This window comes from Perca flavescens, chromosome 13, assembly GCF_004354835.1.
Source record: "Perca flavescens isolate YP-PL-M2 chromosome 13, PFLA_1.0, whole genome shotgun sequence".
Taxonomy (NCBI): domain Eukaryota; kingdom Metazoa; phylum Chordata; class Actinopteri; order Perciformes; family Percidae; genus Perca; species Perca flavescens.
The window spans coordinates 17,769,677-17,841,765 of record NC_041343.1 but is presented as its reverse complement, the minus strand read 5'-3'; the positions used below and the strand labels follow the sequence as shown (position 1 = coordinate 17,841,765).

At 40.1% G+C, this 72,089-nt stretch overlaps 2 protein-coding genes across 4 annotated transcripts; both read right to left on the bottom strand.

Annotated features, from left to right (window-relative positions):
• Window positions 1-8,067: 8,067 nt before the first annotated feature.
• On the bottom strand, window positions 8,068-29,754 carry LOC114566887 (periostin). 2 transcript variants are annotated; one of them, XM_028595716.1, is made up of 23 exons: window positions 29,496-29,754; window positions 28,620-28,718; window positions 23,656-23,720; window positions 23,381-23,538; window positions 23,142-23,306; window positions 22,872-23,018; window positions 22,495-22,636; window positions 20,236-20,448; window positions 19,993-20,127; window positions 19,635-19,783; window positions 19,040-19,176; window positions 18,245-18,375; window positions 17,942-18,072; window positions 16,873-16,975; window positions 16,709-16,776; window positions 16,554-16,599; window positions 16,430-16,465; window positions 14,514-14,855; window positions 14,352-14,381; window positions 11,445-11,489; window positions 9,297-9,383; window positions 9,136-9,171; window positions 8,068-8,835 (listed from the first exon to the last, which is right to left on the bottom strand). In XM_028595716.1, exons 1-23 carry the CDS (start codon window positions 29,612-29,614, stop codon window positions 8,780-8,782), a joined length of 2,640 nt encoding a protein of 879 aa, XP_028451517.1. In that variant the 5' UTR covers window positions 29,615-29,754; the 3' UTR covers window positions 8,068-8,779. The 2 variants fall into 2 exon arrangements, with proteins under 2 accessions (XP_028451517.1, XP_028451518.1); XM_028595717.1 differs by lacking the exon at window positions 11,445-11,489.
• A 4,233-nt stretch (window positions 29,755-33,987) lies between these two features.
• Window positions 33,988-67,959, bottom strand: trpc4a (transient receptor potential cation channel, subfamily C, member 4a). Of its 2 annotated transcripts, XM_028596072.1 has the most exons (16): window positions 67,327-67,959; window positions 67,123-67,172; window positions 64,242-64,474; window positions 62,736-62,954; window positions 59,137-59,277; window positions 58,583-58,759; window positions 57,518-57,718; window positions 39,506-39,851; window positions 38,203-38,342; window positions 37,908-38,108; window positions 37,679-37,800; window positions 37,270-37,465; window positions 36,969-37,163; window positions 36,596-36,637; window positions 36,413-36,502; window positions 33,988-35,526 (listed from the first exon to the last, which is right to left on the bottom strand). In XM_028596072.1, the coding sequence occupies exons 3-16, from the start codon at window positions 64,398-64,400 to the stop codon at window positions 34,831-34,833; spliced, it is 2,925 nt and encodes a 974-aa protein (XP_028451873.1). In that variant the 5' UTR covers window positions 64,401-64,474; window positions 67,123-67,172; window positions 67,327-67,959; the 3' UTR covers window positions 33,988-34,830. The 2 variants fall into 2 exon arrangements, with proteins under 2 accessions (XP_028451873.1, XP_028451870.1); XM_028596069.1 differs by lacking the exon at window positions 67,123-67,172.
• Between the last annotated feature and the right edge of the window lie 4,130 nt (window positions 67,960-72,089).

Sequence of the window (72,089 nt, the reverse complement as noted above, 5' to 3'; positions counted from 1 at the left end):
CCGGGTAAGCCCCAGGGACACAGAGAATATTGGAAAGAACTGCAGGCTTTTTTCACACCATATCCCAAACCCAAATAGATAGAAGGTTGAAAATTGTTGAATTGTCTCTTTAAAATATGTCATTTGTGTCTTTATTATTTATAAAGTACTTTATCAGCTACATTTATCGTTAAAGGATGCCACAGGCAATCATATATATGGAAATCTTGGAGATAGATTATTTCCTAATTGTCATTCTTTGTATTTATATCAATCCATATAAATTACATCATCTTCTAAACTAAAAGTGAGAAAATATACCAAAAATAAATCCTACAATTTCAGAATAAACTGTAACTTCATTGTAACCAACATGAATTTAAGCTGACCACAGCTGTATTCTCTGCCAAATTGAAATTAAAAAACTTTAAACAGCCACCTTCCGACCCTAAATAGGAATGAGGTTTTGATTCTGAAAGGATTTTGCATTGCATGTTGCTGTAATGGCAGATTTAAAGTGGCCATATACTTAAAACAGTGCTTTGAAAAAAGGGTGAATGAACTTCAATTAAAACTGAATGGAGAAATAAAATGGAAGAATTTATGCAACTGTTTCTTGAGTGCAAATCACATTTTAATGACATGGTGAAACAAGCCAAAACAATAAATGAAAGTCAGTCTGTGTCTATCTAAACAAAACTTATTTGAATTGGTCCAACAACGTATTCAAGTAGACATAAACAGGCTTATTTTGTATATGTAAAAATGCAATTGCTGAATATCTTTAAAGTATTGTGGAAACTTTCCAGTGTTCCTCTTTCGAGTCAGATACACTTCCAAACTAACATACCTCCCTTGTATTGCAAACATGTGTACAGACAGATGAAATGCATTGACTGTCACAGGATAAATGTGGTCAAGGACAAAGTTTTAAGTCAACATTTACAGCAACCCTACTTGTGTGTGTGAAAATCCACATCATTCTGTATTGCTACTTCCTGCACAACATGAAGTTCTCCAGATTAATTTTGCTCTAAGGGATGCTTCCATCTAGTGCAGACAAAAGGTCAAACGCCCTACCATCTGCTGTAGGAACAGCTTACATACAATCATAAAACAGGTGCTGTGCATGTCTCTGTCTTGTCACTGTTATCAGCAACTGTGAGAGAGAGGACACAGCCTTCCTCCCTTTGTGTCCTCATATCCCTCCCTCGGTCTGCTTTTTTCCCCATCCTTCTCTCTCTCTGATTTTGCACCCCGTTTCTTTGTAAAATCCTTCCTGTGATCATGGCTGGTATTGGATGATGTCACTGTGCATATTCTGTGTTAGAGACTAGTCAAGGCCGGGCTGTGAATCCCATGAAAGAAGATCCCTTCATATTGTCATATGCTACATTGACATGAGTATGGGTGTAACATCACCAATGACTAGATTATATACAATAAAAGCAAACAAATGAATAAAATAAATATAGGAATGACAAAGGTAAAGAATTGAGGAAAATGTATGATTTAATGTCATTGTTTTGGAAAGGGGAAGCATCTCTACTGCACCTTTTGAAATGTACTGTGGCTGTTGTTGATATTCTGAAACGGGAAACATTTACAGCTAATATTTGACCTAGTTAAACCACCTTCATTTACTTCAGCCTAAAAACACACCCAAGCCTACGGACACATTTAGTTAAAACAAATGAAGGTCCAAGGCAGTCTTCTTGCAAAAAGCTAAAACGCCTTTATTTGGATGGCTATTTCATATTGAAATGGTAAGCACATTAAAAATACAGCCGAGTAACAACCCATGCGTAGCGGCACAAACAGCCTGGACCTGTCTTTATTTAATTTAATTTTTTTTACTTTTGTGTTCCCTTCCAAAAAGCACCTCCATGATTTTTTTAAACTTTTGAGCACTCCAGACCTTTTTTCTTCTAAGGACACATTTATTTATGACCTGACTGTAATGACCTGTAATGAAAATCATTTGACTAGAAGCCTCATTATTTGACTTGGTAGCCAGTGTATCGGTGCACTCTTAATACTCTGAAAGAAAAAAGCAGAAAAAGAGAAAAAAAACTAAAATGTTCATACGTAAATTAGCTGATGACACTTGGACGCTGGAATGTGACAAAATCAAGTGTATGTGAATGTTGATTGTACAAAGCCATATTGCTCGATGCCTCACACTCGCACACATGCACGCACGCACGCATGCACATATGCACGCACGCACGCACGCACGCACGCACGCACGCACGCTTCAGCCTCTGACCTTGGTGCAGTTCTTAACCGCTCACACAATGCAGGGTAATTTGCCTCAGAATAAAACGTTTCAAAAGTCAGTATGAGACACTCACTCTTGCATGCACACACATACAGCACAATTTGAAAAATCGAAAACTTCACGCTACCCATGCCAAAATCCTACAGTAATCTGGGGAAACTAGAGCCTAGAGCTGCAATACATCCTCCGTTTCGCCCATCTGCACACACACACACACACACACACACACACACACACACACACACACACAGAGAAAGGTAGATGACATACTGTAAATTAGAGATTAGAATGTGCCGTTGGATCATGTAATATATAGCAGGGTATGTGCTTGTGTGTGTGTGTGTGGCACAAATGAGCTTGCGTGTCCAATGGCAGAAGCAAGGTGTGACATCATTCTCTCCACAGACACACAGATCACATTACAGTTTTTTCCAACTGCTTACACACATTTTCAAAACTATGTCTCCTTTTTTCAAAACTCTACACACAATTCCTAAAACTGCTCACACAAAATGCAAAATGCCTCACATCTCATTCAAAATGAAACACTGCATTCAAAATACCATAAACACATCTCAAAATGAAGCATTTGCATCAAATGGCAAACACTTTTTTCATAATAGTAAATTTTTGGATATACCATGTACACACTGTTGTTCTAAATCTAAAGCTCTTTTGTCTTTCATAGGTTTATATCTACATTTACAATGTTCTAGAGAGAAAGTAATCTGCTGAAAGTGGTTGAAAAGTGCACTGTAAAAAACAATCTAATGTTACAGTAAAACAGAAAATATTTATTGGGCACAACGTTACGTTTGTAGGAGTAGCTCAGTGTTGTATACAGTAGCATGAAACAAGAAAACATGTTTTACATATATAAACATATGTAAAACAAAGGTATCATTTTTAGAATAAAGAATATGTGTGTGTGTGTGTGTGTTGTGAGTGTTTGTTGGGCTTCTCTCCCTGATCTCATCAGAGATGGCTCTCCTTCTTACTCTTCTTCCCTCCTCCTCCTCCTCGTTGTTATCCCCTGTCTCTTCCTGCTACTCCCCTTGCTCTCTGTCTATTGTTGGCATCCATTGTTCAAAACAAGTAATCTGGCCTTTGAACTATGTATAGGCCTATACTAAAGCAATGTTAGTGTTCAGTTATGACATAATCTGTTTGCAAATGTGAGAAGTGTGTGTGTGTGCCCTGGTAAATAAGTGTAGCATTTTGATTGTTAGATTTTTGTGTCTTAGGTAGAGAATTGTGTGTAATGTTTTGAAAAAAGTGTTTTATGCTATTGAAAGCTGAGTGAAAGGCTGAGAAATAGCTTATGTAGGTTTTGGAGATTTGCTGTGTAGTTTTGCACTTTGAGTGAGAGGTTTCAAAAATCGTGTGACATTAAAAGATTTTGTGTGTAAGCAGTTGGAAAAACTGTAATTGCTCTCTCTATGGTGGACCTACTGGCCAGCAGCACAGATTGATCCAATGATCTGCATAGCAAATCCTGCTCTGCTTTGGTTGGGCGTTTGCACGTGTTGCTGTCTGTTGAGTCTTGGAAATCATAGTCATGCTTCAGCTATGTAAAATTCTCCCAGAGTGAGCACATCATTCTTACAAATCTGTTGGATCACATGGCTAAAAGTATGGCGGCACCTGCAGTGTTTGTGGTATTTTTCTGACTCTATTTCTTTCCCTTCTCACCGTTTCTTCTTTTGTTTTCAGCAGCTCATTTGTAACAGGGAAATATTATTGTGGAAAATGTATTTTTATGACAATCATTGCAGAGGATAGAATGTGTTTCTGACATGAAACGTAAAGGCAAATGTAGGCTCTAACATATCAAAAATATTTTGTATGTTGGCATGTAATAATAATATTTTTCATTCTCAAGATAACTTAGGCCAAGGGTTCCAAAGTCTAACACTCATCTGCTATGCAGGTATGATGTAGCAACACCTAATTAATTAAAAAATATACAATATGAAATCATACAGATAACATCTGCAAGCACTATAGTTTACTAATGCACATCTATCTTTTTACCTTATTTGCTGTAGCATACAAATCCAAACACATTGTTTGAGATCAGTGGAAGTGACACATTTAGAGTGGTTTGGAAGTATTTCCCTGTCACAGTACATCGATCATGAAATGAATCCTGGACGGCACTTTACTCTTGTCTCTGCATAGACTACCCCCAATCCAAATACATTTAAGATCCATGGCTGTGGTCAGCTGGTTTGAATTTAGAGTTGGAGGACACATAGTTTCGCTTTGCCAGACCCTCCTCAAAAGCACTCCGAAGGAGGGTCTGGCCACTCCACATAGCATTCGGGGATGGGAGGAAAACGTGTTCTGGTTTATTGGCATTTCTTTAAACCAATCAAAATCGTCATGGACGGCACAAAGCACCGCACAGAGCCGCTGCAAAATAGTCGTGCGACTATATTATTCAGGTTTTTAGGAGCAATCAGACATGTATACAGCCTTTACAGAATATGTGTTAAAATCTAATAAAATCTATCTAATAAATTATGACATTTATTTTGTAAGATCAATAAACTGAAGACAAAAAAAATTAAGTGTGTAAAAGAGAGTAAGTAATCTCCTATGCTATTAAGGTACTACAAAATAAAAGTTTGCATTTTTATTGGGTGGTTAATTCTTAAAAATATGCTATAATGTATACAAAGACATTACAGAGGAAAACAAACAATCCGCGTCAAAAAAGAATTAGTGTAGCCAATGATGGTTGCATTGTTTTTAAACAAATATGAGCTAAATTATGCTGATGTTCAATTACAATGACATATTTTCAATTATATTATAACTAATTCAGCTATTATTAGCAGTCACAGGCTGATTTCCATTATTTTTGTTTATTTATTATACTCCTTTATTATGGCATAAATCTGGAGGACTGTGTTTTCATACTTGGCAAACTGTGGTTTCTGGAACAAGATGACATGATCTAAATCACATCCATGATTCTGGATCAAATGTGTCTTTGTGAGTTATATCCAGCAGTTTTATTTATTTGATTGCTCGTGACAGAGTGAAACAATGGAGCCATTATGTCAGCCCTGCAGTGCTCACAGGGAACCATAGATTTTAACACTTAGGCTCCAGAAGAGAGAATTAAAATACTGTTCATCAATGTGGTATTACTTAAAACATGCTGGGTTGTTTCTGTAATGATAAGTGAACACTGATACTTCTAACACCAATGTTTAGCTAATAATCATCTTTTGTATGATATCAAATAAATATTTGACACATTTTATTAAAAGATGTGAATATGGACAAAGAGTTAAGGTCAAAAATCCCATTGTACTTTAGACATGTCAGGTGGACTCACACAAGCAGGACATATTTCTGGACTCACAACATAAATTAATGACAGCCATGAAGTGATACCAACATTAATAGATGAAAGTATATATATATATATATATATATATTTTTTTTTAGATACGTATAGCTCAACTCTTTGTCATCATAGAATCGTTACAGTTTTTTTTGATTGCTTAAGCACTATTTTGAAAACAGGGACCCTTTTTTTTTTTAAAACACTACACAAGACCAATGCTGCAGACTGAGGAAAATATAATGTATTTCCCTCAATACATCCAAATCAGTCAACATGTCAACATGGAAAATCACAACAAAACATGTCCCAGTTTTCATGCTACAGTACTACAGTAGTGTGCATACCACTGTTAGCTCAGCAAACAATAGACAAACATAAAATACTGTATCCAGTACAGGTTACAATTACAGTAAAACAAAAAAAGATCTAAAAAACAAAATACAGCACAGAAAATACTAGACTTACCTGCTGCATTTTTATAGTGCTTAAACCTAATTGGTGTGTCTACAATTACTGTAAGCAATCATGTGTTTATGCACATGCAGATTGGCTCCTAGGTGTGGTAATATGACAGTCAGTGCTTTGGAATTGCAAGGAAGTGACATCATGATATACTTCTGTGTCTAATGTATACAAGTGTGTTTAGTGTTTTGCAAATCACTGTGTGTATTGTTTTGCAAAAATTGTGCTTATAGTGGTGAACATCTGGGCCAATGTTTAGCTCCTTGAGTGTAAGGTTTTTGCCCCTTTGCATCATCAGCTGTGAGACAGGTGTGTGTCTTTTCAAATCATGTCCAATCAATACAATTTTAACACAGGTGGACTTCAATCAAAGCATGGAACAAGAGAAATGCGAGGAACCTGAGCTAAACTTCAAGTGTCATAACAAAGGGTCTGAATACTTTTCGGTTTTTCTTTTTAATACATTTGCAAATAAATAATCTAAAAACTTTTTTTTTTATTTAAAAAAAGAATTTAGCATAAGACTTCACCATGACATGTGAATAAAGTGAAGGGGTCTGAATGCACTGTATATAGTACCTCCAATTTAACACATGAGATAAGTAGTTATTGTGTTACTGTTATACTAATTCTTCTACTGCCTGTCACACCTACTATGACTACTACCACTAATAGGTACTGACAATCAAAAGGTAATTTGCATTATCAATTATTAACACTAGCTCAAACCAGAATTTCATCCTGGTGATTAACTCAAATAATGCACCTGCCAAGACAAAATCAACAGGTTCTAAGTTAATAATCTTTGTGATGTTGACTGTTTTAATTGGAGAAAAAATGCAAAAACTCTGAGCTCTGAGCTATAGCCCTGTGCTGCATGAGCACACCTGGTAAGCTAACATATTATTATGACCTCTTTTCGTCACTTTTTTGTCAGCACTCTGTGTTAAGCCAGCAATCCGTGTGCAACCTTTAACTCCCCTCTGCTGCAGTCAATTCCCCTCAGCTGCTGCTGCCATGGATCATTCTAGTGATGTTGCAACAGAGCTACACTACAGAGTACTAGTTCATAATTTATTGCTCACGGTCCCATGTTCGTTATCTTCTCAGAAGGAAAATATGACATGATAAACGGCAGGAATATATGAGTCGCACATGAGATGCAGACTTGTGTGATATTACTGGTAAATGTGCTAAAGTAATTCCTCAAGTCTGGTTTTTTGGTTTACAATGTTAATGAACATTTTCTCACCATGCAGATACCTTTTGATCAGGAGATGCAAAAGACAAATGTGTGCAAAATGAATTGTTTTTCAGGAAATCCTTTGAACACAAAATAATTTTATAAAGAAATTGTGGACAAAATATACAGTTTTCTTTTATGTTTAATGGAACTTCGGTTTAGAATCATATGCGAATAATCAATTGGGTTATAGAAACATGCAGATGATGGCGGGACTTTGAAGTTTTATCCTCATCTGCTTTTGTGTTGGTAAATTACACAACATAATGCAGATTTTAGGTAAACTAATCTCTTACTGTTAAAAATTGCTTTTGTTGTTCTAGAGTACATTTTTACATATGTTTTTTATGATTAATTTGTTACCTCTGCCAAGAAGGTTATGTTTTCAGTTTGGTTGACCGTTTGCTTGTTGTTGTTTTTTGTTTGTTTGTCTGTCAACAGGATTAAGGAAAAACTAAGGCCCAATTTAATGAAACTTGGTGGAAGGGTGTAGCATGTGCCAAACCCATTACATTTTTGAGCGGATCCAAATCATGGGGCGCATACAATTTATTTTTCACTTTCGTGAACATTGAGAGATAGGGCATTTTGCTGCATTCCTGTGGTGTCGGAATAACCAGTTTGCAACTGAAAATGTCAAGTCAAAATTCAATAGACAAGTAGCAATTATGGAAAGGTAACATTACTGTAATGAAGATTAGATCTGTTTGGACAATGGACACAAATGACAGGAAATTAGTATTCTGAAGTCACTATGCACATTTTATTTACCTTCTTTGAGGTTAAAAACAAATATAAGATTGTAAAGCCTAGTTGTAAAAGGACATGCACATGTCTGACTCACATTCAACAGCATGACACATTTAGGTGTTGTCGAATAAAAAAAATCATGGAAGCTGAAAAGAATTACTGAAAACTGTATAAAAATGAATTGTATTTTTTAATCACCATGTGGTAAATTACAGAGATTCAATACATCATCTAATGGCAGCAAAACACTTTTTCATTTATCATATTCATTCAAATGCATCCAATGTACAGAATGTGAGCACCATAAAAAGCATAACAAAAAACTTCCCAAGCCATCCATTTACAAAGTGACATGATTAAAAAAAAAGCAATAAATCTCTCAGTGGTAGAATAAATGTCACTTTACACACCATCTACCCCAAGGCAAAAGTCCATATTTCCCTTGCATACGTACATTACTTACTGGAGGGTATTCTAATTTAATTGTATTGTTATTACGCATCATGCCTATCAAATACAGTATGGTCCAGATGGAATAGTAAACAATCATTCTTACTGATGATTTGGACAAAGAAATAGCTAGATTGATTTGATCTGTCCCTATTGGTCCACAGTTTTTCAATCCTCCAGCACTCGTCCAGGAGCACTGGAGATGCATTCAGTCTCTGCGGTGAGCCCGAAGGTGTTTTTATCTCTATTGGATTCACTCCCTTGGCTTGTAATGACGCCTGCCCAGGCTTGTTCTCCTCCTCATCCCAGCTGTAAACGAGAAGGCAGAGTTAATGGACGGAATCAAAAGTGTGAATGAAGATAAGGACAAAAGATAACATGTCAAGGTGGAAAGATATGAAACATGAAGAATAGGTGGAAGGACTTAAAGGTATATAATGGAACGAAAAAAAGTGAAAAGAGTAAAATAAAAATCAAACAATAAAAATTGGCGGTTAGAGAGTTTTCTTTTTCTATGAATATTTTCGTACGTAGCTGTGTTTTTTGGCAAACTCTTTTTAGTCCAACATTGGTGTTGACAAATGTGTCCTTAACTAACTATACTTTTACCTGGAGTTTTCCTCGCAGCAGCAAATCTACCTCCCTCTGTAAAACAAAGAGACAACACAGGTAATCACTGCATTTGGGTACACACACACACACACAAAGACACACACACAAAGACACACACACACACCACAACACAGATCTGCAGTTATATGCGTATTCACCTTGAATGATTTTGGTAATTCGCTCTGATTCCTCATTGACCAGATTTGGGTTGCCGTGGATGGTGGTGATCTTAGAGAAGTCTGGGCCTGAACAGTCAAAACAAAACCATTAGATCCAAACTGCTGAACAATTTGTCTCTCACATACAAAATCAAGTATGAAGTTTCATTACTTAAATGGGTGATAGAATGCAAAACCGATTTTACCTTGTCATAGTTGAATAACGACAGTTCGGTGGGTAAATAGGACATACATAGAAGCTCAAAATCCCATTGACACCCCTTTACTATGAAAATCTTATATTTTGAAACTGCCGCTGAAAACGGGCGAATCTCAACAAAGCTAGAAGTTGACGTCAGCATCCCAGGACTTGTACCTTTGTCACGCCCATGGATGTATTAAGAGAACGGTCACGCCCCAACATTTACATAGGCTACACAACTGACCTGAGATCACACCCCCAACCGGCCCGTCAGACACCGCCTACCAAGAGCCTGGGTCTGTCCGAGGTTTCTTCCCAAGAGGGAGTTTTTCCTCGCCACTGTCGCACTGCTTGCTCTTGAGGGAATTACTGTAATTGTTGGAATTGTTGGGGCTTTGTAAATTATAGAGTGTGGTCTAGACCTACTCTATCTGTAAAGTGTCTCGAGATAACCTATGTTATGATTTGATACTATAAATAAAATTGAATTGAACTGAGGTAGTCTTCTGAATCTAGGTCGCGCAGATCTCTGATATTCCATTACAAAATTCACTATGTAAAGCTCAAATATGGGCTAATTGCAAATTTTGTCTGACTGTGTGTTATAATGGATATGTGTTGAGTTATTTAAACAAACGATTGGGGAAATAAACGCCTCTTGTCCGCGAGTCTCGTTGATAGAGCCCGCGGTGAGCTGGAGTCCATCAATGAGAGCTAGCTAGCTTCCTCCTAACGAGACCTCTGAAATTCACAAAAATTCATGAAATTGAAATCCGAAATCGGACAAGTGTTAGCTAAGCTTTGTAAGACCTTGGGGAACCTGTAATATACATGCCGTGATGAAATTCAAACTGTAAATATACTATAGTTATGCCGAAAGTGTAGCTAGCTAGCCGCGATCGTTTCTCATTGTATTGAATGGGACACATAGCTAGCTAGCTGCTCCTACTAACAAGACCCCTGACGTTCACAGAAATGCCTTAAATTGAAATCCGACACAACGGTTAGCTTTATAACACCTTGGGGTAGATGTTATATAAGTGGCGTGACGAAATTCAAACTGTAAATATACTATAGTTATGCCGAAAGTGTAGCTAGGTAACCATGATATTTTCCCATTGTATTGAATGGGACACATAGCTAGCTAGCTGCTCCTCCTAACAAGACCCCTCACGTTCATAAGAACGTTCAATTCAAATCGGACTGTTAGCTTTTCTAGCTTTGTAAGACCTTGGGATAGCTGTGATATAAGTGCCGTGACGAAATTCAAACTGTAAATATATTATAGTTATGCCGGCAGCCGGCCGCGGAGCCCTGGTAGTGCAGTAATCCACAAAGGGTGACTTTGCACTGGGTATGGAGCCCAGCAGGCTGCCGCTTTCTCGTCAGACTGTGTGGAGCTCCTAAAGTCCGACACGTCTTACCAAATTTGCAATTAGCCATCAATTTTTGTAAAACGGCCCATATTTGAGCGTTATATAGTTGATTTCTTGCATAAAAAAGTCTCAGAAGTGAATTTGGTAACGAAACATTGCAGTGTCTGGAATATGAGATTCTGTCGCGTCTCTAATGTGTGTGTATGGGGATTCACTCAACCAATCAGCGTGCAGCTCATTTAAATATTCATGCCATATTTGGAAGAAAAGCTCTTTTTACAAATAGTGCCAAAACACAGGGATGCATAAGGGCCAATAAAATATCAACCAGGCCATTTTCAGCCAAACCAATGTACATACCCCATTAGGAGACCTTAAGGAACAGTGTGAAATACCCTATATAATCATTCTATCACCCCTTTAAAAAAATGCATCTCATTCTCTTTTCCACCTTAAAGTAACCACTTATCTTTAATGCCGATTTGTAAACATGATTACTTCAAGGAGGAAAGGACAAAACATTTTAAAGAAACCTGTTTTGTATGTAGAGTTTGTATAAGAAGACCCTACCCTCAATGATAAAAGGCTCGTTCGCTGTGGTGTATCTGGCTCCACGTTCAGACCGGCAGCGGAGAAGGGTGTTTAAAGTCATTTAACGACTTAGCAACTGTACTGACTGACAGACGGACAGACTGACAGGCACATACATCCCGTAAAACACCTCCTCCGCCACCGCCAACACAAAGTCAAGCACAGTTGTGCAGTATGAATACATACACACACTCACAGGGTGCAAAGTACATGTGTGCAGCGGGGCGCTCAGCTCAGAAAAAGAGAGGGAATTATTTGTATTAGCCCGCAAACTAAGCTGCAAGACACCAGTGAAGCAGTTGTAGGTGAAACCAGCCTAAAGCTCACCTGCACCCACACATGGCAATTGCCCAATGGTCTAATATGGGCACCCTAAAATGACACATCATAATTTGCACACTGTACAGTGCTCACACATACACATCACATCTGAATTAGAATGAGAATGGGTAATAGGATGGAATTCTTGCATGAGAGACAAGAACACTGACGAAAAGATGAAATCAGATGGATAGGTGATAAGATGGACATCCAAATCATGGTGCACAATGGCCTTATCTTTATGTCATGATGTGAGCCTAACCAGAAGATGGTCTGTCAAAATTAACTTCCTTCCTCTGTGGCATCATTACTGAGCCTATACAAACATCATAAACCAGAATGAGCTTGTGATTTTTTTTATGGTGGCTGTCCAAAGCTTGTCATAATATACTGTACAATCCATGTCTGGCTGTCCGTTATTGGAGAATGTTATTACAGAGGATTTGTGATGCTCCACTCAACATTGCAGCAGCCAGTAAAGCACCAGCTATTAACATTTTTCTGTTTCTGGCCTACTTCATTCTCCTACTTCAAAATATACGTAAGTAGGACTGTTTGTAATAAGAAAATGGAGCAGTGAGTGTAATCATAATTAACTTTTTCTTCAGGATGATTTAAAATACTGGGGTTTACACTGTTACATTGTTTGTGGTCCTTTACATTTACCTGGATAGATGAATAGATCCAGTCTAAGGGTCCAGTTGCAAATACAAGGTCTGCTTGGGTAAATCTGACATTGCTCATCTTCATAAGCAGCCAATGGGGAGGTGATTATACAATCCTACATTTATTTAGTTGTGTATTTGTTGATTAATATTGTAGCCATATAAGCAGCTTCACATTTGTGGAATGATGCCTGGATTTTAGCCACTGCCTTTAGTGGATGTCCTTTTTGTTTGCTGCAAACTAGCTACTGTAATAGTGAAACCTGGGAGAAAATGTCACCAGCAATATCAACCAGTTAAAAGTAATAGATTCAAATTTGTTTTAATCAGGTCAGATGTATAATACTAAATGCTGATCAAGAAGTTGAGGAACTGAAAAGACAAGCTCAAGCAGCAACAGAAACTTTGGCTCTTAGCACTAAGCTAGCCACAGCGGAGCAGGACACAAACCACATGGGTGTTTGGTTTGTCTTTAATCCACCAGAGGTAAGCCAAACTGCTCGCCTTAAAAATAAAGAAATAGCTGGAAAACAAGATTGGCAGGCAAAACAATGCTTGTGACTTTGAGATAAATGATTATTCAACATGAATAGCGTAGCTTTTACAGTCTAACATTTATACATTTGAAAAATGGTTATGATTACCAAATACATTTAACAATCTACAAAGCATCCATTAATGACACAAACATGTGCCTTTAAGGCTAAGATAATGGACACCATGAAAATATTGTGTCTGATGACTCAATTGAAGATCACCAAGAAAACGTGAAATTCCAACCCGGTCTCACGGCAGTTCGTGTAAATGTCCACGTTATTCTTAATCTATTGATACGTGTTCACGGAGACGTTTTTCTCGTTTTTTACGTGTAAATGTCACATTACTTTTTACGTGTAAATGTCACACAAAGGTCATTCCATAAGCCGGGAGGCGCCCGCGAGACGGCCCGCTGGGGACCCGCTGGATGAGGCGGCCGGGAGGCGGCCGAAAAGGACGCTCCATAAGCCGGGAGGTGCCCGCGAGACGGCCCGCTCGGGACACCCCGCTGGGGACGCCCCGCTGGAGACGCCCCGCTGGAGACACCCCGCTGGGGACGCCCCACAATAACGGGATGGCGGAGGTTGGGTTTAGAAAAAAACTTACGGGGAAAGGGCGCCTTAAACGCCGGGGAAAGGGCGCCTTAAACACCGGGAGACGCGCCACAGTAACACGCGGGTCAAAACGCCACAATAACGGGATGGCGGAGATTGGGTTTAGGAAAAACTTACGGGGAAACGCCGCCTTAAACTGCGGGGAAAGGGCGTCGTAAACGCCGGGAGACGCGCCACAGTTACACGCGGGACAAAACGCCAACTTACGGGGAAAGGGCGCCTTAAACGGCGGGGAAAGGGCGCCGTAAACGCCGGGAGATGCGCCACAGTAACACGCGGGACAAAACGCCACACGCAGGGACGCCATCCCCGGGAAACAAAGCGCTGCACGCGGGACACGATCCCCGCTCGCCCGGGTGAAAGTCCTGTGTTGTTTGACCCATCCACCATCCCGACCAACCTCCCTACGCGGATTTTCGGCTTCTTATATTACTCCCTACAATTTCGTGCTGTGGACACAAAATATGCTTCCCATTGAAATACATTACTTTACATTTTCGTGTTGTCCATCACGTAAAAACCGACAAAAACGTCTCCGTGAACACGTATCAATAGATTCAAATAACGTCACATTTACACGAACTTCCATGAGACCGGGCTGGAAATTCACATTAGATTATGATGCTCAGTTAAACGTGGTCAACATGACTGTGGATGCTTGTTAAAAGAGCTGTTATAAGATGCATGGGAGTTCTTAGATCTACATGATCATGCGCTTCAAGGGAGAGAACGTGTTAAGAGAAACTGACCTGTGATTCCATCTGTATCAGGATCTCCACCTGCGTTAAATAAAGCGTGTTGTGTCATCCAATCTATCGGACCTTTTGTAATGTTCACATTTTATCATCTAACGTCTCATTTGCTCTCAAAATATGAATGGTTTGAACGTTCTTAAACGTCCAGGAACTTACCCTCAATAACTCTTGTAATCTTGGTATTGGTAGGCTGTCCTTCAATGACTCTGGTTACTTTTGTGATGGAAGGTTCTCCCTCAATGACTCTGGTTACTTTTTTGAGTGAAGGTTCTCCCTCAATGACTCTGGTTACTTTTGTGAGTGAAGGTTGTCCCTCAATGACCCTGGTTACCTTGGTGATCACAGGCTCCCCCTTGACAACCACCTTAGTGACTATTGGTTCTGTCTCGGTGACTCTTGTAATCTTGGTAAAGGTAGGCTGTCCTTCAATGACTCTGGTCACCTTGGTGACAGATGGGTCTCCCCCAATGACTCTGGTCACCTTTGTTACATCAGGGACTGCAGAGAGAAAGAGGTAACATTAAGAATTAAGAATGAAAGAAATATTATCTTTTGAACACTCCCACATATTTTATATTATGAGCAAAGGAGGCTGGAGGTGCAGTATGTGAAGTTAAAGCATGCAGAACAAAAGGGTCTGATGTGTGTTAGATATTAGTTTGCATCACTTTATTAACTGCTTCTCTTGCGCTCCATGGTCCAGTAAGCTGCTCCCGATGGACATATTTATTTTCTGCTCTGCTTGTTGAGTTTGAAGCATCACATTACAGACATGTTTATATTTTATAAAACATTTACAAGTTTTGGTATTTAACGAAATCTTGAAAATTATTCAAAAGGATAATCCTTTCCAATTTGGGGCCAGATATCTCTGTAAAATCCTACAACTCCTCTTTTTTTATATTTTCTTCTTCTGAGCGATGATTGTTTATTGTAATGTGACGGTCTTCGTATGAGCTATATAGAGATGAAAGCTAGCAGATGTGTGCTTGTATCAGAGGCCTTCTAATCTTTGGCCTGAGGTCCCTTTATCCGTGGCCTAGTCCAGTAATCAGAACCAGACTCATTTCTGTCTTTCAAACAAAGTACTGTAATTAAGAGATTTGTGTCATTTATGCTTAATATCGTTTGTACTCCTACAAGGATGCATGATGTGGATACAAATTAATTCCATCTTTTATCTAAACTGTAAATATAAGATAATTATGTAATTTCTAATTGTGTGTGTGTGTGTGTGTGTGTGTGTGTGTGTGTGTGTGTGCACACGTGTGTACAAAGTGAGAGTGCGTATTCTGCATGGTTTTACGTCAACTTAAAGCAGTTTATCATTCATATACATGTTTTATTTCATTTTTATAATTTCTTTAAGTCTTGTACTGATCCAAACTACAACCTCTTGGAATTTAAATTAGTGCAATTTTAATTTAAACTTCTTAATATGCAGTATATCAATATGAGGAATAGTTTGTTTGCTTTACCAAGATGTGTCCCCCATCCTATTTAAGAAGGTTAACAACAAAACAAAATTGTGGAAAACAGAAATCGTACATAAGTACGACATTTGTATTTCCATAATTTAATTGCATAAAATTGTAACCCCTAAAAATGAAACCCCCCCCCAGAGGTCCAAACCTTCACCTACAATCTATGTAATGGGCCCAATTACCTTTGAAGAATTGGGCTTCATTTCTCCTATGTTACCCAACACATGAAGGCATGCTCCCATCTTTGTGAAAGTGCACTGGACTCAGCCCAACTGAATGGACAACATCCAAGAGTCCTCTATGGTCCCTGTTATGCTTTGGCAGCCTAGTTACCTCATCCCTAAAGGAACTGATTAAACATGCCAAGAGGTCCAAGTGGACTTAAGCAATAGTGAGAGTGGATAATCAGAGGAACAACAAAGAGAGCCATGGAAGAGGCCCGAATGGAGCAATGACATGCATGCAAAATGCAAGAAGGATTTCACTTTAAGAACAGATGCTCATTTTTTAACAAAGGACATTAATCTGTTTTAAAGGCAGTCATGCATTTCACAGCAGAATCACCACTTTACCAAAATAGTGTCTTACCTGTGTCAACATAATGTGTGGTTGTGATGGTTCTCTCTGTGAAGTAACATAAGAAGTTTTAAGTTGTTGCAGATGCAATAATATTCACCCGTCATGCAGTAACAATGGTGCTAAAAAACCTTACTGATGAAGGTGAGTGGGATCTCAGCATAAGAAAATCCAGAAACAAACTAAAGAACAAAAAGCATAAAAGAATGGAAGTTATAAGACATGCAGAATAATAGAAAAATCCTCTGTGATCTATGTATATTCAGACACGTGTATTTTTGCTTTCTCTACCTTTATCTGGATGTACTTAATCAGCTTCTTCAGGAGGACCAGGAGATCCTGGCGGCCCACAGGAAGGTCTGTAAAGAATAAACATCATCAAAAGAACATAAGATAATGCATCCCAGCACAGAGTGCACATTGCCTGATTGTATAATAATGTCTGCTGTTCTCACCCGCAGGATATAGAACATTCTTAACCACATGGATTACACCGTTTGTTGCCATCAGGTCACTGTCCGGCACATCCACAGAGTTGACATGAATGGAGTTGTTTACCTGGGAAAAACAGAAAAAAACAATGTATGTATATATATTTTTTAAAGCGTATCAATAAACACATTCTTATTTTGTGAGCTACGTCCATTACTGTTGAAATAATATATACCGTACTGAGACCATTTTGAAATGGTTTGACATGAGAGGTTTTATTAGGAATCCCAGGCAGTGTGCTCTTTTGTTGGAAGGGACATTTAAGAATTCAATTCCTGCAATCTAAGGTGGAGGTGACTAAAAGTGGGCATGCTGAGTCAGTAAGGGAAAGAGTTTCCCTTATCCTCTGCCTACAAGCTCCCCCTCTCAGTCCATTTAAAAAAAAAAACTAATGCTTCCCTGAATCATTGTCCATGGCTGATAACCTGATCAGCACGATAGGAGAGAGACGGAGGGCAAAATTGAGGTAATGGATGAAATGATGAAAAAGCTGTCATGGAGACTGACGAGCAAGAGCAAGCAGACAGAGAAAAATGGCAGTTGGAGGGCGTCAGATGGGAGGTGGGTAATGGCGGATGAATACCTGAGAGTGGGCATTGTTGGAAATGACAGGAAGCCAGGTTTTATTACTTCTGGCCTTACTCCAGAGATATCCAGCTTTGAAGTTATAGATTAGCACTGGCTCTTTGATGCTATTGTTTAAATGAGAACGTGGGTAAAGATTGGGTTTAAGTCTCACAATGGAGGCTTTGAAGGTCAAAATAATGTGTGTTTATGTGTTTATGTCATTTAAAGTTTGATTACATAATACAAATATGCTCTTAAAAGAAGAATAAACCCTTGGATATGATCTCCTCTGCTTCTTTTTCAATTTCCCAGAGAGCCTTTTTTTAATCAAACGTGGGCAGGAGTTGAAATCATAGTATAATCATGGTTGCACATCTTACTCAAAAAGCAACATTTTAATGTGTTGAATTTCACATGCTGAAATAGGTATTGTCTAATTGTCAAATTATGGCTGATTATACATACAGAAATAACTTGCAAGTTGTTGCCCTGGAGGGTTTTGAGCAAGTTGGTAACTCCTCCCTCTAATCCTCCATTGATGAAGATGCCATTACTGAAGTGGTAGAGCAGAATGATCCTTAAAGCATTCAGATCACCTGTCAATGACACGAGGTAAACATGATTTACTTCCTGTACAGGACAACTAGCATTCTTTCTCTCTCCTCACCCCTGCATTATGTAACTTTAAATCAGAACAAAACTATCTTAAAAGCAATCCCCAATGCATGAAAGTATGTGGATGTGTGTTCATTTCAGTGGAGTACACACTTTTGAGCAGAGCCAAGTCCTCTCTACTGAGGTCACCAAAGGCATCGTCAGTTGGTGCAAAGATGGTGTAGGAGCCTTCCTGCTTCAGTAGATTAGTCAGACCTGCTGTCTCCATTAGCGACAGGAAAATCCTACATTTATAAAACAAAAATTAAAGAAAAAAGTCATCAATATACACAATCAACATACAGTAAAGTACTGTAGGAGTGAAATGAAGCTTAAACTTAAGAGCAATATGCATTTTGGATCCATGGAAATGATAATATTGATGTTTTACAATTCAAAAAGACAGAAATAATAAGTAATAAAAACACATTTTGAGGCAGTTCTGTTGTCATTTTCTGTTTTTTATCATGGTAAACTACTGTGCTTCAGACTGCACAAACGTCAGCCAGTCAAGACATCAACTTTCTCCACCAGGAGAAGAACAGCTCCGGTTATATGGCACAATGAGTTTTGTGCTGTAAATATACAATATGTCACATTTGGATCAAAAACCTGTAGTGTGTAGCTCATTTTAGGCAGGAGGATTGTGGTTTTAGGGATTGTAATGTAATATGATGGACTTTGAGTGAGACTTGTGTGGTCCCATTAATTCCCACATCTGCTGCCTCAGTTATTCATCATCAGACTCAACTGGTGCCAATATCTGTCACAGAGCCATGTATATGGTATGGTTTGCAAATGTCAGGAAACCAAATGTATTAAAAACAACAAATAAACAATAATTACATCCAACCTGATTAGTATTAACAAGTAGAGTAAAACAAAAACGTAAAATAAGACAGTTCTTACTTGAACCGTCCATCAGCAATCAGGAGCTCGTAGATCGTTTTCTCGGCCGGTTTGATGATGGACTTCATAACATGGAGGGCACTTTTGCTTCCTTCTTTACTGCCACGTACCATACATGCATTTTCTATGCACACGGCCTAACAAAGGAAGAACATTCAGAGAGCAGGGTTACAGGTCTAAAAATCCCTGTATAAATCTAGTAACTATTAAGGTCACACTGTAATGTTTGATTGCAATCAATCAAAAAGAAGAATACAAAAGTTTCTATAGGGAATTTTAACCCAGCTGTTTCTAATATCTGAACCAGCAGAGCAGAAAAACACTTCATTTGCCAGAGCTTGACTAATTAGCTGTTTTATTGCATTTGCTTACAGTTGAAAGACAGCAAATTTATGTTAGCACTTGGTAAGGGGGCTGGTAATGGCTTTCAGATTTCCAATATGGAGGCAGACGCTCTCCATTGTCTTTCCGTCACTTTTTATTTATCTTATTTTCCTGTTCCTTGATGACTCTGGTTGACTCTCTAATGCAACAATTAACACACACACACACACACACACACACACACACACAAACACAAACACACAGTTCTCACAGTGCGGTAAATGAAGACTCGGAGCAGTTTTCCAGCCAGTGTTTCCAGAAGCTGTCCATTGTAGAGCTCACTCAGTGTAACTTTCAGCTTCAAGATATGGTTTTCCAAAATGTATCTCAGCAGGCTCTGGTCTGTTGACATCACCTCGTCTGACAAACACACAGAACAGTTACAGATTTAAAATTTCTAGGGTTATATGAGATGCCAATCCTGATTAAACATTTCCTTCTGTGTGTGCTTTAAAGTCTTAGTAGTGAAAAGTATATAATGAGTTAGCATATTTTTGATCTGTGAAAGACAACATATGACTTTTCTTTTACATCCTTGCTCAAGGTCAATTCTCTTAATCTCAACTCACTAGTGAAGGCAGTGTTGATGGGAGCAAGGAGTGTGTACTCTGTTTTCGGACCCATGGCAGCGGCTAAGCCCAATTCGGACACCATGTCAGTGAACGTGCTCTGGGAGTCTCCCATTAGCTCCATCCCGTCCTTGGCTGATATGAATCACATAAACATAACATGTTAATGATCACATTTTGCCAAATGATTTCAACAAATGTTAGAATTTGCTGAGGGAGAAGTTGGATCAACATGTGTTTCACCTGAGTCAGGGATGAGCACCCGGTCAATGAAGTGGATGACACCATTAGTGGTGACAATGTCCTTCTTCAGCACCATCTTGATTCCATTGACTGTCAAACTATCGCCATCACAGCCGATCTCTATGGTGCTGCCCTCTGCGGTCTCATACACTGACCCTGCCATGATTGCTTCAGAACACTGGACGCTCTTCAACAGGTGGTAATTCACCAGGGCTGAGTAGGTGGGACAAAGTGGGAGAAAGATAAAGGTTGACAAACACACACAGCCATTGATCAGGTTGCACACTTTAATATACTTTGTGGGTTGCCTGTAGTTATTTTTGTACTCTGGTTACACAATCTGAGGTTTACAGTGGCAACCATTACTCATGCACAAGGACATACATATTCTTTCAACTCTTTTAGAAATATTTAGGCACTTCTGTCAACATTAAGATATGGGATTACACCTCTGACTGAGTCCAACTGTCAAACTTAGCCAGCAAAACTGGTTTGCTAAAGCAATGCAATGACAACATGTAAAAACCCTTCCAAACCCACAAGAATTCAAATGCAATCAGTGTCGCACTGCCGGCCAAATTACTCTTTGGCTCAAACCTTCCCTTGAAAAAACAAGGCACAAGGCTTCATATCATCTTTACTTTGGAGGCTTCCATGGTTGGTCAGCAAAGCCTGTTTGCCAAGTATCTGAGAAATTATCTGAGGTTGTATTGTGTCCCCAGAGGGAGCCACTCACTGAGGACACCACAAACTGGCTTCATGCTAATAGATGTTCCTGGCATGCCAGTGACTCAGCAAATAGGCAGATAAGCTGCCACTGTGGAGACATAAGTTTCCCGGTTTCATTGTGTGGTTTGTGGACATGCCTGTGTGTGTGAGTGTGTCTACTCATTTGCTCCTGAGAATTTGATGGTTATCTAAGTTTAGACATGCTTTTGGGAGGAATTTGCAGAATGGGTTTGGAAGATGGTTTCAGTAGTTTAGTTTTGAAATAAACTGTCAGTGTGATTAAAGTTTACTTCAAGTCAAATGAATGTTACAGAATAAGATTCGACAGCCATGCTAGTGGCTCTGTGATGCTGTACTGATTTGAGGGGGGATGAGGGGGGATGCCATCTCCCTTCTTAAAAAGGTGACCAAAATGCCCCCTTGTTAACCTGCCACCCCCCACTAAATACAAAGTACAGCTGATGCTAGTGAGAATATCATTACATGTTACGAGTATTTAGCCTTAAAGCTACATCGTGTAAGAATTTCTCCCATCTAGCTGTGAAATTGTATATGACAACTAACTGAATATTACTTTCTAACCCCTCCCATTCCGATCGCGTTTTAACTCCTACGATGGCCATATTATTCCGAGAAGTACGACTTTGTCCGTGAGTGTTCCTTCCAGTGTAATAATAGTTTTACGTTTTCGTTATTTTGGTACCATTTCATTGCTAACATAAGCTATTAGGTTCCCAAACGAATGCAAGCTAATGTTAGTAAAGTATCAGCGTGATCCTCCATCTTCAACAGGCTTTCAAATCTGCCGGCAGTCGCCAGTAATCTCCCCCTGGCATTTGTCACGGTGCCGCTGAGTGTAAAAGCGCGAAAGGCGGAGGTATGTCCCTCTTTGGCTAATGTATTTTAAAGATGGAGGCGCAACATGGCAGAATATGTAATAATGTATTCTGAATGATTCTGAATGGCAGATGCTACGCTTACAAGAAGAATACTTTGATTAGTTGCTGGAAGTAATTACACATGAATGAGCACATATTTGTGAAAGAACAAAGGTTTTTTTGCTAAGAATCAACTCAAAACATTACACATTGGCGCTTTAAATAAATTAAAATTTTAACCTAATGATGGTGCTACGTGAAAAGTCAGGGGCATAAATGTCTGCACCAAATTTCATTTGATGTACAAAATCTTGTGCCAATCTATCTGGTTGATGTTGAGCTATTTGACTGGATACGTGTAAACTTTGATAGGCTGCTGGTGCTAGAGGAAAGATCACTGAAGTCAGTAGGAATTTATTCTCTGGGGACCATGGAAGTCTGCACTAGATGTCATGGCAATCCATCCAACAGTAGTTGAAATATGCCATTCCGGACCAAAGTGGTGAACAGACCGTCTGACCAGCTGACATTGGCTACAGCACGGCAACAGCTGAAATATTTAAGTGCTCTAGACCTTTGCACACCAAAATCAATCAAAGCATGGTATGTAAGTAGTTTACGTCATCATTAGTGTATCACATGTACAATGTACCTGCAGTAACATCCTTGTCTCCCATGATACGCTCCATGTAGCCTGGGCTCAATTTGTCAAAGGCTTCATCAGTGGGAGCAAACAGAGTATAGTGGCCAAGCTGGTCCAGCTTGTCCATCAGACCAGAAGTCAAGGCTGCTGCCTGGGTAACAAGAACAGGTGAACACAGTGTGTTTCACATGTAACATTTTGTCACACTGGGAGATACTAAACTGGTTCAAACATTTTGCTCACAGCATTGAGTTTCTAATTGATACCGTTTTTAAATCAGTTTTATCTATCTTTTTACACACAAATTCCACTCCAAGCACATTGGTCAAATGTAATGTTGACTTTGTAACTTATTTTCAGCTTAGAGTGCTGCTTATTTTACATACTTTGAAGGAGGAGAGCTCATCGGTGACATCCAGGACATCCTTGATGTTGTTGGCCACACCTCTGATGACCCGATCAATGACATGCACCACACCATTTGTGGCCACCTGATTACCATGGATGATCCTGGCACAGTTTACTGTTACAATCTTCGAAGAAAGGAAATGTTTTATTAAGCCACCAGAATCATTGGTGTCAGAAGGCCTGTATAGACATCATTCACTTGTGTATTCATGTGATCTAATGCATTACAACACAGTGGATGAACTGACCCCATTTGAGTAGTGGTTGATGTAGATCCCCAGGTCATTGTACATGGAAGTGACAGTCATGTCGTTCTTCATGTCTTTGGTCAAAAGACGGCGGTTCACCATGTGGAAGTGAAGAGCGTTGTACAGCTCGATGTTCACGTTGCTCACCAGTGCAGACCGTACATCCTGGGGAAATCACAACGTCAGTCAAGATTGAGTCATTATTGTATATTTTTGAATTCCTTACTACTTCTACTTACAGATTCCACCTGCTCCCAGGCTTCATTGCTAGGTGCAAACATGGTGAAGGAGCCTTTGCCTTCAATTTCCTCTCTCAGCTTGGACATGTCAGAATATTGCTGTGTGGTCGTAGCCTTTACGAGTCCCAGCGTACCATAGACATGGTCAATGGGAGCCACTGGGGGGGAAAGCAGAGAATTTGTTCCTGCTCAGAAACAGACTAGTCTATAGTACGAGTGATAATTCGTAACGAAGAAAAGAAGACCAGAAAGGGGCTGTGGTGAGAGCCACATACCTGCAGGGCATCCTGTCATGCCCTCCAGCTTAATGTACCCAGGACAGCATTCATATAGGACCAAGCTTCCAAAGAAAAAGCACAAATATGTTAGACCTGTGATACAGTAAATTAGCTGATATTGCTATAAAAAAAACATAAATTAAGGAATTCAGCCACAGAATGTAAAAAATAATTATTTGTATGGTGTCAGAGGGGATACAACAGCAAAAATAAAACCAAGCAAGATGCAATGTGAATGTGAATTCAAGTTGAGGAAACAAAAGAAGCTTGCCAGATCAACAAAGCAGAATTGACATCAAAGAGGGAGAGAATGATGAGTCTGGATTGAGAATGGAAGAAATTTGAGACAGGAGATCAAGGCTGCACAAAAAAGGGAAACTTATTCACCAAATAACAAATCCATCATTGGGCAAAGCACATTTAAAAGTCAGGCAGAAGAAGTGATGCAAGCAAGTCAAGGAGAATAAAATAAACACCAATAACAAGAAAGTGGTTCATTAAACACTTCCACAAGAAAACTGGCGAGTCTGTGCAACTCCCATCAGGTGCAATAACAGAGAAAAGCTGGACTGGACACAGAAAGAAAAACTAGCCCGAGACACTTGCTTTAAGAGAGCCAGCCGACATCATTTCCAATATCTCATGCAACAGCAATAAACCCAGCAAATGAAAAAGAAATAAAGTAAGCAAACCTCTAGCTCAACAGTTCCAAGCTATACATTATAAATATTTTAAAATGATTGTTGAATAACACATGTAAAGGATTATTTCTACAGGCATAGTCTCAGAAAAATAAAATTCCTATGGAAATCAGAGCTTTGCAGAATACTTTATATTCATCAAGATAATGTAAGTATGTTAACATGAAATTCAGACAGCGGTGCCTGCCGCGCCCCTAGACTTTCTTTTTGCCATTAATCTAATTTTCAAGGAAGTCTCCAAGTAAAACAAAATCTTGACATACAGTTGACTTCTTGTGACCATGTGATTGATTTAGATTGTTGATGGAAGGAGCAGCTTATGAACATTTGGGGAAACAGAGCTCAAAGATTTAGAAACATCCTGGCAGGAAGCTGGGAGGACCTGAGCTGACCCATGCTCCTCAATTGGTCACATGGTTTACAGGAAGTTGCACTTTATTGCAATGTTATGAATGACAGAATGAGGTGTAAGAAAATTGACAGTGCGAGCCACAAGTGAGTATTCTATAAAATTCAGGTTTAATGGAAGAATAAATAATGTTTAACAAGTAGAGTTTTGCTGAAAGTGAACCATAGATGGTAATCAAACATTCAGACATTTTATTGGGATTTATCCCAAGCTAACACAAATCTTCCAAGATGCAGACAAACTAGTAGTGAGTCAACATTGGACACTGAACAATGAGCCACCACAGAAACAGCAATGTAGTTCCTGAATCCTGGAATAAGTTTAATTAGCGTTTAACCCGAAGGAATTAATGGGTTTTAGTTGGAGCTTTCTGTGTGTTTGAGGCTGTGTGTTAGGTTTGGAGCAGAGATTTAAGGTTTCCTGTTTTCTGTTTTCCCGTTTCTATATGAACTCTGTGCTTTCTCTACAGGGTTCATGTCCAAAACAAGTACTGTAAGGGTTTTCTTTCCTTTCAGAAATGAACAGTAGTGCTATATTATGCAAGAACAAGTCACCCCCTTATAGCCACGCACACGCACACACACACACACACACACACACACACACACACACACACACACACACACACACACACACACACACACACAAAAGCAGCATCACTCACTTTCTCCCAACTCCCAACTCCCAAAAATGACTCACATGTTTTGGCAAACCGCTCTAATCTACTTTAATCTGCATTCGTGTGTTCAATGTGTGCGGTTATACTATACTTTAAATTTGCTATTTTTGTGCACACAGCCATTGCATTATATTGCAATCATTCAATGCATTGACACTAATTGTTATAATGCAAAATACATAAATATCCATGCACAGCTGGCTGTTGGGAAGGTATGATGTCAGTGTTCCCCGGCTGTGCTCTGACAGGATAATGGATGCAGTATAGACCAGAGAGGTATAACTAGCCAGCGCACTGCAAACCAGGCCTTTGGCAGGGTCACTGCATGAACCAGTTCAATGTGGCTTCCAGATGAGGAGATGTGGCACAGGGCATAAACACACACACACACACACACACACACACACACACACACACACACACACACACACACACATACAAAAACACTAGGTGGGGTTGTCTGTTGTCTGTTATGTAAGTAACAATTACAGTAACAATGTCTCTTGTGTCCCAGTGTTTTTTCTTTCCTTTAGTGCCAATGGCTTTCTGAATATTGTGCCAACGTTTTCCTTTTTCATATGTGGAAATGCACTTTACCACTTTTCCGACATTATAATGGTTTAACCAAAAATTAAGCACATATCCTGTGCTCCCTGCATGTTGTGTCGCCACCTTCAGCACATCACTTTGAAGAAAATCGCTTCCACCTGAACCTCCAGCAATGCACTACAAGAGTTCTTTGTGGAAATGAAGGCATTAAGAAATCTCCATGGTATCAGTCAACTCCAGAGTAGAGACTTAGAGCAACACATTGCAGGTTTAACTCACAGTAACATTATTTGTTTCTTGCAATAGTGGTTTCTCAGAGATTCCCAGGGATTACCTCAACTGCTGCAGCCTCAAGACTTGTTTAAACACCAGCTTGTTCGCACACCAACCTGCAGTATACACTAGAAGGTCCAGATTAGCCATACTGCAGACTCAAACACCCTTTCCTAATCTTTCATCAACACCAAATCCAACTCAGATATAATCACAGCTGGGTGGATTTCCTGCAATGTTGCTGAACAATGTCCTCACTGTGACAACAGACAGAAGGAGAGAGAAAAGCAAGATTTTTCTGACACGGCTTAGGTTCTTTGTCTGTTTTCGTCATAATGTTATTTTGCTCATTGTAATTTGCTTGCTGGTGGAACATTTTAATACTTTTAACTCACATAGTGCAGTAGAATATATTTGATGGATCTGTGTATACTGTAATTCATGGTTGATATGGTCCCATAAATTATGTTTCATGTTTCAGTCTCAATTTGCTAAAAGTCAAAACAGTGAAATGTAGAGGAATTCACATTTCTTAACAATTAATCTGTGTGTGTGTTTGTTTCTGAAGGCAGACATTATTTAACATGACAACTAACCATAGTAAGTTTGATTTAACTTAACTTAATACACTTCTTTATAGTTGTTTTAACTGCTTTATACCAAGGACAGACAAAAACAATTAAATGTGTTTGGTACCTTTGAAAACCCTCATTACCTTCCTGCTATGTTCCCTCGTGTTATATATATATATATATATATATATATATATATATATATATATGTATATATATATATATATATATCTTGTCTTTTTTAAGTAATTGCTGTGTGGTTCCATGTAAAATTATCTCAGTAGTGGATCGCTGTATTGTGTTGGCAGAACATGACTCTTTTATCAATTCTCTCTCATCTCATTTTCAGGCTCATCCGAGTCTCGCATTGACCTATCTCCACAGCGCTAACACAGCTTATTGCATGACTAAAAGGTCTGTGTGTGTGTGTGTGTGTGTGTGTGTGTGTGTGTGTGTGTGTGTGTGTGTGTGTGTGCGCTTGTCTGTTCTGCACATGTGTGTGCACAGCTCCAATCGAGCCTTACACGCCATCAAAACATCAGCGGCTATATTTCATATTTTCATTTTTTACTCTAATAATTATTCACAAGAAAATATTACACTCCATTCATCAACAACAAGCCCACAGATGTTAAATGTCTTGCAGAAGTTCAAATATCTATCATTCATGCACTCTCTGCTGGTAGCACAATTTTGGCTTACTGCTATCTTTATATTTGGCATTTTTCAACCAGCAAAAAAATATGAATTCTATAACAGCTGCAGTCCCGCAGTGGGACAGAAAACTCTCCACTTAAACTAGTACTATTAAAATGACCTTAGCACAGTTCTTAACAGCTCACACAATGCATGGTAATTTGCCTCAATAAAAAGTTTCAAAAGTCAGTATGAGACACATACACACACTTTTGCATGCACACACATACAGCACTAATTGAAAAATCAAAAACTACACACTACCCATGACAAGAATCCAAATCGATAGTTAAATAATTAAACTAGAGCTGCAATACATCCTGTGTTTCGCCCAACTGCACACGCACACACACACACACACACACACACACACACACACACACACACACACACACACACACACACACACACACACACACACACACCTGAAACGTGTTGGAGGGGTATCAATCACTGTTGAGCAGCGTTTACACCACCAGGCCCACAATAGAGCAAACACAGGCTGCACAGCATGCCCAGACTTGAGAGGAGGGGTGGATCTGGACAAAAACATATACTGGATATGATATGTGTATATATATATATATATATATATATATATATATATATATATATATATATATATATAATATGAAACACAAGAAATAATATGCTGCAGTTTGGGTCTTCTCTCTTTCCATGTTTATGAAATCCCTAAAATCCTAAAAAGATATCTTAAAAATGTTTGAAATTTAAATATTCAATCATCATTATCATGAACCATGTGTCTTTTTTTAACAAGGTTCAGTGAGACAGCTACGTGTTAAGAAGGAAAGAGCCTGAGGGATCAGGCAACTCATACAGAGCTGACCTCTGCTGCTAATAAACAAAAGGGCCAACAAGTGATGAGGTGGGCGCAGGATAAAATACATAAATACCGAAACGTACAGATGCTTATCTGAAATACTCCTGTCTATGTGCAGGATGTGTGGAAGCAGGGAGTGGTTTGCACTTTGGGTAAGGTCATTCTGTGCAAATAAAAAAAAAGATAAAATAAAAACATGTAGCAATTAGATCCATTCAATCCTTTGGTAAAGACTTACGTTTTCTTTCCACAGATGGAGCCTTTGTACCAGTTCCTACATGTGCTGAAGTATTTCTTTTTAGTCCCCTGGACCTGCTGCAGAGCGCACACATTGGATCTGTAAGAGAAGGGAGGGGAGGAGGAGGATGGGTGATGAGGGAGAAGCAGGGGTATGAAAGGAAAGGGTGAGGCAGGGAGTGTGTGAGGGTGGAAAGAAAGACAGGTAAAGTAAAGAAGGAAGAACGATGAGAAAAATTGTATTTATACATGCCAAAGCTTATGTAAAGTGCTTCTTAACGATGAATGTTTTCACTGTGTTTAAGGAAACTGCTAATATGAACCTTATACTTTAAATGCTTATTTTAATCTAATTAATAGTAATTTCAGAAAGCTAGTGAAAGCCCTTTAAAAAGATACTTCCTTTAACTTAAATGACGAATTCTAACTCAGAATCAATTTCAAACAGCAAATTGGGCACATTATTTGCAGCAAAAGAGTGAATGAATGTCAAAGACAATATTGAATTTTCCATTATGGCTTGAATCAATATTTTTATCAATGTGGCTGACCTGTTTCTGAAATCATGATTGAGTGCTCTTTGTGATTCAAACCACCTTAAACCATAGCAGGGATATACAACCAGACATTTATAGCACTTTATATTGATATAGATATGGTCAGCGTGTTACTAAATGTGCAATTTTCATAAATTACATCTGCAGACAAATGTTGACAAACATGTTGATCAGGGCTGTTAAAATAACCACGTATCTGCTATATAAGAAACTGAAAACAGCTGCTACATTGTTCTCTTAGTTTGGCATGTGTCACCTCACTTCTCTTTCCCCTCACACAATCTCTCTATCCCTCCCTCCCCCACATCCCATCTCCTTACCCTTCTTTCCTGGCCCGTATGCGACTGTGGGTGACTATCTTGTCATAAGCTGAAGAATCCACACTCCCTAGAGAGCAGAGTGCCACCAGCACTGAGGTCACCACTAACAATTTACACATCCTAGGGAGGTTAACAGTCCTCTATACTGCAAGGTCACAAACACTCCTCTTGTCTTTTAAACACACGTGCACACACACACACACACACACACACACCACACCCCTAAAAAAAAATACACAGGAGATATGGAAGTGCGAGTGAGAGAGGGAGCTTTTATACCAACTCCCTAGCACACACCCACTCTGTCTTTTCCATACCATTACGTCCTGTTTTCACCCACACACACCCTTCTCTTTAGCCAAAATCCTCCCTCCTGCTCTGAGTCGAGCTTATTGTCTCCCCCTCCCTCATGTTGTTGCACATGATTTTCGAATATACATTTCTTTACCCCCATCACATCCCAGAGCACCAAAGACACCCTGTAACTCAAACTTCACAGTGCTCCACACTCCATAATGACAGCGTTACCTCCCACCATCAGACTACTGTGTAATGCAGAGGTTTTGACACATGCATTTAAGATTGTTAGATCATTTGGAGAAGGGAACACACTTGAAGTCCCCATCACTATTGAAAGATGCACAAAAAGAAGTGAGATATAGTAACTTATAAAAATTTCATATTCTCACACACATGCATAAGCATACTTAATTATATGTGTCCTTAGGACATCTGGCAACTAAATATGTGAATTAAATTGACTGTGTTTTAATTAGGCTAGAAAATAAGGCTAGATTATAGGTTTGATAGGATGATCGTCTTTCTTTGACAGAAGCCTAACTATATTTTTATCGTCCATCCCCTGGGATACCACCCTCCTCATTACTTTTACAATGTGGATTCATCATTTCCACCAGTCTTTCCTCCCCTGAACTCCTCTTTCCCCCTTCATCCTCCCTGCTGTCATGTTCATCGTTCATCAGCTTCTTCCCCGGTCTCAACTTTTCCCTGCAGCTGTCTCCGTCTCTTGTGTCATAGCCAGATCTGATACAACTTCAAAGGGAAAATCCATCATGGAAAAAAGGGCTCCTCAGATGTCGTCGTGTACGGTCTTGACATCAACATGCTTCTAAACTGGAAACATGCAGGTCGACTCTCTTGGTGATGGTGATTCATTATTCATTGAATTAGTAGCTGAATATTGTGGTTTACTTTACAAATGTAACCAGACAGAGTGCACCCAACCCAGGTATTGGTAAATGTTTGGTTTCTTACAAAATGCATATGATTTAGTAAAGCAGAGATTAAGAGTTTTTCTTGTTAAAAAAATAATACAAATATGAACAAACAAATATGTGATCGGCAGAATGGAGAAAGTAGATTTTCTTCCTTCTTGATTCACAGAAATCACATTTGTACACCAACAGTACATCACAGATTTACTCACTCTTTATGAACTTGCGTGGTCTCTCTGATCCCAGGGAGGACAGCAGCAGGCAGGATGCTGAGCTGTGTCCAACAGGGCCTCCTCCCTCTAGAGACAACTTCCTGTCTATGATGCTATCTCAGCATTTAAGACAAACAAGATAATAATCAGCCCAGCCTGCAATCTACAGTAATTTAAACCGTATTGATTTCCTTTTTGCTCCCTCTCCTGCTTAAGGCTCCTTGATATCACACGAACATAAATGCATTCAAAGACACACAAACACCTACAGTACATGCTGGATTGTCACTTAGTTTACTTCCCTTTGTCTTTGTTCTGTCAGCTTTCCATCCTCCCTCAACCAACCTTCAAGAGGAATTTAATTCCCGTTGTGCCGTTGTTTCCCACAGGACTGCACCACAGTCCACCTGCAACCTGATTATTTTTGAATCTCAAATCCTGCAGAGCGATATTGGCAGAAAGGAAGCAAAGAGCAGGAACTCTATTCTATAATAACATTGCCCCCTAGTGGAGATGACTTGTCAGTGCAGCCATTTGTGATTCCTTGAAATGGCATTAAGACATGTAAATGTAACAGTAAAAGCTTATATTGGTTATATTGGCTTATATTGAATATTTATCAATTAATATTTGTATATCACATCTGCACAATCTATTTAAAGGAATTCAGTGTTTTTGCTCCATGTGTCCTGTCAAATATGACCGGTTTAATTCAAAATTTAGAAAAAGGTCAACAAATAAGAATAACTTCTGCAAAATGATTTGAGAAAACATTTACTTTAGCTCACCTTGATCATAAAATTCCTGGAATCTGATTTCATCTTATTTCTTTTATTTAGTAACTACATTTTGATTCATGACATGCACTCTAAATGCAAACGTTTTGTGTATTTTTAGGACAATATAGATTCTTTTCAGATGTCCGTTACTAATCAGTTTAGTCATAATAATTGAAAGCCACTTACTATTTTGAACTAATATGTTACATTACATAATACAAATGTTACTGAACATGATTTAAGCATTATGAGTGTGAGCATGTATACATGCGGGTGTGAACGTTTCTAGTAATGTGTTTCTGCATCTGTGACTGGAAGATCCATCATAAACCTAGGAGCATTTCAGCGCAGCCTTTTGATCACATATGGAGCACAGTGTCATCATATGTTGAATATTTCATCTTGTTTTCACTCGCTTGGTCACATGTTCGCTGACTGAACTTATTGAAGTACAAATAGGAAAGTGACAGAAAGCAGCCAAAACATAAGTTGAGAGAAAACCAAAATGTCCAGTCTGTCGGAGAACAAACATTTTGCTTTCATGCATGAGTTTTTGTGTGACTGGCTTCTGTTTTAAACCGTAGGAAAGTGTTGTAAAGTCGTTGGAACCTGATATTTCTGTCGGGCATGACATCTTATTCTTATTCTTATTCTTAGTACGGTCTTTAGGAGAAGAAAATTACTACTTTGTCTTTTTCCACATCTTTCTCCACTTACAGAAAGTCATTAAGAATGGTTTGACTTCCTGGTTGAATGGCACATTAGCCAGAGTAAATAAATCTGTTTGTTTCACAAAGTGAGAAAGGAAACACTTTGCAAATGTCTGTAACCTGCTGATTAGTTACTTGCACAAAATGTAACACCAATTACACATAGAAGAACTAGAACAACCTTCCATTAATTAAAGGAGTTGGTGGTTTAACACCCTGCTCCTCTAGTCCTTGAGCAAGACCCCAAAATGAATGTAATGTAATGATACACAAATGAGTACACATTTGATAGAACAAATTCATGCTGCAGAACAAAAGGTTTGCAGTGACAGTACAAGGCCAGTTGATAAAGGGATGAAAATGTGCCAGAAGATAAATGACATATTTACAATTTCCCCTTGTTGTGAGTGTTTGAACTAATGAGGGCATTTCAGCTGTTAATGTACATAATAATGTTGGAGCAGGAAGGAAGAAGCTTTCTGAAAGGATTCAGTAATTCTGTACAGAACTTGGTCCAACTCCATTAATGCACTCATAATATGGCACTCACTTCTGGGATTCACACTGTTTAACAATACATCCAAATCAAAGCAAGAGGGATGTTAAAACTCAAACAGTTTGACATATAAAGTTCAGTGTATTAAAGACCAACCCGGTCTCACGGCAGTTCATTCAAAGTGAATGCAAGACTATGCAACCAGAGCTGAATCCAAACTCTCAAAACCTCTCTAAACAAATTATTTATAAATATTTCTGGTCTCACTGGCGGTTCATAAACTGATGCTGTGGCCATGGAACTTTTATAATCTAAAACAATTGTTCTTAATTACCTTGGGTCTGTACCTCATTCTTTTTCTCCAAAACCACAATTATCTAGAAGCTCTGCAGCATCCTTTTATATATGTTTTTAATTTGGAGCCTTGGCCACGTCAGATTTTTAAATGAGAGCATACGCCAAGTAAATGACAAGGTAAATACAATGTCCAGTAGATTGTCAACTAGCCAAAAAAATATAAATGTGTAAGCTACATGTCAACTAATTTATTAACCCATTTACGATCCTTGCATGCACGCATCATCTTCCAAGGCAGTTTCATCAGGTCGTGGTACTAGATTATTAAGCTGTCATGGCTTTGAAACTCTTCTTTAAAGAACATAGATATTAAAAGGGATGTGAAGTTTTTGACCAAACCATGTTTTTTTTGTTTTTTTTGTTCTTTTGAATTGCTCACAGGTTTTCTTCAGAACTGATAAGCCTTTATGACTGAGAGACTACAAAGGACTTAGAAAACATTAGAATTGTTAAACGAACTGTAACCACTTACTTCTAGCAGCTTTCTAAAATTAAATATTTTCAGCAAAAAGTAAAATCCTTAAAAGTGACATACTATAATAAGCTTAAATGTAAGCGTCCTGTTCATGTATGTATCTGTCTGCAATCTGCATTGAACAAAAGTAAAAAAACAATTAAAGAGTATATCTGATTTATGTTTTAATCTCTATAACATAATTCCTTCAAACTAACATGACATCTAAAGGTACCAGAAAAAAACAGCTTCAAATTAACGTAAATTTATTTTCTGTAGGACTGATAAAACATGAATAATGTTGCTTCACATGGTTGATACGCTGTGTTCATATTGTATATTTTCCATTATTCTTTATCAGTCACGTTCTACATATGAGAATACCTGTCATGAACTCACTGTTAAATGTACTCTTTACAATGATGAAAATCACAATCCTAGGTTTTTGCATAGAAAAACATTGACAGAATTGTTGTTGCATGATCTTGACACATCTTTGAGATACTGTATGCCAGTGTAAAGTGTGTAAAGTGCAGAAACAGACAGAGTAAGGCAGAGAGTCGGGTCTAACACAGAACACATCTATTGCTCTAGTGAGATAAGGATGGGGAAAGTTAAGCGGTGTAGAGATAAATGGGAAAAGAAAAGAGATAGAGAGAGATTAATAAAAGAGAGTGAGTGATGGATAACTTGAAGAGAAGGGCACACATCAGGTAAGGGAGACAGAGAGAGAGAGAGAGAGAGAGAGAGAGAGAGAGAGAGGAGGTTAACAAAGAGGAAATTATCAGTTTCAGGAAAGATTAATTTCCAATCATCAGTAGGGATGAGATAAAATGTAATTATTTCATCCTAAAATCTAAATCCTTGCTCCGTTTAGCTTTGCTGCATCGCCACTGCTAATGTAATGGCATTTAAAACACTTACACCAAAAGCCTCCCTGAGTCTTCAAAGATCAAATCTGATCATTAGTTTAGTAATAACAGTTAGACTCCTTGCAACAAAAACATCCTCACTTGAAGCTCACATTGATTGTCTCTCTGTCTTCATTCCAGCATTACTTAGCATGTAATTACACTCATGTAACATCACATCTTAGGCTTCTTCTCTGGATGACCCTGTCAAACATCCACTAGCTACGGAGTCACTGCAGGGTAAACTCTCTTTATCTTTCTCCTCGGTTTCTTTTTTTCCATCTTCATTCGAGCTGTTATTGGTGTTCGAGACCTCGCCGTTTTCATTCAGTGCCTCATTTACTGCTGTTTCCTCCTCCTTTTCTGTCTGCACGAGTCCTTTCTCATCCTTACCTGTTGCCCTATGCTCTTTGTCCTGCTGCTCTGCGTCTAAGCCCCCGGACTCCCCCGCTTCCTCTGACAAAGAGTACATCTCTCCTGCACCTGATGTGGCTTCATTGCCGCCCCAGTGGCGTTTCTGGAACAGGCCAAAGTCAGTGATATCTTTGGGGGAATTTCTCTTCTGGCTTGACTTTTTGCCGGAGCTCTCATCAGAGACCTCAAGTCTGTAAGGTAGACCGTTGCAGGCTTCAGGCGGCCTGGGTGAAGCTGTAGAACTGCCCTGCTTGAGGATGGATGCGATCATCTTGAATCGGTTGAGTTTGCTTTTCACCTGGCTGGTCTGAGGGGAGGAAGAAACCTTGAGCGAGGCATTGGGGTAAGCAAGACTGGACTCCACTGAGCTGCCACTGGCCTTTGCCCCCTGTAGAGCAGGCTTCCCTGTTTTCACCATGCCCATCACCTCGTAACGAAAACTGGAGATATCTTGTTTCAGCTCCTGGGAGAGCAAAGCAAAAAGTGAGCTCCCCTGATAAATTAACTGTTTTTTATATGACTAGTAGCCACAGTTGTTAGTATTTGCAGAGCACTCTGCAGAGTATTGATTCAATTTCAACTCAGTCATTACTAAGTGGATACATTCATTAAATAATGATATAGCACCTTTCCTTTCCCTTTTTGTTTCCTCTCAAAGCACACATGAACATTTTCATGTGAGACATTTTTGTTTTTAGGCATTTCCATGTCTTAGAAGATTAAAATCAATATTGACAGATAATTGACAATATGCCTTAACAAGCCAAAAGTCTATACTGATAAATTATGGCTGATTTAACTCTTTCTAAATGTATGGGAAATGTAATTTTATGTTGCTGACTAAAACTAAATATTGCAATTCAGTCTTTAAACCTGCATTAACTGATTTGTTTGGCCACTTGAGGATAGCAGAGCTATTAATCCAACACAGACTAGGTTTATTAAGTTGATGTGGCCAACTTGTTAGCAGACAGTGGCCTATTTACACATCCAGCAGACACAGAGCAACATTGGAATTCATTTGGAGTCGATTGTGTCCATCTAATAAAAGCAAGTCAAATATTAACTCTCCTTTTAGAGTAGCTCTAGTTTTAGTCTCCGCCAACTCCTGAGGGAAATGTCTGGCTCTTTAGCTGCTGAACCAAAACAGCAAAGTTGCGGGCCTGAAAACCGAAACAATTAGTGGATAGGTGCTATAAAGCACCGCTCCAATTGCAGAGATGATTCTCTGTGGGTTCGTCACTACAGTACGAGCGACCCATCACATAAATTAAGTTACGGGATCTATTGTTAATACAGAAACATTGATTTTCGCCACTTATTCTTTTCTCTGTATGAACTGTGTCTACCTTGAAGTTCTCCTCAGTCAGGCCTTCCTCTGTCTTGGCATCTCTGATCATGGCGGCCACATAACGTTTCACCAAGTTCCTTAGTACCTCCTACATCAGTGGAAAAAAGGCCTTTGAACACATTTACATCCTCTAATATTGAATGAAAAAGTGTTGCTGTGAAAGAAAAGAGACTACATTTACCTGATACTGATGGTTTACCCTCAGGTTCTCTGCAGCTCGCCTCTGCACAGATAGCAGATGCCAGAGAAGATGCGTAAGAAAAAAAGTGGGAGAAGAGGGAAAAAGCATATTTAGTTTTTCTTCACAGTATCACACATTTGAATTTACCTTTGCTGTCTGCGGGTCTCACTGCATATGGCCCCTGATTGTTGCAGCACAAAACAATAAAGGCTTCTGCTCTAAAATGAGATTTCCAACATCTGAAAATAATGGATTATATTCTTTGACAAATCTATTTTAGTATTGACAAGTACTGATTAGTAATAAACCAGACCCTTCTTCTTCTATCTCTGAAAAACACACATATAAATGTGTGTTTAAGTGTTTGACTTACCCCAAGAGTTCCAAAGGTTCCAGGGCGCTTGGATTCTGTCCTTTTGCACACTTGCCTCTTTATCCAGCATATGAGGTACCAGAATGATTTGGGGCTGGGGATGATGTTGAACGGGGCCGGCAGAGTGGCCCCTTCTTCAAAGTAACTCATCCACAGCTTTGTCCTGGCAAATTTCCACTCAATGTCTGCATGATCCTGAAACCGAGATTAGGGCACATGAAAAGCACTGACAAAACAAAGATCATCTAATTCCACACACTCATGCGGCTTTCTGTTTGCAGTATGTCTGATCTGTGCTCACAGCAATGTGCTGATAGGAGTTGTTCATCATGGCTATGAGCATGTTGAGGAGCACCACCAGTGAGATGATGTTGTAGGTGCCGAACATGGTGGCGCCGACAAACTCAGTGAACTGATGGTCTGCATCCACGTTGGTGACATACAGGCTAATCAGACCAAAGATTGACCAGAAGAGAGACTGCAGCGTCTCAAATAATCTGCAAGGGATAGATACTTGTTAATTAGATTCAGCTAAAACATCAGTTTCTCTTAGCAACTGAACACTTTTTTTAATTAGATTTTCACACATTTACAACTTGTAAGAGCAATATACACAGACACACAACTCTCTCTTTCTTTGCCACCAAATTCCACATCACACATCTACACTACACATGCAAGAATGCAAATTTAGATTCATGTGAACTCACGTGGAGAAAGCGTTATTCTGTTCCACACAGCGGATGCCTTTGCATTTTCCCTTCTCATCGGAAGCCTTGGTCTCATAGTAAAAGTACAGCTGGTTCAGCCCGTTAGCAAAGGCAAGCAGCACCTGGAGAAAGACAGTGTGTTCAAAGTAAGTGGATGCTATTATTTAAGGCAATCCATGTGTTTCTGTATGCATGTTTATATTCTGTGTTTGAACATTTGTGTGTTTACCAGACAGTAGATGAAGAGGAACTTCAGGATGTCCAGCAGCATTCTCCCCAGAGAGATCTGCAGCGGCCCCAGGTGAGAGTTGGCTGTGAACAGCGAGATGAGGCGCAGGGAACTGAAAATGTTCGCTATGGCAAACACTGCCTCAGCTACAAGTGTTGGGTGCCACATCTCCCACTGGTTCCTGGGTTTACTGCCACTGTACTGAACAGGACAAAGGATGGCAAATATATGTGAGAACACAAGGAGGTTACACCACACCTGTCTATTTTAATGCTATTCATTGATAATTGGTTACCTTAGTGTAGGCTACAATCTTGAGGGAGATGGTGGCCAGGTATAGAGAGTTCATGACAAAGTCCATCAGGTTCCACCAGTCATGGATATAGTCTTGGAAACCACCATCCCACATTTGTTTGATCTCTGCCCAGATGAATCCTAAAATACAGACAGTCTGATCATCTGTTCAATAAATTTCCTTGTACCATGAACACAATGTTTTGTTGTTTTTTTGGGCATCCAAGGTTGTGCAAATAAAGTAATGTTTATTTCCTGTATAGACAACTTGAAGTGAGTGGGAGGACTTCCAACTTGGATGGGCATGGATGTTACAGTATCTCACAAAAGTGAGTACACCCCTCACATTTTAGTAAATATTTAATTATATCTTAAATCATCTCTCTATCATCTCTTTATCAGAATGCATAGTATCCAGGATACTATGCATCCTGATAAAGTTCCCTTGGTCTTTGGAATTAAAATAGCCCCACATCATCACATACCCTTCACCATACCTAGAGATTGGCATGGTTTTATGTCAGTTAGCCTAATAGCTGGTTTGATTTGCACTGAGAGATGATTTTATGTAGTAGTACCCCATGCCAATACCCCATACCTTAATTCCAAAGGCCAAGGGAACTTTATCAGGATGCATAGTATCCTGGATCCATGAAATAACTGGCCTTTAAAAAATAAAAATCTGCCTGCCTCTATGGGAATTTAACAAAGGGGTGTACTGACTTTTGTTGCCAGCGGTTTAGACATTAATGGCTGTATGTTGAGTTATTTTGAGGGGACTGCACATTTACACTGTTATACAAGCTGTACACGTAATACTTTACATTGTAGCAAAGTGTCATTTCTTCAGTGTTGTCCCATTAAAAGATATAATGAAATATTTACTAAAATGTGAGGGGTGCACTCACTTTTGTGAGATACTGTATGAATGAATTAGAATTGTATTAACAAGACACAATGACAATGCTAACATGCAGATATTTAGCATGTATACTGTTTACCATGTTCACCATCTTACAGTAGTTGAGCATGTTTGAATGCTAACATTAGATTAGCAAGAACACAAAGAACAGCTGAGGCTGAAGGAAATGGCGTTAGTTCTGCAGGAATTTGGTCATAAACCAATTTTGACGTGATGATGGCGTAAGATGAACTGTCTAGGGATCCAAGTTATTTCAATTCATTTTACGAGGCAAATTTAATGTCAATCCATTCAATAGTTGTAGAGATATTTCGCTTAAAAGTACAAATGTCAACCTAATGACAGGGATTAGGATACATTAGACCTCCTCCATTTTACTCACCCAGCACCCAAGGCAGGATCATCCACTCCACAGTGGTTGGTGCAGGGCCTTGCCTGTCCTGCCTGTCCTGCTCTGTGGTGACAATGTGCTGGGAGGCGAGGAGCAGCAGGAATAGAAAGGTCAGGTAGGAAGCTGTGTGGCAGATGAACTTGATAAAAGGCTTGCGGATGAAGAGGCCGTGGCGACTCTTAGGAGCGATGAGGTACCAGAGAGCAAACATGGGGTAGAGGAGGCCGATAAAGACACATGTGAAGAACTTCCCTGCCCAGTGGCGCCGCCTCCAGCCAGGGAACTCATCGTACCACCGGGACGCCAAAAGCTGCTGGCAGTTTGGCTGAGCTACAAACTTAAAGAAATAAGGGGAGAGTTATGCTTTTCTCTTTGATCTACAGAGAGATAAAAGACAAAATCCTTGCTCATACACTAGAGTATGATGACAGCTTCTTCTTAGCTTCTTAGAGGCTTTTTAGTGGTTTTACATAGAAGATAATTCCCTAGTGATCACATGCCCAAATTAGCATCTGCAGCAATCATCTAAATATATATATATATATATATATATATATATATATATATATATATATATATATATATATATATATATATATATATATATATATATATATGTTTTACGAGGAACCAGGCTGTGAGGTCAGTAAAAAGGAATCGACATGTTGTAAGGAAACCAGAGGATCATGCTTTTAGATGACGGCATTGTATTTCGTAATGCTTTTCTTGAGATAATACCACAGCACTCCTTCCTGAGATGTCTGAATATGATTGGAACTTCATCTAAAACAGACAATATTTTATGTCTCTTATCCACGAAAAGATAAATTGAAAATGGCTGCAACATGACTCTCCATGTGGGAAATATTTTCTTCTTTTCTGTTGTTTGGCTTGTTTGTTGTTGTTTTGTGTTGCTGTGGCATCAATATCTCATGTGACTACAAAAATGAAAGGATTAACAAGGGAAATGTTGTTAAAGTTATTGTCATGCTCCTCTTGGTAACTGAGTACAGGTTTGAAATGATCAGGGAGGCCAAAATATTGATGCATCAAAACTGCCTCCGCCAAATGGACTGAAGCATCAGCGTCTGGTGATGATCTAGAACAGGGGTCTTCAACAGGGGGTCCGGGACCCCTAGGAGGTCCTCAGAGTCAATGCAGGGGGTCTCCAAATTACTGTTAAGTTTTTTCAAAAACTTAAAAGGCTTAACATGAATCCAACATATATTAGCATATATATATATATATATATATATATATATATATATATATATATATATATATATATATATATATATATATATATATATATATATATATATATATATATAGGTAAGGTAATCACTAAGGTCATCCACAGATACAGCTAATCCTAAAGATTCAATGTGCCACATGTATGTTTAACATTAAAACATGATTTATAAAATCATGCCAACAATTAGTAGGCTATTTTAATAGTTTAATAGTATTCTATGCAATAAAGGTATGCATAAAGGCTTGAGGCCACCCTACACATTTTTGTAGGCCCAATTTATTATGCAACTTCATTTTATACAGTATATTTAGTTGAGGGTCCCTGCTATATCTCTCTTTCAGTTAAGGGGTCATTGGCTTAAAAAAACGTTGAAGACCCCTGATCTAGAGGTATCTGGGATACATTCCCATCAAAGAAAAAAAACTGAATAAGTGAGTCTAACAGCATGGGCTTATGCAAACACACTTACACAGGCACACACAGTGTTGTGAAATATCACGTTGAGCCTCTATATCAGAGCTAAAGTGTCAACCGGCATCGTTAAATGCCAGTTCACCAACTTTGCAGCCCCGTTACCATGGGAACCAGAGATCCCTTTCTGCGTCGGGGTCTGAAGTAGAATGGATTATATTTCCATACTTCAACCACAGTGTTGTCACAAAACTTGAGAGAAAATGCAAAGAGGGAATATGGGATGAATTGCATGGATGAGTGGAAGAAAAGAGGAACACATGCTTTTTACAAATGAGAGAGAGAGAGAGAGAGAGAGAGAGAGAGAGAGAGAGAGAGAGAGAGAGAGAGAGAAAGCATTAAGATAATATGGATGATCAGTGATATGGCTTTAACTCTTTGTATCACAACAACATATTCGGACAATAGAAGAATAAAGAGGAACGTAAACGCCAAAACGCCTAACCTCATTAAGTTGCAACTAAAATCTGAAGCAGACCCATGGGTGCAGGCTAAGTCTTCTGATGAAGTACTTTCATTTACTGGCAGAGTAAATAATACAATAAAAAACGAGCCATTGTTTTAAAGTCTGCAGAAGCTATAGATAGAATTGTTTCGGTCTGTTTAAAGATAGCTTTGATAGTTTTATCTTTCGTATAAGCTTTCATTTTTTATTGCTTTTTAGAACATTATTCCTGATTAATGACAGTAAAGAAGAGGTACTTGAGCTGCCAAATGCCTTGCCTTAACCAGCATGATGTATTAAATACTGACAGGGATGCTAATGAGGCCAGAAATTAAGATAATTAGCGTAATAATTAGGAAATGTATCTATGCCGATATCTGTCTTGAGCTGTATTAATAATATAATCTCCAAGCTTAATGAGATCATCTATTTTACAAGGGAAATCTGTCTTAATAAGAAGTTTTATTATTTTGTTTACCATATTTTATTTTACAGAAAGGCAAAGTGGTTCGCTTTTGTTACTGGGGATTAAAATGAGTAAAAAAACAGCTAAGCAATTATAGTACCTTCTCATACATGCTCATATATTTGGCTCCATGGCAATAAAAACTGACACATTATTATTTGTTTTTGCTTTGTTCATTTTCTTTATTTTTGCTGCTGTCTATTTTGAATTCCCACCCGGAGTCCCCTTGACTACCTTCTATTCATTATACGAAGCTACGTTCCTATCCAAACTCTCTTCCTATTCCAAACATGTCAAACACTTCTGTTATTTCACCCTGCCTTTGCCTGTCACAATCACTTAAAAAAAAACTCAGCAGTAGTGAAGTCTCTTATTTGCCTCAGGTGGCTTGTTCACACAATTCAAAACAGAATCCCTCCTGGTCAAAAGTGTCTCTCTACAACCTTTCCTGCCTCTCTACACTGTCAACTGTCCAAAAGTGCCAGGACAGTTCTTACAGTATCAGTGTGTGAGGGGATAAGTGAGGGTGCTTTCTAGCTCTGTGAAGACAGGTTCCCCTGCAGCTTTACTAACATCAAAGGTCTGCTGAATCTCTTCTACTCCGCTTTCACAGACACGGACAAGAACACAACTTACAGCTAGCTATGTTTCCACTGCCTTTTGCTTTCGTAAGAGTTGAAATACAAAGAAAGCAAAACGAAAAGCTTGCTCCATATAGTTGACACTTTTTTTGTTCTTTGTGCTTTTGCTTGCATGGACACTCCCATGGAAAGGGTTCTGATCCGTTCTGATTGTGTAAGAGTTTGCAAAGTGTTAATTCATATGTTTTTGATCTGTGGTGTTATTTTAACATTGCATGCATGCGGACACCTGTACAGTGTAGTCATCATTCATCCACTCATTCGTTAACTCTCCATTATGTATGTGAACTTCCTGATAATTTCTGAATCAACCTTCACACCGATGATCACACGGTTTGTCCCCTTTGATATAGTCTATATCCTTGACGTTCCACTTCCGGGATTGCTCCGGTACCGCAGGAAATTCCGATTGGATACATGTCTTTTCACCGATGTCCGTTTCCTTCCGCTTTCTTTGTGTTGGACTTAAACTCTGGTGGATTTATGAGGACTTTGGTTAACTGCTCCTTAGATCTCTGCAGGGTAAATTGAGAAAGCTAGCTAGACTATCTGTCCAATCTGAGTTTTCTCTCGCACGACTAAAACAACTTTGGAACGTACACGTTCCACCAAAACAAATTCCTTCACGAGGCTATTTTGTGAGCTTAGCGCCGCCCATGACCATTGTGATTGGTTAAAGAAATGCCAATAAACAAGAGCACCTTTTTCTCCCGGACCCTCCTCCGCAGCATGTGGAAGATGGTCTGGCAAAGCGAGACTACCTTTGATACAGCTGAACTGGTGTCATCCTTACAAAAACAGGCTATTGATGGACTTTATATGACGGCACAAATGATGATGAAAGCTGGTGCTGAAAATGTCAACTTTCGAAATGTGTCCCTGAATATGTGTACATTTCTAAAATAAACTGAGTCCTGCAGAAACAATCAGATAACCTATAGCACAACATCCTCCTAACAACACTGCTTAGTTAGTAGTATAGTATAGAGTGAGATTATTTCACCTGTTCTAAATACAATTTGCATTGCGAGTATTTTTGCTTTGGGAACAAGTTGATTCATCTCTTTCGTTTAAAGAAAACTATAACTTGAAGGCTGAACATTGCTCAATACTGGAGACTAAACTGTGAAGACAGATATTTGTTGCAATGAATTGCTGAAACAACTGAGTGCTAATGGTCCTTCACTACATTCCACTTATCCATCATTTTATCTCCATTTAATGGAGGCATTAAAAATATCTTGAAATACTCAATTGCAGTTTTTATGAGATATCACAAGGGGGCAACGTCAAACTACATCTTCAATGTACTTGCCTACATTTTTGCAAGTACATCAGTACAAACGAGCATAATCCACTGTTGAAACCCTCAGGGAGTCAGAGGGGATAATCTGCTCTTTATTGTGTATGGGTTACTGATCATATTTATCTGATTTGGCCTCCCGCTGCATCAAAGCACAGATCGCTCTGTTGGCTCAGCTCTTTAGACCAGAGGCCTGTGGAGATTTCTCGGATTTATCATTAGGGGTCCAAGCCCGAGTCTGGAAGAAACGGCGTGTAGCAATAGCTACGCCGTTCGCACAGCAGGGCTGTGGAACCCTATTGTTTTTCTAAGGATTTTTAGGGGTCCAAGCCCGAGTCTGGAAGAAACGGCGTGTAGCAATAGCTACGCCGTTCGCACAGCAGGGCTGTGGAACCCTATTGTTTTTCTAAGGATTTTTAGGGGTCCAAGCCCGAGTCTGGAAGAAACGGCGTGTAGCAATAGCTACGCCGTTCGCACAGCAGGGCTGTGGAACCCTATTGTTTTTCTAAGGATTTTTTTTATTATTATTCTTCTTCTTCTCCGCCTAAAACTCCGACTGCAGCCTAAACCGTACATAGTGGGGAGTTGCCATTTTCAGGACTGGTCCCAAACCCCGCAACGACCTCAGGCGCAAACATTCACCCATTTCCACCACTAGGTGGCGCTATAGCAGAAAAAACGCGTTTGGCCCCATAACTCCCAAACCGTACACCCGACATTCAAAAACAATACATCGACGCGTTCCCTGGATCCAAATGAATCACGTGATATAGGCCACGCCCATTTCCGCCTGGACTTTTATGCCTTTAAAATCGCAATTTATCAAAAACCTACTTTTTCGAACTCCTCCGAGACCGTAAGGCGTCCGATCTGCCACGAAACTTGGACCGTGGCATCTCCAGACTGGCCTGACTAAAAGTTATGGAAATCAATTTTATACGATAAAAATTGCGCATATAACGCACAAGCAAATTTGCGTAGCTAACTAAGAAAACACCAACTTTGCCATATCTCAGCCAAAATGAAAGCTATCAACCCCAAACTTTAGATTATTCTTTGCCATGCCCCTCTGGAGGGACCCCATGCGTTTTAAGAAAATTGGTCGCTAGGGGCGCTACAACTACAAAAAGTTTATATCTCATGAACGGCTCATCCGATTTATACGAAATTTGACGGGTACCATCTGGGGCCAATCCTGAGGCCATCCCTAGAATGGAGTACCGAGGGGTCAAAGTGGGCGTGGCCTATGTGACCCAATGTGACCCAACTCTAGATTCACCACTTACGCTAATGTGAACAACTTTAAATTTACAGGGTAGATGGACAATGGGCCATGGATCACACCTACCAAAAATTACACATGTGGACCACTAGGTGGCGCTGTAATGGTTTTTTGTCATTAACTCCCACAATACACATCACACATTAGAAATTCTTACATCCACGTGTTCCTTGAATCAAGCTGAATTGCCTGATATAGGCCCCGCCCATTTCCGCGCAAACGTTTTTTCGCAGTATCGCGCAACGTGCAAAACCAACTTTCGCGAACTCGTCCTAGGCCGTTCGACCGATCTGCACGAAACCTGGTAGTTAGCATCTCCAGATGGACCTGACAAAAAGTTATGGAAATCGTTTTGCTACGTTGAAGTATGCCAATTTGACAACCAAACAAATTGTCCTAGATAGCTACGACACACGTATCATATCATATCTCGGTTAAATTTAAAGTTATCACCAAATGACTTAAGATCCTTGTTCAGCATTCCATTACGATACTGTGTACCAAATGTGGCGAAGATCGGCCTTTAGGGGGCGCTATAAGCAAAGTTTATTTGTTTTCCCGCCAATTTTCTTAGTACATTTCTATGGGAAATTTGCTATTGCAATATCTCTGCCACAGTAAAAGCAATCAACACAAAATTTGTGGTGCTCTTTCGGGATTGCGTTCCGAGGCGCTGTACCAAATCTGGCTGAGATCGGACTTTAGGGGGCGCTATAAGCAACGTTTATTTGTTTCGCCAACTGACTCAATGCATTTAAATGGGAAATTTGCAATTGCGATATCTCTGCCACAGTAAAAGCAATCAACACAAAATTTGTGGTGCTCGCTCGGCATGGCGTCCCGAGGCGTTCTACCAAATGTGGCGAAGATCAGCCTTTAGGGGGCGCTATACGCAACATTTATTTGTTTTCCCGCCAATTTTCTCAATACATTTCAATGGGAAATTTGCTATTGCAATATCTCTGCCAGAGTAAAAGCAATCAACACAAAATTTGTGGTGCTCTTTCGGGATGGCGTTCCGAGGCGCTGTACCACATTTGGCGAAGATCGGCCTTTAGGGGGCGCTATAAGCAACGTTTATTTGTTTCGCCCACTGACTCAATGCATTTAAATGGGAAATTTGCAATTGCGATATCTCTGCCACAGTAAAAGCAATCAACACAAAATTTGTGGCGCTCGCTCGGCATGGCGTTCCGAGGCGCTGTACCAAATTTGGCGAATTTGGTCCATAACTTTTGGACCACCACCCTCTCAGTCACTCTCTCATTTCTCTCTGCTGTCCCCTGTGGTCAGGGGGTTAAGTTTGTTTATAGTAGAGAATTGTTAAAAGCAGTCTGTGCGTGCATGGAGACGAACTGTTAACCACTACATTTTCAAAAGCAGAGTACCGCAGACCTCGCGCATCAAACCTCTCGATATTCACCGACGTGTGCCCCCCCTACTCAACGCTTCGAGTCCCGCGCCGGCGCAGCTTCGCGCTTCTTCGGGCGCGACTGGCGCGGCTCCGGGGGCGTCGCGGACGACGGGCATCGGAGGCGAACGGCGTCGGAGGCGGACGGCGTCGGAGGCTGGCGGCGATGGAGGCTGGCGGCGTCGGAGGCTGGCGGCTATGGAGGCAAGGCGGGCGGCCGGAGGCTTGGGCCCGTTCTGTAACTGCTTGCAGTTCTAGGTTTTTTTTATTATTATTCTTCTTCTTCTCCGCCTAAAACTCCGACTGCAGCCTAAACCGTACATAGTGGGAGTTGCCATTTTCAGGACTGGTCCCAAACCCCGCAAGCGACCTCAGGCGCAAACATTCACCCATTTCCACCACTAGGTGGCGCTATAGCAAAAAAACGCGTTTGGCCCCATAACTCCCAAACCGTACACCCGACATTCAAAAACAATACATCGACGCGTTCCCTGGATCCAAATGAATCACGTGATATAGGCCACGCCCATTTCCGCCTAGACTTTTATGCCTTTAAAATCGCAATTTATCAAAAACCTACTTTTTCGAACTCCTCCGAGACCGTGCGTCCGATCTGCACGAAACTTGGACCGTGGCATCTCCAGACTGGCCTGACTAAAAGTTATGGAAATCAATTTTATACAATAAAAATTGCGCATATAACGCACAAGCAAATTTGCGTAGCTAACTAAGAAAACACCAACTTTGCCATATCTCAGCCAAAATGAAAGCTATCAACCCCAAACTTTAGATTATTCTTTGCCATGCCCCTCTGGAGGGACCCCATGCGTTTTAAGAAAATTGGTCGCTAGGGGGCGCTACAACTAAAAAAAAAGTTTATATCTCATGAACGGCTCATCCGATTTATACGAAATTTGACGGGTACCATCTGGGGCCAATCCTGAGGCCATCCCTAGAATGGAGTACCGAGGGGTCAAAATGGGCGTGGCCTATGGGACCCAATGTGACCCAACTCTAGATTCACCACTTACGCTAATGTGAACAACTTTAAATTTACAGGGTAGATGGACAATGGGCCATGGATCACACCTACCAAAAATTACACATGTGGACCACTAGGTGGCGCTGTAATGGTTTTTGTCATTAACTCCCACAATACACATCACACATTAGAAATTCTTACATCCACGTGTTCCTTGAATCAAGCTGAATTGCCTGATATAGGCCCCGCCCATTTCCGCGCAAACGTTTTTTCGCAGTATCGCGCAACGTGCAAAACCAACTTTCGCGAACTCGTCCTAGGCCGTTCGACCGATCTGCACGAAACCTGGTAGTTAGCATCTCCAGATGGACCTGACAAAAAGTTATGGAAATCGTTTTGCTACGTTGAAGTATGCCAATTTGACAACCAAACAAATTGTCCTAGATAGCTACGACACACGTATCATATCATATCTCGGTTAAATTTAAAGTTATCACCAAATGACTTAAGATCCTTGTTCAGCATTCCATTACGATACTGTGTACCAAATGTGGCGAAGATCGGCCTTTAGGGGGCGCTATAAGCAAAGTTTATTTGTTTTCCCGCCAATTTTCTTAGTACATTTCTATGGGAAATTTGCTATTGCAATATCTCTGCCACAGTAAAAGCAATCAACACAAAATTTGTGGTGCTCTTTCGGGATTGCGTTCCGAGGCGCTGTACCAAATCTGGCTGAGATCGGACTTTAGGGGGCGCTATAAGCAACGTTTATTTGTTTCGCCAACTGACTCAATGCATTTAAATGGGAAATTTGCAATTGCGATATCTCTGCCACAGTAAAAGCAATCAACACAAAATTTGTGGTGCTCGCTCGGCATGGCGTCCCGAGGCGTTCTACCAAATGTGGCGAAGATCAGCCTTTAGGGGCGCTATCGCAACATTTATTTGTTTTCCCGCCAATTTTCTCAATACATTTCAATGGGAAATTTGCTATTGCAATATCTCTGCCAGAGTAAAAGCAATCAACACAAAATTTGTGGTGCTCTTTCGGGATGGCGTTCCGAGGCGCTGTACCACATTTGGCGAAGATCGGCCTTTAGGGGGCGCTATAAGCAACGTTTATTTGTTTCGCCCACTGACTCAATGCATTTAAATGGGAAATTTGCAATTGCGATATCTCTGCCACAGTAAAAGCAATCAACACAAAATTTGTGGCGCTCGCTCGGCATGGCGTTCCGAGGCGCTGTACCAAATTTGGCGAATTTGGTCCATAACTTTTGGACCACCACCCTCTCAGTCACTCTCTCATTTCTCTCTGCTGTCCCCTGTGGTCAGGGGGGTTAAGAAGTTTGTTTATAGTAGAGAATTGTTAAAAGCAGTCTGTGCATGCATGGAGACGAACTGTTAACCACTACATTTTCAAAAGCAGAGTACCGCAGACCTCGCGCATCAAACCTCTCGATATTCACCGACGTGTGCCCCCCTACTCAACGCTTCGAGTCCCGCATCGGCGCAGCTTCGCGCTTCTTCGGGCGCGACTGGCGCGGCTCCGGGGGCGTCGCGGACGACGGGCATCGGAGGCGAACGGCGTCGGAGGCGGACGGCGTCGGAGGCTGGCGGCGATGGAGGCTGGCGGCGTCGGAGGCTGGCGGCTATGGAGACGGGCGGCGTCGGAGGCTTGGGCCCCGTTCATAACTGCTTGCAGTTCTAGTTTTTATTATTATTCTTCTTCTCCGCCTAAAACTCTGACTGCAGCCTAAACCGTACATAGTGGGGAGTTGCCATTTTCAGGACTGGTCCAAAACCCCGCAAGGACCTCAGGCGCAAAAATTGACCCATTTCCACCCCTAGGTGGCGCTATAGCAGACAAAAACGCGTTTGGCCCCATAACTCCCAAACCGTACATCCGACATTCAAAAACAATACATCTACGCGTTCCCTGGATCCAACTGAATCACGTGATATAGGCCACGCCCATTTCCGCCTAGACTTTTATGCCTTTAAAATCGCAATTTATCAAAAACCTACTTTTTCGAACTCCTCCTAGACCGTGCGACCGATCTGCACGAAACTTGGACCGTGGCATCTCCACACTGGCCTGACTAAAAGTTATGGAAATAAATTTTATACGATGAAAATTGCGCATATAACGCACAAACAAATTTGAGTAGCTAACTATGAAAACACCAACTTTGCCATATCTCAGCCAAAATGAAAGCTATCAACCCCAAACTTTAGATTATGCTTTGCCATGCCCCTCTGGAGGGACCCCATGCGTTTTAAGAAAATTGGTCGCTAGGGGGCGCTACAAATACAAAAAGTTTATATCTCATGAACGGCTCATCCGATTTATACGAAATTTGACGGGTACCATCTGGGGCCAATCCTGAGGCCATCCCTAGAATGGAGTACCGAGGGGTCAAAGTGGGCGTGGCCTATGGGACCCAATGTGACCCAACTCTAGATTCACCACTTACGCTAATGTGAACAACTTTAAATTTACAGGGTAGATGGACAATGGGCCATGGATCACACCTACCAAAAATTACACATGTGGACCACTAGGTGGCGCTGTAATGGTTTTTTGTCATTAACTCCCACAATACACATCACACATTAGAAATTCTTACATCCACGTGTTCCTTGAATCAAGCTGAATTGCCTGATATAGGCCCCGCCCATTTTCCGCGCAAACGTTTTTTTCGCAGTATCACAAGAACGTGCAAAACCAACTTTCGCGAACTCGTCCTAGGCCGTTCGACCGATCTGCACGAAACCTGGTAGTTAGCATCTCCAGATGGACCTGACAAAAAGTTATGGAAATCGTTTTGCTACGTTGAAGTATGCCAATTTGACAACCAAACAAATTGTCCTAGATAGCTACGACACACGTATCATATCATATCTCGGTTAAATTTAAATTTATCACCAAATGACTTGAGATCCTTGTTCAACATTCCACTACGATACTGTGTACCAAATTTGGCGAAGATCGGCCTTTAGGGGGCGCCGTAAGTAAAGTTTATTTGTTTTCCCGCCAATTTTCTTAGTACATTTCAAAGGGAAATTTGCTATTGCAATATCTCTGCCACAGTAAAAGCAATCAACACAAAATTTGTGGTGCTCTTTCGGGATGGCTTTCCGAGGCGCTGTACCAAATTTGGCGAAGATCGGCCTTTAGGGGGCGCTATAAGCAACGTTTATTTGTTTCGCCCACTTACTCAATGCATTTAAATGGGAAATATGCAATTGCGATATCTCTGCCACAGTAAAAGCAATCAACACAAACTTTGTGGTGCTCGCTCGGCATGGCGTCCCGAGGCGTTCTACCAAATTTGGCGAAGATCAACCTTTAGGGGGCGCTATAAGCAACGTTTATTTGTTTCGCCCACTGACTCAATGCATTTAAATGGGAAATATGCAATTGCGATATCTCTGCCACAGTAAAAGCAATCAACACAAAATTTGTGGCGCTCGCTCGGCATGGCGTTCCGAGGCGCTGTACCAAATTTGGCGAATTTGGTCCATAACTTTTGGACCACCACCCTCTCAGTCACTCTCTCATTTTCTCTGCTGTCCCCTGTGGTCAGGGGGTTAAGAAGTTTGTTTATAGTAGAGAATTGTTAAAAGCAGTCTGTGCATGCATGGAGACGAACTGTTAACCACTACATTTTCAAAAGCAGAGTACCGCAGACCTCGCGCATCAAACCTCTCGATATTCACCGACGTGTGCCCCCCCTACTCAATGCTTGGAGTCCCGCGATCGGGCGCAACCGGCGCTTCTTGGGTGCGACTGGCGCGGCTCCGGGGGCATCGCGGACGACGGGCATAGGAGGCGAATGGCGTCGGAGGCGGACGGCGTCGGAGGCTGGCGGCGATGGAGGCTGGCGGCGTCGGAGGCTGGCGGCCATGGAGACGGGCGGCGTCGGAGGCTTGGGCCCCGTTCATAACTGCTTGCAGTTCTAGTTTTTTTATTATTCTTCTTCTTCTCCGCCTAAAACTCCGACTGCAGCCTAAACCGTACATAGTGGGGAGTTGCCATTTTCAGGACTGGTCCCAAACCCCGCAACGACCTCAGGCGCAAACATTCACCCATTTCCACCACTAGGTGGCGCTATAGCAGAAAAAACGCGTTTGGCCCCATAACTCCCAAACCGTACACCCGACATTCAAAAACAATACATCGACGCGTTCCCTGGATCCAAATGAATCACGTGATATAGGCCACGCCCATTTCCGCCTAGACTTTTATGCCTTTAAAATCGCAATTTATCAAAAACCTACTTTTTCGAACTCCTCCGAGACCGTGCGTCCGATCTGCACGAAACTTGGACCGTGGCATCTCCAGACTGGCCTGACTAAAAGTTATGGAAATCAATTTTATACAATAAAATTGCGCATATAACGCACAAGCAAATTTGCGTAGCTAACTAAGAAAACACCAACTTTGCCATATCTCAGCCAAAATGAAAGCTATCAACCCCAAACTTTAGATTATTCTTTGCCATGCCCCTCTGGAGGGACCCCATGCGTTTTAAGAAAATTGGTCGCTAGGGGGCGCTACAACTACAAAAAGTTTATATCTCATGAACGGCTCATCCGATTTATACGAAATTTGACGGGTACCATCTGGGGCCAATCCTGAGGCCATCCCTAGAATGGAGTACCGAGGGGTCAAAGTGGGCGTGGCCTATGGGACCCAATGTGACCCAACTCTAGATTCACCACTTACACTAATGTGAACAATTTTAAATTTACAGGGTAGATGGACAATGGGCCATGGATCACACCTACCAAAAATTACACATGTGGACCACTAGGTGGCGCTGTAATGGTTTTTTGTCATTAACTCCCACAATACACATCACACATTAGAAATTTTACATCCACGTGTTCCTTGAATCAAGCTGAATTGCCTGATATAGGCCCCGCCCATTTCCGCGCAAACGTTTTTTCGCAGTATCAAGAACGCAAAACCAACTTTCGCGAACTCGTCCTGGGCCGTTCGACCGATCTGCACGAAACCTGGTAGTTAGCATCTCCAGATGGACCTGACAAAAAGTTATGGAAATCGTTTTGCTACGTTGAAGTATGCCAATTTGACAACCAAACAAATTGTCCTAGATAGCTACGACACACGTATCATATCATATCTCGGTTAAATTTAAATTTATCACCAAATGACTTGACATCCTTGTTCACCATTCCACTACGATACTGTGTACCAAATTTGGCGAAGATCGGCCTTTAGGGGGCGCCGTAAGTAAAGTTTATTTGTTTTCCCGCCAATTTTCTTAGTACATTTCAAAGGGAAATTTGCTATTGCAATATCTCTGCCACAGTAAAAGCAATCAACACAAAATTTGTGGTGCTCTTTCGGGATGGCTTTCTGAGGCGCTGTACCAAATTTGGCGAAGATCGGCCTTTAGGGGCGCTATAAGCAACGTTTATTTGTTTCGCCCACTTACTCAATGCATTTAAATGGGAAATTTGCAATTGCAATATCTCTGCCACAGTAAAAGCAATCAACACAAAATTTGTGGCGCTCGCTCGGCATGGCGTTCCGAGGCGCTGTACCAAATTTTGCGAATTTGGTCCATAACTTTTGGACCACCACCCTCTCAGTCACTCTCTCATTTCTCTCTGCTGTCCCCTGTGGTCAGGGGGGTTAAGAAGTTTGTTTATAGTAGAGAATTGTTAAAAGCAGTCTGTGCATGCATGGAGACGAACTGTTAACCACTACATTTTCAAAAGCAGAGTACCGCAGACCTCGCGCATCAAACCTCTCGATATTCACCGACGTGTGCCCCCTACTCAATGCTTCGAGTCCCAAGATCGGGCGCAGCTTCGCGCTTCTTGGGCGCGACTGGCGCGGCTCCGGGCGTCGCGGACGACGGGCATCGGAGGCGAATGGTTACTGAGGCATATCGGGCGCCGGAGGCTGGCGGCATCAATGGAGGCTGGCGGCTCTGGAGGCTCGGCTATGGAGACCGCCGGAGGCTTGGGTGGTTCATAACTGCTTGCAGTTCTAGTTATAAATTGTGTTTCTAAACCCTGGGAGCACAGCAGCAGTAAAGCCAAAAAACACACACAGATGTGAGGATAAATACAAAAATGTAAGCGAGCGCACACAACACATATAAGAGTGTTAGGAGAAACGCCCTTCAGTTTGTTCAGGGGCAAAAACATGCACCTCGTGACTCACTGCCAGTACTAAAAAAAAAAATAATAACACATTCAGGCCGAGTGTCATGTCAATTATAAGAGCTTGAGTGTTTGTCTGCAAAATCACTGAAAGAGATGAGACAAAATGCCCTGACGATAATACCTGCTCTCTGCAAAGCCTTTCCAGTCCAACTTAGCGTCCACTTAACCATTGTTGCCTCACAGGGGTCAGAACCATGTCTGACTTTAAGATCATCTGCCACATCACTTTAATTTAAATTCCATTAAATACCTCTGTATGTTCGTACATTTATTCTGTACACATCATTTTACCTTCGCAGGAGACTGCAGCAGAAAACATTGTCGTATTGACAGATCTAAACAATTTCCACTGCACATTCTCATTTCATCAGCAATTCTAAGGTGAAAACACTCAATGCTGTGTAATACTTTTACTTTTTTTTTTAAATACTTTTTCATTTATGTTTTCTCTCTCTGACTTAATGAGCTGTTTATGTCAAGATAATGTTTATAATAATTTATTAGGGTTAATAGAATATTTGCTTGTGTGGTTGAATTTATATGAAATCCAGTTTCACACAGCTTCTTTTGCAGGACTGTTATATTCGCTCCACACACTATAAAGGTAAACCCAGTAACTACAACATATTCTGCAAGAAATCTGTAAGTCAAGTCATCGCTGTCGAAAGTTCATAAAAAATAAGGGAAAGAAAATTGCAGTAAGATTGTTGTTGTTTTTTTCAACAGGAATCAACATATTAACAACAACACATACATAATAATAGATTGATACTTGGCATCTGTGTATATATTCTATGTGAAAATATTATAATACTGTGATGTATCGATTCGCCCCCCCCCCCCCCCCCCCACACACACATACAGTGAGTATTTCCAGCAGAATTCCTCAAAAGACTGCTAACCAGTCATGACAGCTGGGATGTTTATCATTTAAAAAGGGCAGCTGGGTGGATTGTTACCCACATCATGAGACAGTGTCTTCCATCAAAGTCCCGGTGCGATCGAAGGGTGTGATAGATAGGATTCAGGAGAAGGGCATATTGGGACATCTCCTGAATAATTAAAACACCCCGTGGAGAGGGGATGTTGGGTGGAACAGAGGCAGCAGGAGGGGATGATTATTTACAGTGTCTGCAATGAGAGATTTACTGCCAACAACAGGTTGGGTAAGATGACAAAGGACTTTGCATCATCATGTCCACCTGTGTACTTTGCACTACACCCAATTGTCCTTTTGTGACCCAATATTTCATATTCATCTGCCAAGCTAAGTCTCGATGCACAACTGGATGGATGAAGGAGGAAACAGCAGCGTCATTAATCGAGACACCAAAAGTGCATCTGCTCTGTCAGCCAGGCAGAGCTCCAAGAAAAAGACAGCTGAATGAATTATAAGTCGCTCCTGGGAAGAATGTGTCTGCTTCCTCATAATGTTTCTTCACCTTTATATTCAGCAGAACATTTCTGTTGTGTATTATCTATTTAACCCCTTTCTCGTTGCCTGAGGAAGCAATTAGCCAATCCCATAACTTAGCAATGCTATAACCGGGCTTTCCACATACTCCATTAAACCCAGAAACACATAGCTCATGCATCAGTTATATGATTTTCTAGTAAGCCTTTTATATTCACCCACAGCACTAAGCTTTTAACAGGGAAATATGAAGTGAAAGTAAATAATTGTAAATTGTTTACAGCCATAACTAACTAATTACAAATGAGTTGGTATGCAGATGAATTATCTAAAACATATCTTGTTTTACTCATGAGTAACAATTATAGCATATTTGGGGTGTTAAAAGGGAAAAATACAATGCATTTTAGAGGCACTCTCTATTAGCCACACGGACGGTTTATATAGCAACCACACCCATTTAACGCCATAGTGCGTAGTTTCTGCCACCCCCGTGAGGAAATCTAAGTAATGAGAACAAAACTGTCAGCGAGTCCACATTAAAAAAAAACATGGACTCTTCAGAAGAGTAATTATCTTCACTCGAGTTTCTGTGCATGAAAGTCACCGGATGACATAATCTTCTGAACATACTGAGAAATACAGAGAAAGTTGTGTGGAGCTGGTAGTCTTAATTAGCTTTGTTGCAACTCATTTGGCAATGGCTTGGAAGTAACGGATGTTCATTAATATCAAAAAGTTACACACTAAAGCTTTAATATACTCAATAGGAATTAAAAAATACCTTTTAATTAGCATTTCTTCCCCATACCAATTGTTCATGGCTCTACCCACTGAGAAAATGTTTATCATACTATAGAGACAATAGCATGCAATCAGTGAACTGAAAGGAATATTGCTGTGGAGGTCTGAACCATTTCCCTCATAATTATTTATATGTGTTTAAAATGCAATTCAGGTCCGACAGAGTTGCATGAATAAAATGGTTCAATATACCCACTAGTTTTAGGAAACTGCTGGACTGTAAAAGTAATCAACACTTTAATTAATTAACTTTCAATCAATACCTGTTTTCCAGCACATACAAAACAAATATACTGTACTTGTTTTGCATTAAATATTACAGATTATATAGTATGTACATTTAACTGGATGCACTGCATGTACAACTTCCAGCAACAGGTTATTGTCTTTTTAGTAACATAATGACTGATGTGACTTGAATGAATAACACCATTTTGAGTAGCTATTAACGTGTTTTTTGACGTGTTATTTAGTGTGTTATTTGAAGTGTTATTGACGTTTCATTTGACGAAGTAAGCATCTTCAATCTGCAGCTACAGTTACAATCTTAACATGGAATCAAGTACCTTGCAGATGTAATGCTTTGGTAATGGAATTCAAGCTGTGCCTATCTGTCATCTGTGTGAGCTGCCAAAGATACAACCCTATCCAAACCAGCGTCTGGCACCATCAAAAAAAGATTCAAAATCATTATTCCAGTTCGTAAGTGCTGGCAGTGACACCTGTGAGAAGACATTGGCTTGGTGCAGCAAAAACTACAGGCTTGGCACGTAGCAAATGTTGCCTGGGGCATGTTGCATTGACATTTAACAACAAGCTGTACAGTAGATAATGTAGCAAATAATACTGGACAGGAAAAGGAACACTAGAGGAGAACCAAGGACAAAGGCTGAAAAAACAGATGATTTATAATATACTGCACAATTTTAAAGGCCAAAATTGTAATATTACAGTCAGATTTAAATTCTCATGGCAAATGGCCAGTGGTGCACTTGACCTAGAGGTGGAGTGTGTGAGATAATTTTGTTGATGGCCAAGAGGATGATATTCCCGGCTTTCTTCGCAGTACTGCAGCCAAATAAAGAAGCAGCTGTTTCTCTGTCCTCTATGTTTTTTCCTTGGCAAACTATTGTGTTTTTGTGTTTTAATTGTGATATAATGGCAGAGTGAGTATCAAATAAATTACTAATTCAAAACTATGGCACTCACACCGCTTTTCTTTTTGAAGCCTTTGCCATCTGAACCAGTCCGAGAGCTATGAATTAGTCTTTAATCACAAGCTTGTACTGTACCTATGCACTAATAATATGTATCATGCATACCTCTTTCTGGTGGTACTTGATAGCTAGTTTGAGTCTTGCCAGGTCGTTGTTGCCCTCCTCCTCCAATAAGTTTGTGTCGTCTCTGTAGTTGAGGATCATCTCCAGCTCTCTGGAGCTTCTTGTCTGGTCCAAGAGGTCCTTGGCAAACTGTTTACACTGCTGAGACAGCTCCTCATACTCTGATTTGAACTCGTTCTCCACCTTAGTAAGAGTGTATACAAAATACAGATACCGCTAAACATCAAGAGACCTGCAGGAACCTGGCAGCTGAAATTTAAGTCAATATATATATAAGGACAATCTCAGAGTACAGGTATGTCTAGGGTTGTCAGACTGGAAATAGGACTGAATACCCAGGGCCCTCATGTGAGGAGGGCCCAAAAACATGCTAGAATAAATAGCTGTGGATGCTGGGAGGGGCCTATAGAGAATGCCTTTCTAGAGGGCCCATAATTTTGTGCTACGCCCAGGGTATGTCTAGAAAGTGGCATTTCTAAATCAGACCTTGACTCTGGGTATATAATATAAGATATTTTATTGTCCCGAAAGAAATTATTCTTGGAGAAACATCAATATCTGCTGTTTAAACAATGCAAACATACATACACACATACATACATAAAGTACACAGACACAGACATCCCTCTGCATTGACATGCTCATGTTGCATGCAGAGACTGCCACTAGCCAACAAAATTGCACACTGCCTGTTGTGCAACACATCATAATAGTCATCCTAATATATATAATATCTTATATTTATTAGCCATTTAGCTTTACTAAAAAATAATAATGAACTGGGTTTTATATTTAATCTAGAAATATCATGAACTTTAGCAGGCAAGGATCCAGTTTTTGTATACTTCTGTGAGTTTTGATAGCTGATCCTTTTCATATTAAAAATTAATTAAATCAAATGACATTTAGAAAAAGCAATTTATATTAATGCTGGGCTTATAAATTGACTGGCCATTGGATGTCCTATAATGGTGTTGTGAAAGGGCAAAGGAAAATTAATTAATGCAACACACAGCTAATCAAATCCTACCAAAGGCTGTTCCTCACCTTGCTGAGCTCCTGCAGCTCCCAGCTGAGCCTGAACGCAGTGAGGAAGGGGTCCTCGCTGGAGAGCGCAATTAACGAGGGACTGGACAGCGCTTTGTAGATGTTGAGACGGGAGCGCGAGTGCCGCAGGCTGTCCACGTCTGAACTAGACACACACTCCACACAGTTACAGCGCACCTGCATCATCAAACAAAGCATGAACACATTTTATTGAGGCTTCCTAGTGTTAAGTAGATCATGTTTTGGTGCTGCAATGCAAACACTGTAACCATTATGTCAACTAAGTACTGTCATGGCTGGGTATGTTATTTAGATGTTAAAGGCCGAATCAGTGAGTTTTCGTCCTTATATGTGCATCGGGAAAAACCCAGTCCTGTGTCTTCTGTATCATCTAAATGGATTATATTGATTGACTGCTAAAACACTTTTAAAACCCCACTGGATATAATGTCAAAACTGCACTTTAATCTGTCAGAACAGTTGTTGACATTTTGGAGATAATGGGTTTTTACGCTGGTAATAACAAAATAACAAAATACAAATGGTTTACCCACCTCATGTGGCTGCGGCATAGACACGCCTTTCTGCACCAGAAGCTTGATAATTTCATAGTTGTTGGTGTGTGCAGCGAGGATGATGGGAGTGATGTCAGGGGTGAAGTCAGAGAACTGCTTGTCCAATAAGATAGGAGGAACCTTTCAGTGGTAGAGGAGAGAATAAAAGTTTTAATCACACATACAAAGTATGGAATGAAACTCTCTAAGCAGCACTTTGTGTTGGTTCTTATGTGATCTATTACAAATTTATAGACCTGAGTCTTTTTTCCATCTGTCAGGTTTAACTGACATGCTCAGCACACACACAGTGGAAGTAATTGGTATGGTTAAACACAGCCTGAAAGATCTTCTGTTCACCCGAGTACAGTGCTATGGTCTTTACATTGAAGGTAAATGGAATAAACAGCAGAACCAAAAAAAAATGCTCTCAGAGCTTTTGGCAGCAGCAAGAAGTATCGCCCTTGGAGTCGCATACAAAATGTCATTCATATCAAGACCGCTGTAAAGGTAATAGGCCACAGTGGGTTAAAAAACATCAGTATTTAACACATTTCACAGGAAATCATAATGTTTAGAAAGAAACTCATTCCACCTATACCTCTTATAACACATTCCAGCTAAGCCCTTTTGCTATTCCCAAGTAATTCAGTGGGTATACATGGCTGCAGAAGAGTAAGCTGGACCTTTTCAGTTCTTTTAATTGAAGGCCTATTATCTGATTCTGTGGTGATGGAGGAGAGAGAAGAGTGTCAGAGAAGGTTGGAGGATAAACAGCGCTAGGTTAGGAACTAATTGCAACTTAATGCAGACAAAGGACAGATAGGAATAAGCGGATCTAGGTCTAGTGAGAGAGACTAGAGTTAAAGACATGAGTCTAGTATCTTAAAGGAGCACGCCCTTGAAAAAGGGAAAACTTGCTGGTGACGCTAGAAAAAAAACGAGAGAATCACCGAAGTCAATAAGATTCATCCTCTACACACTACGGATATCTGTGACAAATTCCATGGCATTTCGGCAATATGTTAAGACATTGCATTTAAAGTCAAATATTTCAACCTGCTGATGACGCTAAAACAAAATCATTACGATCAATCCTCTGGGGACCATGCACATCTATACAAATTGTATGAAGATTTGTTATCCAGGGGACTGGTTCAATTTCTCAAAAAGATTTAATCTTCTATATTGCACCCAACAGTCATTTTACATGTGGACACTAATAACTTGTGTAGTTTACTCTCAGAGCAATCACAGGGCAGCAGCAACTCCAAAGAGTGGCACAGATCCATGTCTTAGAGTAGTCATATTTCGCAGAGGAGGGTGATCTAATAAGCTGTATACTCTGTTCTCCATGTGGGAGGAGGAGGGACATCAAATAATCTACAACACAGCCTTAGCCTGCACCCAAGCATGGAGCAAGAGGAGTGCAGGCTGCTGGATGTGAAGTTATAATAATAGTGGAGAAAAGAAACAAAATGATAGCCCACTTGTCCGAGTAATGCATATTTATTACTCATGTTAAAATGAGGCGTCCACCATCAGCACACTGCTTGAAATTAGCATCTGCAAAAGCACAGCGTGTCTTGTTTTTACTGTGCTCCTTTTCGGGCCTCCCCACAAATGTTGTTGAGAGAAAGCTGGTATAAAAAGGGACACTGTGCAGTTCTGTCTTTGAATGACAGTGTGGAAAATAAGCTCATGTCTTTGTGGATGCAAGCAGGCATGATTATGCTTACTGTGTTATATGTAGGGGGAAGAGGGATTTCCTTAATTATCTTCATGTGCACATATGTAGGTTGCCAGTAACCCAAAAATCAATGAGCAAAATGTGGACTATGAAAAGACACAATATGAAAACACAACAAAACACAGAAGAACCCCAAAGGCCCTTCTAATTGAGAAACAGTGTGAGCTCCAGTGTTTGTGCCTCCGATAGATGCATATCTACTCACTCATATATCAGAGGATAATACACAAAGCTGTTTAAAATGCTGCTATCCAGTGTGCTCCTCAGCAAAAACAACAAATATGCCACAACAATATTATTACAGAGCTTATTACAAACACATCATTCATAAAACCTGCAAAATAGAAAGACAAATACACACAATTCCAGCAAAAACTGAATCTTCTTTTTTAATAAATCTCAGCAAAGACACTGGCAACAGATAGGATGCACTTTTCCTAGACAGCCTTTTAATATAATCAATGAGCTTATCTTGGGGAAATGTGGTAGCTGTAGAGTGATCTATTTTCACAACCTACTCATGTGATAGGAAGAAGCACTATCTTACGAAGACATTAGGGTAAAAGGGAATTGTTGCGGCTGATAGATGTCACAGCTGAGAGGTTCGGACTGAAAATGTTTGTCCTCTGCATTCCCCCCAACCTCCATTTAACAACACGCCTGAGCTATCTCTAGTGCTTATGCTCTTTTTTACCTACATGCTTCCTTTTGCTTTCATTTTTCCTTTTATCACTGTTTTCCTTCATTCTATCAAATACAAATACACAGCTTCTAACAGGACACAACAGGCACAGCAATAATACCCCCCTCAGTTGATCGATGAACACAAAAACATCTGTTCCTTTGTGGTTTGATAGGGAGATGAGAGGAAGAGAGCATGGGAAGCGCGTGTGTGTGTGTGTGTGTGTGTGTGTGTGTGTGTGTGTGTGTGTGTGTGTGTGTGTGTGTGTGTTCCAGTGTGTACAGTACACGTGTGGCAAAAACAAGTAAGAGGAAAACACTCCTTGAGTAGAGAGCAATCAGTGCAAAGGAAAATTAATGGAAATCTGAAATTAATTAGATTGTATTCTGCTTTTGATTACAGCAATTAAATCTCTAAACGGGCACTTCTCTGGAACAAGGGGTTTGCTAAAGGACGCTGTGTTTGAGCTATGTTACTGGTTACTGGTTGCACGGCGTTCGACTGATCGTGACTTTTTTCCAAGATGGCGCTCGCATGTGAAAATGAACGCTACTGTCTTTATACTCTTATCTTTTTAATAAACTGTCTCTACACTTACAAAGTTCTCAATGCTTTGGTTTACATGTAGGGACCCTCATAATGCAACTGTTGAAGTGTGGTGCTATTTTGAGGCTGGTTAGTGGTATAAAATAGCGATTTACCCTCTGCCCCGAAAGCTAATCACCGCTTTGCGCTAGCTTGTTTCAAGCTAAATACACACTCTATTAGCATGAAAACATGTCCCAGAGAACGGTCGACTGGGTACACATATGTTATTAACCGCTAGGTTCATTTTGCACTGGAACTGTCCTTAAATGAACAGCAGTCTTCTCAAGATAATCTGAATCCCTACAAGATTAAAAAAGAATAATATCCTGTAACTTTGGATAAAATATACATCATATTTTCTCTCACTGTACATACTCATTAAATCTCTTTCTGTAAGACATGTTCTTGATCAGGTCTTATTAAAACAGCTGTTTGAGCTGTCAGTTTTTGTTGTCAATTATTTTAGATGGTATAAAAAGCTCTAAGCAACTGCATGCAGAAAAACTGATACACTCCTACTCCATGAATAAAGCACTCTTAATTTGAAACCCCTTCCATCCCTCTCAGTCCCCTCCTTACCTGCATGCCACCACTAGGCTTCTTGTGATTTAGCAGCAGCTCCACAGCTCCCACCACTTCCTTGCGGATTGCATGCAGCAAGGCATCGCCGACGTAGACGTTGAAGCTCAGCAAGAGTTCGACGATTTCCAGGTTCTCATTTTCAATAGCAATCAGCAGAGCCGTGCGGCCGAGTGGGTCGATACAGTTGATGTTGATTTTGAAGTAGATCTCTGCCTCCTGGCAAAATAAGGTTGTGATCGAAAATCAGGGTTTGTTTCAAGAGCTACTCTGGGTTTTGGTCCAAAAGAATATCATTGATTAGAGGGGAAAATAGTCAACACATTGATTTTTGAACAGAGATGTAAACCTTTCATATCTAACAGAGATACTCAAACTCTGAAGAGTTTTACTCGGTGAGAGCTGTGCCAAATCTCAATACATTGCATCAAGTGATGTTGTTTGGGGCTGAAGACTACAAGTTTGAAAATGAAAAAATCTGGATGTGTGGAGTTAGAAAGAAGTGAATACTACATTTCTCTATATTGTATCAAGTCTATGCTAATCTCTGCTTGAGGCTAATAGCTTGAGGCTATTTTAGCTGCTACTAGACACCTTAATCTCTGAATGAACTGTCGGTGGTCAATGCATTGTGGGCATTTGGCAGCAGGTTTTGACAAGGAAGAAGTATGTGTGGAATAAAAAAGATGATATATTTGGTTCTGCTGCATCGATGTTGATCCTTTTTTTAAAACTGCTCATTGAGAGTCCAGAAATGTTATAGGAGTGCAATGCTAAATAATTACAGTACTCTTAAATAGTTTGGCGATCACAACTGGCATTAGTTGGTTATAATAAGAACAGTTTAGGCTAAAGGCCTAAAAAGGCAGTCATGAAAATTTGAGCAGAATAATGGGGCTTTTAGATTTACACTCTAAAAAAAAAGGATGAGTAGCTTTTTCCCCTTTTTTTCTTGACTTATTGCATTGTGTTGTTAACTGAATTTCTATGTGACACGGCCTCTATTTGTTTTGGGGTTTTGTTTTTGCATCATTTTGGGCACCGGAGGTACCGTGGGACTAACAAATGACGGAAGTCCCACATTATTGCTTAGCAATATTTTGTGTCTACTAACGGTCTGACGCCTGTCAAGGTAAATAAAGGCCCCAGATGTTATTGGAAATGAGTAGAAAATAATCATAGCTCCGTATGTTACCCATACATCTTGTAATCATTTCTAAATCAATCCAATTAGATTAAGGCTTTCATTTGCACCTATCAATCCATCAATACTTCTGAGTTTCAGTGGCTGTATTCATTCATCTATTTACCAATCAATTTATCCATTCTTACACAGACACACACACACACACACACACACACACACACACACACACACACACACACACACACACACACACACACACACACACACACACACACACACACACACACACACACACACACACACACACACACACACACACACACACACACACACACACACACACACACACGCAAACACACCTCCAGAGCCTGTTTGACACTAGCGTAGTCCCCCTTCTCCACAGCTCCAAGGTAGGCTTTCTCCAAAGGCGACAGCTCCGACTCGGCCCTCACAATTCTCAGCGGGATGCGGTCCCGGTACGAGGAGCTGTCAGTCCGCCGGTAGTACAGCTGTGACATCTCTCTGGGCTTCAGTTTACCAGCACTCTGCAAACACTGCTACAGCTGCTGCCAAGCTGCTGGGTGACTTCACACTAGAGGGGACAGGAACAAAGGTGTTATGGGAAGAATGCACTTGTCACTGGTATTTCCTTTTAGCAGAAAGAAAGGTCGATGAGAAAGAGAGGAAGAGACTGGAGCAGAGGTGAGAGGGTTATAAAGAGAGAGAGAGATGACACATGCAATTCCTGGCCATTCATAAGACAACTTACCTATCTAAGCATCACCTATAGTTTTAAAGAATGCCTGCAACTGGAGTGACGTATAAAGCATTTAATAAATTTTTAACAAGTTTATAAACTGAAAATAAGTCTACTAAAACATAGGTTTACTGTAGATAGGACCCCACAATTGACACAAGAAGTAACTAACACAACATTTATATCATTATGCTTTTTTTTAAGTGAGAGGTGTCTTTTAGTGACCTTGCAGCTTTTAGTGCTTTGCCTTCCATGTACTGTACGTCATGATTCTCAGAATTTTCATCCATTTTTTAAAATATTTTTGACAAACACGCCAAGTACCGAAAGATTAAAAAAAAAATTCATGCCAGTAAAGTGTTTTCTCAGTTGTCCTATCAGGTAAATCTAAAATAAACAAGGAATATAGAGAAAACACTGGCAGCGGTTGCTCCTACTCAACCTATTTCACAGAGGTACATTATTATACACAGCATCATGCTTGAAGTGTTGCAGCTGAAATGGATGGTATAAGATCTTTAATTCTTACGTTACTAATGGCTTTAGTTAATGTCATTAATGATGTTAATTGATCCACATCAGCTGACTTAGTACTTGCCTGGTGACAGCAAAATTAAGCCTTCAGCACTTTTGGCTGCGGAGCTTCACAGAAACAAGACTTCACAGTGACACTGTGCAGTGATTGTCTGCTAACAAGGCAACTGTCAAGATCTCTGGGATCTGGCAGTGGTGAGATCTACAAATACACTGCCATAATAAAATACTGATCATGAATAGAAGATGAGGGAATCATGTTTACAATTACATGAATAATTAGCATTTGAAAACTGTTTTCTAATCCTAAAAATGGGGTAAACCCATTGACTGTAAAATTAATATTAACAGTCTATGGGTAAGCCTGTATTGTATCTGGATCTCCTCAGACTATGCAATAATGAGCTCATTCTACTGCAAAACCAATATCAGTAGTAAGATGACTATAACCACTGCACATAAAGAGTAAATAACAAAAGGGATTGGCTGTTTTTCTAATGCTCTTTGGAGGTATTAAAACCAGAGGGACTGAGGACAAGAAAACATGGCGTGTAGGAGATGGACAGGGTGAAAAATAAATAGGTATAGAAAAAATACATTTCTGAAGCAGGTGGCAAGCAACAATGTGATTGTTCAGGTTTTGACCTAGCAACCCTAATGTTACCACAGCTTAACATGCTGCAGGAGCAGGAATTTAATTAAGCTGAAATGCAAGTTAATAACACCAAAGTGGTGCATATCAAAGAAACATCATGCAATTCACTGTTGGCCAAGGTTCATAAGCAACATTTATTTCTCATTGTCACCTGTCATCTCCTTTTACACTCAGGGTGAGTAGAAATGCCCTACAGTGCCCTTTAATTGCCCTCCATAAAGGAAAAGAACTTCATCATCAAAAGAAAGATTTGCTCCACTGAGAGCTTTTTCCTACAGCCCTTCTGGTAACAGGTTTTCACACATCATTTGAGATCCTGGGCGTTAGCTTGATATTGCTGTGGCCCTTTGTGGAACAATTTCACTTTGATTCAAAAATACCTCTGAACTGGCCACGCGGGGACCCTGCAGTCACCAACACCGAATAACTTTAATCTTAAGAGGGAGTAGAATCATGCACTATGCAGAGAACATGCACTTACTACAGAAAGGAAGATACAGTAAAATTAGATCTTAGTGACAATACAGGACTTGATTAGTAACATGTTGTTAACAAAATAAGCCTACTTTTCAGCAAATGTGGTAAACATATTTTCTAACAAAATTATGATTTCAATATTTGATTTAACTCCATTAAAAAAGAGACATTTCTTTTCTCTGGAAGTATGTTTTCCGATTATTAGTTATGGTCTCAATAGTCTACTTCACTTTCATGTGTCTTAGTTGTGATTTTCTGAGTCACTGTTCCACTGAGGGCATATAAAAGGTTTATAAAGACGTATGTTTTAGTGCTTGTTTGACTGATGTCTCATATGAGGTGACACCACATACTGTACTATATGGGTCATGTCACCTAAGTCAGGTATATGTTTTGCTCTACTCTTGTGTCATTATAATTTGCCCTTTTCCAAATAACATAAAAACACCAGTACCTGCTGATATGTGTGTGCTATAATTGACACACACACACACACAAACACTAATTAACGGTTAACAGGTATGTGTCAATTGGCAGACTGCCTGTGCCATTTGTAGTGAATGGCGCCTGTGTACACTCACAGGTGAGATGTTTATTTCTGTCTGTGTGCCAGGGAATAGCATGGAAACAAATATTAAATGGTTGGGGGAAAAAAAGACTCTGTTTGTACCTGCTGGGGTCCTTCGCCAGTCACGAGCTGAGGAACCCTAAAGGCACCAGTTATATAGGCCTACTTTATCTTTACAGTCTACTGTCGTAGCGTAAAAAGCCTTTTATAGCCAAAACAATGAATTTCCAACTGCAGCAAATAACTAACCTTTGGGATGTTGGGCATTGAAACTTCGCACATGGAGATCAATTTTCTTCCTTTGGAAAAAATCCCGAGACCACATGAGGACTAATAAAACAGTTGCCCAAAGCTTTAAAAAATAATTCGCCTCAACTTCTTCTAGGTTCTCCCCAAATGTGAAAACTGCAGTGTGGATCTGCATGGAGACCCCGCTTGTTAATGAGATGGTACCTTGTAATGCCAGTCCGTCTTTATCTTGGTTTTCAGTCTAGTCTGCATTCTCCCCTCTCATTCTTGGAGACTTGACAGTATCTCCACTGTACATCCAGTTTTAGTTTTCATCACGACTTCCATTCGGTCTTATTTGGCGGTAAAAAAAAAAAAACACACAACAACAACAACAACAAAATACCGCATTCACCTCACCGCGCAAATCATGGAGACGAAAATAAGCGACAACGAAGTTTCCTCGGTGGATTACACCTGGTTCAGAAACGCGTCCAGTTTTCCTCACGGTATATTTTCACCGATGTTATTTTACACTCCACGTATACACCTGTTGGGGACGATTGAGCGAAAAGCAGCGCCTCCAGAAATAAACGCAGAGCGGCTATAGATGCCTGGCGTGCAGTCTGTTGAGCGCTGCTGCAGACTGGTCGTGCGCACTTGGAGACGCATTGAGCACTACTGTGGCACGGCAAGAGAGGGAAAACTCATCTGAACAAGCAACACAGCCAGACATTCAGCCTCTCCAAATGAAAATTACACTTAACATAACACAATTCCAGTGTACCATTTAGCTTTACCGGTCTGAGAAATGACATCCAAGAACCTATGGGCCGTTATAGTGCGAATTATCGTAGAGCGTCATGAACGACTTGCATTGGAAACCACTATCTTGCTAACTTTCAATTAAAGACGTTTTAAACTCGTGCAAAAGTATAATATTTTTACTTTCATTGTAAACTGTATTGATGGTCATCCAGTGAAAATAACATAAACCAGCTAAAACCAAATGAATATGTAGGCCAATAAGGCATCCCCCTATTTGCAATTTTAAAAATCGGAAAAAAAGTCAACCTGAAACAACAGGTTTCATTCTCAGCTGCACTCCTTTAAACTGACTATCACAAAGGAAACTGTCTGCAGCACTTAATCAGGTCTAAATCATGTCCACTGTGTATGAGTGACAGTTTATGATAGGCATACTGAAAATGGAAGAGAACTGACAAGGACACCTCCCATCCAGTCTACAGTATCAGTGGGCTGGACACACTGCACATGTATGCTTGGTGTTGCAGTCAAGTTATACTGTATATCATGGTTTGCCCACTAATTCCTTCCAACAGAGCTTAACAGCCCACTGTTTGTTCTCTCTCTCTCTCTCTCTCTCTCATAGTCTGTTGATGTTGTAAATTCTTCCTAATAGTGTGTAATGCTGTTGAATGTCCTCTGACATGTTTATAGAGTCTCCATGCCAGACTCATTCCTTCATGGGAACAAATATTGTTTGGATACTCGGCGCTTGCTTCTGATACCGGGACATTTGTTTCCCTATGGGTTTGTACTACTTATCCATCATTGTTCTGTGTTGAAATCATATGTACAGTAAGTAATGCATATGGTCTACATTTTGTATGATCATGCTCAACACATACTATTTAGTCATTAGGTCATTTTAGATAAAAAAGAACCTCTCCTTCACGCTTCACTTTTGGCTGCCTCTTGAGGCATTGTGTTATTAACTGGTGCTGCTAATTTCTTTGATGTACTCTATAGACTAATATGAAATGGCTGTACCTGTGGGATGACGGGGTTCCCTGAAACTTAGCCTGAATCCCACATTGAGACTTCTTCTGGGTACAGCAAAACTATTGTTTTTATCTGGTTCATTCACAATCATCATTATTATATATCATAACAAATAACACTTCCCTTTGACAGTCTATAACTAAATTAGTTAATCCAGTCAAGCTGGTTTAGGAACACACATACTGCCATGTGCAAAGCAGCAATTACTTGATAGTGAAGGGCAGGTATGAAATTGAATTAGATTGAAATGCATTTGACATCTTAGTGAGGCCTCTAGCCATTCTTTAGCAGGTCATCGTATGCATAATACCGGTAATTAATAGTCAATTAAGGAAAGCCTCCAAATCAACTCCCTATTGGTTTGTTTCTCTGCGTATGCTTATACAAGCAAGTTTTCAAACAAAAAATAAAGTAGATTCAGGAGTATGAATCAAAATAATCTTATTTTTACTGCAGAACCGAGTATGTGTGGCTGACAGGTCAGAAATCATAAACTATTGATTCTAAAAATAGTCCTGAAGCCAATTCTTCTCCCCTAAAAGGGCATTTAAAGGGGACTGATTGGAGCAGACATCTAATGAGCTGTAGAGAGGGAAAGCAAAACAGTAGATTCCACTATAGCTTTTTTAAAGCTGGCTCATAACAGCATAAACCCTTAGTAAGCGTTTCTTGCCCTGGTACCATTGCAAATGATACCATTTTGTATTGAGGGGGAAGCACTGTACGACTTCTGCAGCAGAGGGATTTAGACACAAGGGGCTCCTTTTCTATTTGTACTTAACAGTTGCCGGATGATGGTGAATTCCTCTTATCAGACAAGCAGTGTAGTTTCACTTTTTACAGCATATCACAGAGTGTTTTTGCTGCGCTTGTTAATAAGACTTTCTTTCACAAACTATTCGGCTGCTGCAGCACAATTTTGAGCTTTTGGGGTTGTGGCTTCAGTTCTCTCAGTGCTGAATTGGAGCGCATTCACTTTTCACACAAAAAGAATGTTTTTGCAGATGCCCATTTATGAACAACTGGTGAGTGGCCTTGTAGTTAAGAGTTGCATGAGTTTTAACAGATGGTGCTGTTCTTGAGGAGACTCAAGAGGATTGGTGGTATGTTGACTCTGCAGCTACAAAGCAAACCGGCACCCTCTGTCTGTGAAATGTAACAAGCCCGTCATTCCAATTTGAACTTCTAGTTGGCAGTGATCTCCCTTTGCAGCCTCCCCCCCCCCCTCCGTCTTTCCCCTTTTTCTTGTTCCTATCTTTGCCTCACACTCTCACACAACCGCAGGTTAAATGCACTTTTATTGAAAGCTTAACAAAGAGTTGGACTGCTCTCTGCTACACACTGTAATACATTTCATGTTAGTTTAACTTGGAAATGCAAGTTCCCCTGCTGCCTTGAAAATCGAAGTTCACTCAACTTGAAGACTGCCTTTGTTTCAACTTAGAAATTAAAGTTAATGAGGTTGATGTAACTACAGTGTTCTAGTTTTGTTAAAGTTGTTCTTTTAGTTAGTGTTTTAACTTAAAGTATGAAGTTAAACCAAGTAATGTATTACTTGGTTTAACTTCATACTTTAAGTTAAAACAAATCATTTATTTTCTTTAATAAAGCAAGAAACCTTCCTTGCCTAGTATAACAGACATACCTTTCTGCTTTATTTCAACTCACACTTTCAAGTTAAAACAACATAACCACATTTATAGCGGAGATACCGTGGGCGGGGCTACCCCAGGGCACCGTGCAAAATAGCAGCCTCTCTGCTGATCTTGTGTCACTTGACATAAAATGTCCGCTAGTGAAGTGACACGCCACAGTTAATGGCTGAAGGAAGCCTATTGCTTCTCAATGTGTAACACCGTAATACTCAACCTCTTCTTATATAATATTATAATATATAATATTTTGTTGTGCTGGTTACAAATGTAAACCAGCACAACAATGACAATTACCAGGCAACAAAACAGTACATTCTAAACACACATTTAATAAACGTAATTCATAAAGTTACATTTGTATTTCGAACAAACTGCAAACTTTCTTAGCAAATTTTAACAAAACTCTATTTACCGCCTTGCATCATGGGAATTGGCCAGCTAATGAACCAGTTGCAGTCCTGACTGCAATTGGTTGATAACTTAACTTACATACCTAAGTTCAATCAACACATACATTTTTTTGTGTTCAAGTTTAACTTTCAAAAACTCATAAAGTTGAGTTCAAAATCGACAACTTGTATAAGCTCGTTCAGTTAAAAATAAGAAATAAGTGGACATAACTAAATGGGTCTGTAATATTTTACAGTGCAGAGGTATGTGTGGGTCTGTTCCCTGAAATTTAAACTGGTGCTCTTAACCCAGAGTTTTGCTTTTATCTCCATGGGAACGCAGTGCTGTCCTCATCCTGTCCTATGTTTGTGAGAATGTCACCCTTTCATGAAGTTACACCATGCCTGTATAGAATCAGTTTTTGTAAAAAGCGGTGCCCCTGTCAACATCATGATTGTATAAATCTCAGATTTTCATAATCCCTCTTTTTATTGCTGGGTCCATCTGTGGGCGCTGTGCTATATTTTGGATCTGTGGCTCCCGGGGTTCCTCAGGTAAGTGTGGCCATCTGAGCTGTTTAAATCTCCATTACTCTCATGCTCTCTGAGAAGTTATTGGGTAATTAAAATTGACTTGTCTCTGTCCTCCCTGGAGATGCACTGAGGATGAGACTGCCACCCTCACTCCCTGACACACTGTTCACATTTAATACAGTATAAGCAAAAATGAGCAAAAAAGAGGATTTTTTTCAGAAAGGCACTGTAAAGAGCAATTTTTTACTTTTGCATTTCTTCATATTATTAAAGCACCCTGTCATTGCTGATACCAACACTGTATTTTATTTTCTATCTATTGCAAGAGACAAGGGTACCACAATAAACAACTTTTCACTGCTTTGTGTTTACCTAAAATTGCCTTTATAAAAAACTAATTTGCTTTGCCAAATATATTTTCTAGGAACTGTAATTGCTGCTTGGATTGTATTATTTTCTAATCCAGTAAGTGTGACAATCTTATATTGCACAGAAGTTGCAGGAAGGAAGTCCAGGATAGATGGTTGGGTTTATAAAGCACATTGGCTTTGACAGTAGATGGCAGGGTTCATGTGCCAGATGTTCGAGGTTAGGCAAAGATTAA

Coding starts and splice junctions, on each gene's coding strand:
- LOC114566887 (XM_028595716.1), bottom strand. CDS start 29,614: ATGTGTAAATTGTTAGTGGTGACCTCAGTGCTGGTGGCACTCTGCTCT. Junction 9,384..11,444: donor CGAGCCTTTTATCATTGAGG/GTAGGGTCTTCT, acceptor TTGACTGTTCAG/GCCCAGACTTCTCTAAGATC. Junction 8,836..9,135: donor TGCTGCGAGGAAAACTCCAG/GTAAAAGTATAG, acceptor TCTCGTTTACAG/CTGGGATGAGGAGGAGAACA.
- trpc4a (XM_028596072.1), bottom strand. CDS start 64,400: ATGTCACAGCTGTACTACCGGCGGACTGACAGCTCCTCGTACCGGGAC. Junction 62,955..64,241: donor GTGTCAAACAGGCTCTGGAG/GTGTGTTTGCGT, acceptor TTATTTTGCCAG/GAGGCAGAGATCTACTTCAA. Junction 37,164..37,269: donor ACTCCTATCAGCACATTGCT/GTGAGCACAGAT, acceptor TCTCGGTTTCAG/GATCATGCAGACATTGAGTG.